Here is a 72,089-nt window from a genome sequence, read left to right as displayed (position 1 = left end):
AAATGCTTATTTGTGGGGTATCCTAAAGAAACAAGAGGATATTATTTCTACAATCCTTCTGAGGGCAAAGTGTTTGTCGCTCGAACTTGAGTTTTCCTAGAAAGGGATTTTATTTCCAAAGGAACCAGTGGGAGGAAAGTAGAGCTTGAAGAAATTCAAGAATCACAAAGCATCGATACACCTATGGAGGAATTAGAGCAGGAAACACAAGTAGTTGTGTAAGAGCAACCTGCTCAAGTAGAACAAGACCAACGTAGGTCAGGCAGGATACGTCACCTACCTGAGATATATGGATATCTGATCAAGGTGATGTATTACTCATGGATCAAGATGAGCCTGTGACCTACTCATGGAATCTTCGCCTTGATGAAACAGTAAAACTGTATGGATTCATCAAGAACGAAGATGAGCCTTGTGTCTACAAGAAGGTTAGTGGGAGCATGATCGTATTCCTGGTATTATATGTAGATGACATATTACTCATTGGAATCGATATCCCTACCCTGCAACAAGTAAAGTCTTGGTTGGGGAAATGCTTTTCTATGAAGGATCTGGGTGCAGCAGCCTACCAGAATCTATAGAGATAGATCATGAAATGCTTGGCCTAAGTCAGAGTACATAGAAAAAGTGCTGAGACGCTTTAATATGAATGATTCCAATCTGGTTATGTGTTTTGCTTAAATGGTGGCACTGTGGGCTTGAAAAGTTCAACGCAAGATGCAGTTGCTGATTCTACAACTGAGGCCGAGTATATTGCTGCCTTAAGTGCAGCAAAGGAAGCTGTTTGGATCAATAAACTTGGCATAGTCCCTAGCATTGTGGATCCCATTGGTCTCTATTATGATAACAATGGTGTTATCGCACAAGCTAAGGAGCCTAGATCTCACCAACGATCCAAACACATACTTAGACGTTGTGTGAAAATATGTAAAGTACCTACACTTGACAATGTTGCTAACCCACTGACAAAGCCTCTTGCACAGCAGAAGCATGATGACCATACTAGATCAATGGGCATACGGGGTATGCCTGATTGGCTCTAGTGCTAGTGGGAGATTGTTGGTGTAAGCCCTAGAGGCTAATACTTTTGGTACTTGTATCGAATTATTTAAAGGCATTTTCTTTATTATGGTTGATTAATAAAGTCCCTGGAATAGATAGTCCGTTTAATGTATTAAGTGTGACTTAATCATGAGAACACATTAAACATAAGGACACTATTCTTAAAGTATCCGAAGTCGAGCTTTAGTGTGAAGTGGGATAACATTAAAGCATTAAGACTATTATGTTTGTAGACTGATGATCACATCTCATGGATCATGGATAAAGAGTTATCAAGTCTTAAACATAGGTATGAATATTAGGAGTAATATTTATACCGGATTAACCCGCTATGAGAATACTATATAGAAAGTTATGCAAAGTGTCATAAGTTATTCTCATGGTGATAATAGTGTATACCACTCTTTGACCTGAAACCACTATGGATCCTAGATGTAGAGTCGAGTGCTTTGTTGCTGATCCAACATTGTCCGTAACTGGATAACCATAAAGACAGTTGATGGGTACTCCACAAAGCATGCTGAGGGACATGAGTGTCCTAGATGGAATTTGCCCATCCTGCGTAACAGGATAAATGTCTATGGGCCCAATATTGAACTAGACAAGGGTGACACGGTCTATACCTTGTGTTCAATATAGACATAAGGGCAAAGGGGTAATTATACACATAATTATTATCACAGGAGGTTTTGTCATATCACATGACATTTTCGTGACTTGGGTAGCAGTGATGTGTTGCTAGATACCGCTCACTGTTTATTATGTTAAATGCGTGATTTAATATAATTGCCAACGCCGCGAAAACCTATAGGGTCACACACAAAGGACGGATTGATGAGAGATAGAATAATTAGGGAACATCGTAAGGTACGGTGTACTTAAGTAGAATACGAAATATGGTAAGGTACCAAATACTTAAGTGATTTTGGCATTTTATGAGATATGGGCCAAAATGCACTTAAGTGGGCTTTTTGGCTTGAAGCCCACCCAAGTGGTTCTATAAATAGAACCCCTTGGGTAGAAGCATTGTAACTCACTGAGATAGAAAACACAACTGAAGAGTTGGAATTTCGTATCTCTCTCTCTCACTCAAAGCCTTCATTCATAACAGCTAGCACTGCGATTGAAGGAATCTGTTCGTGTGGGCTGAGTAGAGACGTTGTCATCGTTCAACGTTCGTGATCGGCCCGTGGATCTGTATCAAAGGTTTTGATCATTATCAGAGATCTGCACCAAAGGTTTGAATCGCCACAAGAGGTAACGATTCTATCACTGATCATGCCCATTCGTAAGGATCACTAAATGGAGAAATTTTTATATTCCGCTGTGCCTTGGATGGCAATTCTCCAACACAAACTTCAGCCTTCCGTCACGGATAACATTTTGAACGAGATTCCTGAAAAGGAAACACCGAGACGTTTTATGGCCCAGAAAGTTATGATATTTACAAAAACCTCTCTTTTTCTGTTGTTCCACAGGCGGTTCTTTAGCGCCTGGTGATTTTATTAATTGACCATCTTTAACCAATAAGTCAAAAATCTCGTCACATTTGGTGATGTCGAACGTATAAGTTCTTTTAGGAAACTTATCATTGGTTTCGACTGGATTTCCGTTCGACGGAGTTAGTACTTTACACGAATATGGTGGGCCTTGCTTCAGTTCTGCTAAGTCAATCTCTTGTTCGTTGAAGTTACTTGGTTCGTTTTCGTCGTATTCATCATCTTGACATACCCTTACATAGGCCACCCTTTCTTTTTTATTTTTATTTGCTCTAAATTTTTCATCCCTTAACCTTTCGACTTGTCTCACCCTATCTGCTAATTGCGCCATATCCCTTAAATACTGAGTGTCTAGTTTCTTTCTTATAGAATAATCTAGACCCCCTACGGCCATTTCAACTAACTCATGTTCTGGCACCCGAGTGAAACACCTAGCCTTTAGCAACCTGAACCTATTTAAATAATCATCTATTGGTTCTGAGTATTTTCTCTTAACACTGGCTAATTCCTTCAGACTTATTTTGGTTTGTCCCATGTAAAATTGTTCATGGAATAACCTCTCTAATTGGGTCCACGTATACACTGAGTTTGCAGGCAAGGATGTAAACCAAGTAAACGCATTTTTTGTCAAGGAACTAGGAAAGTATTTTATTTTCAAATTTTCATTACGGGTTATCTCTCCTGCTTCAATCAGATAATGTGCTACATGTTCTATGGTGGATTCACTAGTATCCCCTGAGAATTTGGTGAACTTAGGAACTTTCCATCTTGGGGGCAATTCTTCTTGCAGAATATATTCCGACAGTGGGGAAGCGTAACTGGGCCTTTGTAATCCTACGTTTACCCCATTTTGTGCCATTATCATTTCGACCATGGCTGCTAAATTGTTTTCGGCAGGCAAGTTATTATACCGGATTCGCTGTTGCAACACAGCATCAACGTCTTGGCCTCTCTGGACTACTATCCTTCTAGGCTCTTGTGGAACAGGAATTTCAACACGAGGCTGTTCGACTACTTCCTCTTGGTTTCTGACATTTTCCTGGGGATTATCTAAAGGTATTTAATTTATTGTAGGATCTTCTTGGACCGCCACCAATGGGTCATGAACCACTTGTTCTCTGTGTCGAGTTTGAGGGACCTAAAAAAAGTCAGCAATACGCGTCATTTGCGCTGCCAACAATTGGTTTGTTTGGGTGGTGTTTTGTATTAGAGGATTAAACACCGCCCCCATTTATTGTGTCAACATTTGGACCATATCATGATTACTCTCGTCCATTTGTTGTCTAATTACTTGCGCAGAATTATTTGTTATTGCCAGCATGTAAAGTGGTTGTTGGTTTAGTCTACTCATGTTTCCGCCATATCCTGACCCTTGTAATGGTGAAGACATATTGGCCATAGAATCAGAATATAATACCGACGAATTATGTAAATTTTCCATTACCGAAGTTGGCATTCCAAATGGTTGTTCCCTACCAGACAGAGGCATGGTGAAATTTGTCACAAAAGGCCTAGAAGCATTCCCTATAGGAGGAGGTGTCCCAACAGGCATTTGTTGCGCCCTGATGGACGGACTAGGCGCATTTTGTGATATTGAAACCGCTGGTATTGACCCTGTTAACGAAGGCACAACCTCTGACACAGGGACTGATCCCACATTTCCTCCTGTCGAAGGGATAGGGTTGGATATTGGGATGGCTTCATTTGGATTAGGATTATTTGTATTATTTGGCTGACTCGCCATTTTCCTTACTCTCGTTCTTTTAGGTCTTTCTACGTCAGATACGGCTAATTTACTGCTTCTTAGTCTCATACAACGAAGAAGAAACCTTGACTAAAGATTATTTAAGTGTTAGATTTTGCACTGGTCCCACTGGGCGTGCCAATTTGTTCGCTGTTGATTTTGGCGAACAACCTCTGGTTTTCCAAAACTTATTGAATTGGGTTACTTGCAGGATCAACCATACAAATCCTAGGACATGTGCAAATTTAAATAACCTTGTAACTCTTTAGAACAACCTTTGTATCCTTTATTTGGTTTACTAAGTCTTTCATGTACGAAAGATATTGACTAAAAGTGCTTAAGTAAAAGTAAACTTAACAAGACTAAGATAGATGGCGAAAAATAAATGGCGAAGAATAAATTGCATAAAGTAAATGCAAAGGATAAATGACTGGTAAATGTAAAGGAAAATTGGTTAAGAACTTTGAAATTTATAAGATAAAACTTTAAAGAAATAGTGTTTGTTCACACGTACATTTTCCAGATAAGACTCTTTTCTCTCACACGGGTACTTTGAGTATTTTGCAGGAATTTTGTACAAGTTTTCACACACCCATTATGATAATAACTATCCTATTTATATACAAATAAAATAACTGTCACTAATGAATAAATCCTAAAACTATTACACTTGGCTCTCTGCATGACTTCCTTTCACCAGGTGCTTCCACGCGTCTTCTGCCAAACGTTATAACTTTTTGAATTTGAATTTCCGCTTTACGTCGAAACGACACATCTCCTCAGACTTGTCGAATTGTCGAAATATCATAACATCATCCATACTTGTCAAAGACGTCTTTTCATCTGCAGACATCTTCTTCTGTCAAAATATCGAACCACCAATCTGTCGAAGTGTCGAAAACACTTATCAACTAAACTGTTGAAAATGCTCTTCAAGTATATATTTCCAGTTTTTTTTCTTTTCTTTTTGCAAGCATCTCCATTTATCGAAAACACTATTCTGCTTATTAATTTCATGGCGTCAAAAATACATGTATACAGGTATACGCCGACAAAGTTTCCAACTTGACAATAGTCCCTGAAGCATACTATTTAAGAGCCACAAAGTATTTTGGAAGTTGTTTGTAAGACTCCTCCCAATTTCCATACACTTTTTCAACCGCATTTTCCCTAACTATCCAAGCCTTCATGTATGATGAAGTATAATTATATTGTGTTACAATATACGAGATTATTGTACTCACCTTTAACGATAGATTGTCGCTAATGACAGACAAAATTTCATCGTATATTAACTGAGAGCTATGTTTTCGATGGTCTTGCATTGAGTTCGTGAACATGCATGTGTGAACTGGACCCATGGATCCAATCTTCCAAGATTCACTCCTCTTCCAGTACGAAGCTGAAACTTGAAAAGACATCGCTCATTTCAACAATAAATCTTGTACCTCATTGCATTAGTTTGATCAACTCTGTAATCAGCTGATAGATCTATGTGATACTTTTTAATAGCTTTTACACAATATTCTTTTGTGCGAAACATGTCTCCTTCTTTCAATGATCCTTGAATTTGCACATAAGGATTGTAAAATATATCCGATGAAGGTTCATCGGCATCTAAATTTAAGCTTTGCATGTGTTAAGCTGGACAATAGACATGACTAACTGGTAATGGTTCCTCTTCTTCTTCATCGTTCACCATTGAATCAACCAATAACTCATCTTCTTCTTCTTCCTCGTCTACAACATTGACCTCAGCTTGTTCGTCGTCATCAGTTTCACAAAACACTTGTGACTGATCAATGAACTGAGACACTTGTTGTTATTGTGGTAACATATATAACTCTATATTGTTGTACCCAGATTGTTCATGTCTGACAAACATATGATGAACATCGTCATCATCTTGAATCTTCAACGGATAAAACTTTACCTGGTTGTCTGTAAACTACACCAGATTTTTATAGATAATTTGGCCCACAGGACTACACTATAATTTCTTTTCTATTCTTTGTTTCAGATGTGAAAATTTTGATCGTCTATTTATTATAAACCAAGTTACTTTTGTGTTGCGTAAACAAAAACTGAATAATTAATGCTCAAATATTTCACCTTCGGTATGAGCACTGATCATGTAATGTGGTTAGGAAGATATTTTTTTTTAATGTAACTTTAGTGTTTCTACTGATCTGTATGGGTATTGATGGTGAATGCATTGATTTGTTATTCGCATGCAGTTAAATAGGGGAGACAGTGTATGTACTGATCACACAATTAATCTGTAAAGACAAGACAATGCAATGCAAAGAATCCATGCAGAAACAAGACAATGCAAATCATGTGTCTGCAAAGAATCTCTGCCTAAGAATATATGCCCTAATACTACAAGCATGCGCCTGCAAAGAATATGCCTCTGTCATAATAATCCAAGGCAAACACCCTTTCCAATTGCACATAAAGCAAAGCATGCGCCCTAGCCTTAGGCACCCCTTTGCATGCATAAAAAGGCATGTATGCGCCATTAGCCTTGGCGCATGTGAACATGCATGTCTTACACAAAGCATGCGCCATACCCTTAGGCGCCTACACCTATCTCACATGCATGCGCTCTATCCCATGCTTCACATGCTGCATAGCTATTCACATGCCACAAAACTATTATAGGGCATCAACTTACAAGACTTAACATCTGCAACACTAACAATCAACATCTGTAACACTCCACATTTACCACACTCAACCTCTGCAACACTCAACCTCTGCAGCATTATGTCTCTATTGACTATGGGTAATGAACATCGAGGAATAATCGACAATATATCGACATTTGTATGTTATTACTTATTCTTACTTATTTCGTATTTATTTCTTATTTATTTTTTATTTATGGTTTTATTGTATATTACTTCTTCTTATTTTATTTCTTACTTATGTTTTACTAGGACCCAAAATGATTTCGATGCCGTGTACATGAATATGTACCCCACCCACGATCCTTTGATAGAACTATATATTCGAGGATGCAGTTTTGGTAATCTCCTCAACATAGTCTCATACTCGGTTGACTACAAATTTATTCTTTCTTTATTGGAGAGATGGAGACCCGAGACCCACACATTTCACCTTCTTTTCGGTGAGTGTACCATTACACTTGAGGACGTCTACATGTTGTCGGGTCCGCGTATCGATGGTAAGGCCGTAAATTATAGAGTTAACTAGGATAACTCTATTTGCAATGAATTGTTGGGTGCCCCTTTGTGTGACGACCAAGCTACGTGAGAGACTTCTGGTCAAGCTAGGGGTCAAGATATTAACTTAAAATATCTCAAACAATATTATACGAGTATCACAATGACCGAAGAATCTAACGAGTATGAAAAAATAATTAAAGCTCGATGTTATATTATGATTCTATTCAGTAATTTTTTATTTCCCGAAAATACAGGTAATACGGTAAATGTTATGTATTTACTATTGTTAAGAAACATAAATAAGTTAAACACATATAATTGAGGTTCATTTGTTTTGTCTCATCTATATAGTGCGTTGTGTAAAAATGCAAAAAAAGATACTTCTACGTTTTATTCATGCACATATTTGCTACAAGCATGAGGTTGGTCAAGAATGTTGTCACTCGCCCCGGTAAACGAGAAACCATTCATATTCCCCTTTGTAACAAAGTAAGCTTAAAATTTTACCCTCTAATTATTAGACTTTATATTACAACTAACTCTAACTAATATTTTTTGAAATGTTTTTGATTTAGGTGGTCAGTTAGAGGGATGAACTACAACAGGTGTTCGAAACACGTTGTAGTAGTCTATCACAATCTATTGGACCACATTGGATCAGACGATGTAATACTCCAACACAACTCTATTTTGATTAAAAATTAATTATCAAATTATTTATCATCTAATCAGGTCATATTCTTGTACATTTTATCTGGAGGCCATATCTAGGTCTTGATCATCAGGTTAACCATGATGATGATGCAATTTGGACAGCAAAAACACCAATTATCCGGTTCACTATTATGGAGATGCACCAGAGTGATCGGGTAAAACTGCAGTTCAGCATGCAACAACAAATTTCAGAACCTCCGACGTGTTTAGGAGATTGACATTAACAAGAGTCGATGTCCAATGGGATTATTTCGACTAGAGGGACTTCGTAAAAGAGATGTGTCGTCATTGGAGGAATCGACGACAACATATCTTAAACGAACCAGTCATACAGGGTGTTAGACCAACTCAATAGTATATGTCATGATTTAGGTCGGTTAAAACACCATAATTTGTGTCTGAGCCAAGGTATTTGATTGATCCACGCCAACTAGCTTCGTCATCATACGCCCAACAACAAGTCCCTGTCTAAGAACAATGTTAAACCACCCAAACCCAACGACCAACCTCACACCATCACCCTACCACATACACCCAACAACCAAACACCCAACCTCACAACCCATTCATGCCACACACCCAACCTCAAAACCAAGAATCAAACCCTACCCATCAAAAATCATACGCAACCACCACAATAGTCTATAGCCCAGATGATTCATACAATTCATACCATCATAGCCCCCACCAATGACCACCCAAACATCCCATCACCATAATACCCAACCATTGTTTGACTATAGTACACCCCAGGAACCATTGATTAGTTTCCAAACCGATTCAATGTCCCAATTCGGGAAATCATACCGTCCATAATTCACCTAACCACAACGATCCAACTACGATAACATGGGCACCGAACTCAATTAGGGAAGCGTCGTTGGTGACAATCCCCCTAGCTATTGGAGAAAAATGATGACACATCTATCAAATACCGCTGGACCTTCCACCGGACCTTCACACCAACCACCATTAGATCATGTCAGCACTTAAAGACCCCAAACACCTCAGGAAAATCGTGGGAGACCTCGAAGACAGACTAACGCACCTGGATGTGGAACGGAGGGCGTTTCAATCGGGTTGGTCATTGAATTTCTTGTTAATTCTGTGTAATTTTTGATTATAATACAAATATAATTTTTTTTCCAGTAATTTTTCTTTATTTGTAAAATTAATATTTAAATTAAAAAAAAATTAAAGGTGCAGGCGCCACATGCATTGGCGCATACACTATGTAGTGTATGCATGCGCCAATGCATGTGACACCAAGGCATGCATGCGTCAATGCATGTGGCGCCTACATGAATTGGTTTTGCATGCATGCGTCAAGACTAATGGCGCCTCCTAGGTTAATTGGATGCGCCAGTTAAATTGGTCCATCAATTGAAAACAGTGGTTATTTTTTTCGGAAAAAAATGGTTATTTAGGGATTAAAGTTGAAAATAATGGTTATTTAAAAAAAAACTCAATATGCAACGCTTATGGATGGACCTTAGTTTATCTATGATTATTATTTGACAATTAAAGAATGGAGTTCAAATTTTCATCCGATCGAGTGATATTAGTGAGGAGGCGATTGTATGGGTGCGAGTTTTTAGATTGTCAATTGAATACTTTCATCATTTCAAATTATAAGACATTTTTATTTAACACAAATTAAGAAACTTGATTGTTGCTTTTTGAGAAACATAAATTATGTACGATTTTATAGTAATGTCCCTCATAATTACATATGAGAGATTAATTCAAAGAATTGAAAGAAATAATAATAATAAATATTTGAGGATATATTAGGAAAAAAATTATAAATGTTGTATTGAAATTGTAAAGTGATTTATAATTTATAATTTATTTTTACAAAGCGTCTTATAATTTGGGACAAATGGAGTATTATGATAGCAAAATTTTGCACTTCACAGGTAATAGAATTGGCAAGACAATGAAAGTTGACAAGAATATGTTAACTCAAGAAAGAGGAAAGTATGCCAGATTATATGTTCAAGTGAATTTGACGAAACTGTTTTTCTTGCTAAAAAAATTAAAAGATTAACCTCTCTGATGCTATGCTAGCCAGGGAAAGTTGTAAATGTATGGTTGATGTGTCTGTAATTGAAATAAAGTTCATTGCCACCATTGTTGGTGGTCAAGGTCCCTAGTAGGTTTGCTCTTTTTCTATTATTCTTCATTTGGACCCCCCTCATATATGGTCTCAAGACCTATTTTTATATTGCTTGCCTTTTCCTTTTATGATTAATGAGCTTTTATGCTCATCATGAACATAACCTCTTTTTAATCATTCGTAAGTGACTTAATAAGTACCTAGAACCATATATGGTTATTAGTGACATGTAACCGATTTATTAATCATTATGTAATGGTCTCAGACCCTTAGTCTACCTCTTAATTGTTTTAAGGAACCTAACCGCTCGACATCAGGGGTCGGCTTATGTGTGTCAGTATGAGGTTCCTACATGGTCATTACGACCAAAATAGATATCTCGACTAAGTTAGAAATTCCGACTTCAACCTCGATCGGTCAAATAATTTATGGGATATACATAAGCCTCCTGACATGAATCCTGAAAGGATGAAATGTCTAGACAAAAGAAACCCGAGACATTATTCTCCGTTGAAGTTAAAGTATAACTCAACCTATTATTACTTGCATGCACTTTCTAAACCGATACAATGACGTGACCGAACGCCTCCATTCTTTTATAACACGGGGCATCTCTTTTTTCCAGATTTCTCTCTCTCTCTCTCTCTCTCTCTCTCTCTCTCTCTCTCTCTCTCTCTCTCTCTCTCTCTTCTGTAATATGTTTGAATCCTATTGAGGTCCTTAGATTTACCAGAACTACCATGATTTTTCTACAAATTCCACAAATCCTTTCTATCTTCATCCTAATAAAAATCTGACACTCATTCTTGTGACTCCATTACTCGATGATAAGAACTATCATAGTTGGTCAAGGTCGACGCATATTGCATTTATTTCGAAGAACAAAGAGAAGTTCATCGATGGATCCTTAACCAAACCTCCGATAGCAGATCCTTTATATGCTCGATGGATTCGATGCAACACCATGATACTTGCTTAGTTACACCGTTCCATCTCAGAAGCCATTGCCAAATCTGTCTTGTGGATCGATAATGTTGTTGGTGTTTGGAAGAATATCTAAACTTGTTTCTCTCACAGTGATCTATTTCGCATATCTGACATTCAAGAGGATCTTTACAAGCCGCGTCAAGGTAATCTTGTTGCCTCAAATTGCTTTACACAGTTAAAAGTTTTATGGGATAAATTGGAAAATTATCGCCATGTTCTTACTTGTTCATGCGTTATACCTTGTTCTTGTGGTGCTATTGCTTCAATTCGGAAGTATCGTGAACAAGAATGTGTAATTCGCTTACTAAAGGGGTTAAACGAAAAATTTACACACTCTAAGTCACAAATTATGATGATGAATCCCCTTGTCAGACATTGACAAAGCGTTTTCTCTTGTTATTCAACAAGAATGAGAGATGCATAGTTCAGTAGTTGCTATGAATCCTACTGCTACTAATACTGAGGAAACTGTGGTATTCCAAATTCAAACCAACTCAGGAAGTTCTAATGGAAAACCTAACTACTCAAAGGTCAAGACTCAAGGGTTTAATAGTGCTCGAGGTCATAATCATGTATGCAGTCATTGTGGAAGAACAAATCATACTGTGGATACTTGTTTCATGAAGCATGGTTATCCACTTGGATTTAAAGGGAAGAGTAAATTTCAAAGTGTTGGCAATAATGTTCAATCTGCTGCTGCAGTTAACATTGCATCTGATACTTATCCACAAGGCTCAACAACATCTTCTTTCGGATTCACTCAGGAACAGTATAATAACATCATAAAATTACTTCAACAGTCCAAACTTAGTCCTGAAGCCAACTCTATTTCCATTTCCCCTTTTGCCATGAACTCTCATTCAACTACTCAGAATGGTAAGCATGCTAACCTATGGATTTTAGTTACTGGTGCAACATACCATATTTCATTTGATAAAACTGCTTTTCTTACATGCACTAATATCATACCTATTCATGTTAATCTACCCGATGGTTCTCATATCACTGCATCCATGTCTGGAAGTGTCATTGTGTCACCTTCTCTTACTTTACACAATGTTCTTTACATGCCAAATTTTCATGTCAATCTCATCTCTATTGCTAAGCTTGCCAAAAGTAATAATTGTTTTGTTCATTTCACTTCTGATACTTGCCAAATCATGCAGAATCTTTCCAAGGCAATGATTGATACAACTAGGTTGCAACGAGGATTGTATGTTCTTGACTCTGCACCTCAACCTTCAACTTATAATTCAATTGCTAATGATACTTGTAATCTTTGGCATTATAGATTAGGACACATTTCTGATATAGGTTTAAATATAGTTGCAAAATTGTTTCCTTTCATCCCTTGTACAAAGAATAATAAACCTTGTGAATCTTGTCATTTTGGAAAACAGAAAAGTTTCCCCTTTTCTCATAGTAATACTCAATCTTGTGCCCCTTTTGAAATACTCCATGCTGATGTATGTGGCTCTTTCTCTACTATCTCTTTTCTAGGACACAAATATTTCTTGACCTTGGTTGATGATTATAGTAGACACACTTGGGTTATATTTCTTAAAACAAAAGATCAAGTTAAAAATAGCCTCATTCAATTTATAGCTTACCTTGAAAACCAGTTCAAATCATCCCTAAAATGTCTTAGAACAAACAATGGTACAAAGTTTCTACCCTTATCTGAGTTTCTTTTGTCAAAAGGCACCACACACCAAAATCTTGTGTTGAAACACCCCAACAAAATGGGGTGGTTGAAAGAAAGCATCAACACATTTTAAATGTTGCTAGAACTTTATATTTTCATTCAAATCTCCCTTTGAACATGTGGAGATTTTGTGTTCATCATGCCATCCACTTAATAAATAGACTACCTTCTTCCCTCTTAAAAATGAAAAGTACTCATGAACTCATATTTTCTCAGCCACCCTCCTTAATACATTTAAAAGTTTTTGGTTGTTTATGCTTTGCCACAACCTTACAAGCTCACATAACCAAATTTGACCCTAGGGCCGGAAAATGTGTGTTTCTTGGTTACAAGGATGACACAAAGGGTTTTATCTTGTATGATTTGCACAACCATACTACATTTGTCTCTAGAAATGTTATCTTTTATGAAAGTAATTTTCCATTCAAAATTAACCAGGATACCACAAATCAACATAAACAACCTCAACCTAACCCACAATCTCACTCTTTTCTTGATGATATACCTATTATGCATAGGTATGCTACCACAACTGATATGCCTATTTCACATGAAAGTGAATTATAAACTATTTATCATGAAACTGACACCCCCGCTGGTCCTTTTGACTCAACCACATCCCCTTTATCCAATATCCAACATCCTGAGTCTGTTACCTCTCATATTAACAATTCCATTAATTCAAATTTTCCTAACACTACAGTTTTCAATGAATCTGATCATATTCCCTCCAGTAGTCACAATCCTATCCATAATATTGGCATTTATAGTCCTGTAGATAATAACCAGTCTGCTCAGTCTTTTCCCAATAGTTGTACCCCTAGTTCTAGTATCTCTCATACTGCTCTTATTGATAACACCTTATCCCTCCATATAGCTCTTACTGATAATCCTAATCCACCTCAGCCTATGGGATAATCCAACAGAACCTCTCATCCTCCAAGTTACTTAGCAGATTATCACTACTATTCTGCTATAAACAAATCTCATTCATTGCATTCAAATGATTTTAACATTACATATCCTTTATCTTCAGTACTTACTTATGATAAATGTCTCCCATCTTATAAACATTTTCGTTGTGCCATAACCTATAACACTGAACCAAAATCTTTCACCCAAGCCATTAAGTTGGACTGTTGGAAAAATGCTATTAATGTTGAATTACAAGCTCTTGCTGAGAATCACACTTGGGATGTTGTTGAATTACCTTATGGTAATAAACCTATTGGATGTAGGTGGGTTTATAAAATCAAATACAGGGCAGATGGATCCATTGAAAGGTACAAGGCTAAGCTGGTAGAAAAGGGATACACACGAATGGAGGGCATTGATTATTTTGATACATTATCACCTGTTGCAAAAATCACCATAATTAGAGTCCTTTTAGCTTTTGCAGCAATCAAAGGCTGGAATTTAGAATAGATTGACATTAACAATAATTTTCTCCATGGGGATTTAAATGAAGAAGTTTATATGAGTGTTCCTCCTGGTATGTACACTCCTTCTACCTCTCAAGTTTGTAAACTTCATAAGTCAATCTATGGCTTAAAACAGGCTAGCCGCCAGTGGTATGCCAAACTCTCATCTTTTTTAATCTCTATTGAATATTCTCAATCCAAGGTTGGCCACTCTTTGTATGTTAAGGCTACTTCTCATAATTTTACTGCATTGCTAGTTTATGTGGATGACATTGTGTTAGTAGGAGATTCCATTGATGAAATTCACTTTGTCAAACATTTATTAGATCAAACTTTTAAGATCAAAGATCTTGGTCAGTTGAGGTATTTCCTTGGCTTTGAGATTGCTCGATCCAACACATAAATTTTCTTCAATAAGCGGAAATACACTCTTGATCTCCTAAAAGACAGTGGATTTCTTGCTTCAAAACTCTCTGTAGTTCATTTTGACCCTAACACCAAACTATATACTAATGATGGTCATCCATTAGAAGATCCTACAAGCTATAGATGTTTAATTGGCAGATTAATCTACTTGACAAATTCTCGGTCAAATATTGCCTATGATGTGCAACACTTAAGCCAATATGTTTTTAATCCATTGCTCCCCCACTATCAAGCTGCAACACGGATCCTTCGATATCTAAAAGTTGTCCCTGCAAAAGGCTTATTGCTTCTAGCAATCTCAAATTATCAGCTTTTGTTGATTCTTACTGGGCTCGTTGCCCTGACACAAGGAGGTATGTTACGGGCTATTGTGTTATCCTTGGTTCTTCTTTGTTGTGCTGGAAATTGAAGAAACAAAACATTGTGTCTCGCTCTTCAACTGAGGCAAAATATCGAGCTTTAGACTCACTGACGTATGAGTTTCAATGGCTGCAATTCATTTTCCAAGATTTCAAGATCATTTTTTCTCAACCTGCTTCTGTATTCTGTGATAGCAAATCTGCTATATATCTTGCTCACAATCCTACATTTCCTGAGCGGAGCAAACATATTGAACTTGACTGTCACGTTATCTGTGAGAAGCTACAATCCAAGTTAATTCACATGTTACCAGTCTCGACAAAGTCTCAGCTTGCAGATGCCTTTACTAAACCATTACACTAACCTTCATTATCTTCCATTTTATCCAAGTTAGGACTATATAACATCCATAGTTCAACTTAAGGGGGGATGCTAATATAGCATACTTGATATATAGCTTTTCATCACAGCCATACACATGTACTTTATGTTACACTTTGTTATCTAGTAGTTATTACCTAATGTATATATATTGGATATTGTAGCTTTGTACAGGCCAAAAATGAATAAGAGCTTTATCTCCTCTTTCATCTTATCTTCTTCCTTTTCTATCTTCTTCATTGTCTTCTTCTTGGCTTCATGTGCCATTGTTGCACCATTGACACTAAACAAATACAATGGTTTGTAAAATGGATATAAATCTCCATGCCAAAAGTTATGAAATTTTTTGCTATTCACTTGCACCTCGAATATATATGTCAAACTTCAAACTGTAATTAAAATATGATATGATAAGGCTACTAAAGATGGAACTGAACCAAACTAATGTATAATGAATGCTTTGATTGTGAATAATTAACTTCTAACTCTATTTTAGCATGTAAGTTTCTATAGCACTAAACATAAATTAGAAACAGGAAAGAGGAAAAAAAAGCAATCTCATCTAAGCTACTTCATTAACATGTTAAGTTAACATGACATCCTTGATGAATTACATTGTATAGAATCATTTTTTAATTACTCGAAATACTAATAAAGTTGACGTTGTCGATATATATAAGACAAAGTGGCATAAGTTATACACATTCTTTGAGAAGTATTGTTTCACTCTGGTTTCATCAACTACAATAACTCCATACTCTACTAAAAAAATATATATAGTTTCTCTCAAAGTCTATCAATGAAAGTAACTTATTTAATGTCACTGACTTGTTTATAAGTAACAAGTCATTACACTTTAATATGTTAACTATATTCATTATAATAAATAACTTATTTTAAGTTCATTACACTTTGAAAAAATATAAAGGGATCAAAAGTACACAAACAACATCTTGCAACTTCAACTGGAAAGTCTCAACTTAATGTTTATTTTGATGAGCTTGTTGAACTAAGAATTGTTTGAATAATAGTATTATTTAATTAGGTTTTGATGTTATATGTGTAGAAAGCTTTTAAGTAGATTCAAGATAATCTATCATCTAAAAAAAAGTTTTAGATGATTCAAGAAAGATATTTAATGACATAATGATAATTATTATCTTGGTAATACATCATATTTTTGGAGCACGTCATGAAGACTTCACTTCACTCTGGTACCCATTGGTACATGCTCAACTATATCAGTAAAGTTTATTCTTTGAAAAAATAAACTACTAGAAAATTAAATTATCATCCTATGGTAAGCACTAGTAAAGCTTATTTTCTGAAATAATAACTCAACTCTGGTAGAATATCAAATTGTCATCATCCGCTAAGCATTAGTAAATCTTATTCTTTGGAATAATAACTTTGTTATTTTCCATCTCAATATTTAAATTTGAGAGACACTTAAGCAACAGTACATAACATACAATGCTACCAGATTTATATGAGAATTGTATAACGTCTTGTGTTACAATATATGTTACGAATAAAAAGGGCGTAAAATAGTCTGATGAGAATAGTATAGAGATTATAAAAACTCCTTTATCAAAGATCAAGATCAATCAACAGTCAATAAAAAGGAATTTATATAAAGGTTTTAATTATCACTTTTTTCTTCACCAAAAATCAAAACAAAATACTAACAACTATTGTTGAATAGATTTTAGAGGATTAAATTGATAAAATAAAACAACTTTCTTAGAAAGAACATCCAGGGAAGAATCTCTACCGAAAGAAAGAAAGACAAAAAGAAGAAATCAAGAGATTTCCATATATACAATTTCGTTGAAAGGCTAAAACACATGTATTTGTGCTTAGATTGTTTAGATGCCCTGTTGAGTGATATTTGTAAACATATTATAAATTAATTGTTTGTTTGATTGTATTTATGCAAAAGGTTAAGTGTTAGTCAGATTCTTTAAGAGAACAAAGATATTCAATTGGGATTAGTTTTTTATGTTTGATAAATATAATATATTTGGAACGAGATGAATAATAGTAAAAACTCTCTAATGAAAACATGTCTTATCGAGAAAATCTCTTTTTGAGCCATGTCAAAAAAAGGAAACTTGTAAAAACTTGTTATTGTTTCCTCCCCAGACAACTAGATCTCTTACACGTTGATTTGTTTGTTTGGGTTAGTGAGAATTGCATCAGCCAGTATGAACTAGTCATAATTAAGGATTATACATGATGGACATGGATAAAACTCCTAAGACATAAGGGTGGAACTCATTTAGTGTTCTTGATATTCTACAAACAAGTGAAAGTTGAAAAAGACCTAAAAATTGCAACCATTAGAACTAGTCATGGTAGGAAATTTGAAAATAATTATTTAAAAAAAAAATTGTGAAGAAAACATAACTTTCAATCATTTCTCCTATCATAGAATATCATAACGAAAATAGAGTTGTAGAAAAGAAAAATATATTTTTTCAAAAAATTGACAGGAACATGATGAATGAGAAAAATATTATTAAGCATTTGTAAAAAAAAATTGTAAATACAATATGTCATATTTAAAATAGGATATATATATATTGAATAAGACTCCTTAGCAAATTTTATATATATATATATATATATATATATATATATATATATATATATATATATATATATATATATATATATATATATATATATATATATATATATATATATATATATATATATATATATATATATATATATCATATGAAATATTGGTTACATTAATTTTTTGCTTTGTCAAGAATTTTCTGATAATACATAAGGAGTTTGGAATAAACATGATGGAATTTTTAAAAAAATTCCTTAGCATTCAAATCAATCATGGAGTTTATATCCATCAAACTAAGTATTTAAAGGAACTCTTGAATAAATTTGATCTTGAAGAATGTAAACTAATGCTAATATCTATGCATCCTACCTATAATCTCCAAAAATATGAGACAAGCTCAAAAGTTGTCAAAAGATATGCAAATATATAATATGATCTCTTCTTCGTCTTAAATCATCTAGATCTGATATATTATTAAGTGTATGTTTTGTATTTGTTTTCAATTAAATTCTACATAATCTCACTTAGATGACACTACTACAAATAATATATTTTATAACAAAATTTTCACCTCCCCCAATAAAACTGAGGTATAATGCCAATGCACGCCATATTTTATTTTTTAAAAATAAATACCACATATTCTCTTGGTTTCTAAATATAGCCGATGAGAAAAATAATTCAGGACATGCTTCGAATTTCAACAAATGTAACTCATGTTTTTATTTTTTTAAAAGTGGTGTCTTTCTTTTTATTTTATTTTTTATTTCCAGATTAATGATTTATTCCTTTGGTTTTCTTTAATAATCGAGGAATTAGATAATTCGATTTTACTATAAAAACACTCGTTAATTAGATTGTATCCTAAACCTAACTTATATGTAGTTGTTTCAAATTTGTACGCATCATTCTTTGAGATGAATTGTAAGACTGAAAAAATATGCAATGTTCTTTTATCTTGAACAAAACTTTTTTGTGCATTTGCAATATATCTCACATAATGTTGTTGATGTGTTTTTAGAATAACATTCCAATGTTGCCGATCTTAGAAAAGACTCCATAGTTTATTGTTTTCCTTTATTGACAACATTGAAAATTTTATTACTAAACATGTTATAAATTGCAATCAATTGTAGCACAAAAAAAATAATGAATGGTAAAAAATTGAAAAGGAAACCAGACATGTTACTTTCAATTTTTTATCATTCATCATTTTTTACAAGTAATATATTACCTCGGTTTTTTATAAAATCAAGAGGAAAGTCTTTATTTTAACAACGCTTAAGATATTGTCAACACAACGATCCATAAGAAACTCTCTACATCCACCACTATATATCTTGTTCTCTTTCTTGTGAAAGCATTTGTCATAAAAATATTTTGCTCAAGATAATAAAATCTTTGAACGAATCTCTGGGATTGATTGCAAGTGCAGATAAAAGAATTTCTCATTATTGGAATAGATAACTTATCAGAAATTGGATGAATGTAATCCATTGAACTTGAGAAAATTACACACAAAGGGTACACATTTTTTTTGGATAACAACAAAGATTTGTTGTTCTCTGAGAATAACTTGAAAAGATTTTTTATTCTCCAAGAATCAAATGTCAAAATTTGGATTTGTTTAAACAATATATTTTAATATTCTCTGTAAATAATATAATTTAAAAAAAAATCTACTCCCCTCGGTTTTTAACAGAAACCGAGATATATGTGATACTTAGGATGGAATATATTTTATTGTATTTTGTATTTAAAAAGAAACACATTTTTCTTCGATTTTGAGTAATAACTTAGGGGAAATATAAACGTGTTTATTGACTTTCTTCACCATCTTTAAACAAATCGTTTCCGTCCATTTAATGAGTATCAACTCTCAAGACATTGTCATTAGTGATCCGCGTGAAACCTAAAAGATATTATAAAAGAATTTGGAATATTAAAAATTGATAAAGAAATATTTGACATGAAAATTTTGAAACTTAAAGAAGCTTGGAAAAGTTCTCTATGATGGATTGAAAGGGGAGAAAATTATTTGGGTTCAAGGTTTGTGTTCTTAAATAATCATATAATTGGACATTTATTTTATTTATCTAACATTTTTTTTGTTTTATATCAAAAACAAATTCATGAAATATTCAACATTTGATCTTCCCCAAGATTCAATGAAACGAGGATCCAACATATGTTCTTCCATAAGATCCAACATTTGTTCTTCACCGACACCGATGATAGTGAATTTGATTCAAAATTTGTTATATATTTTTACTTTAATATTCTATGTAAAAAAATACAATATTCTGTGTAAACAATGTACCTTGTAAAAAACCAATTTATTAATATTTGGTGCAAACAATGTAATGAATATTTTAAAAAAAAGAAATTTATCTCTCCCCTCAGTTTTGGTCATAAACCGAGAATACGTGACGCTAGTTTTGAAAATATAAAAAATATATTATTGGGGATCGAACCAATGACCATTTCAACTGTCCCCTCGGTTATTCTAAAACCGAAGGGTATATTTGAGAGCTTTCATGATGCCCTTTATTACCTCATCTCTGTAATCGGGGTTAAATCAACTTAGTGTCTGAGGTTAAATGTATTTTTTGTAGTAGTGTGAACATTGTGACAAACGCCGCACCAAGAATGAATAAAACTATGAGAAAGAGTGAGTTTCTTGAACAATCACAAGAAACTCTTTTAGGTTTAAAAAAGAGAGAGAATAGAGAAGAAGAACAACAACAAAAATTGGTTTACACCGTTTTTCTATTCACTTTTCCAATTAGGGAAAAAGTTAAAAGTGAATCACAAAAACCAACACTTAACTCTCTCTCAACAATCTGAGAGAGCAACCTATTTATAGACTACAAGTTAACTTAAGCACTAAGCTAATTTAACCAATAAGCTAACTTATACAATTGTATGCTAGAACATACTTCGACTACAACATGCACAACTTCGACCCTTGTATGCTTGAACAGACTTCGACTATAACATGCATAACTTTTATCGAAACATTAAACTATCCATGTCGAGACTAGAGTTTGATCTAAAATACCACAAATCTCCACCTTGGGACAAGCTCTACAATATTAAGGGAACAAACTGACTTTCATCATACAACTTTATCAACTGCATACAGTAGAAGAACTTGCTACTTGGCAATGACTTGGTGATGATATCTTTCGCATTATGATATGTTGAAACCTTCATTACTTTGACTTCTGCAATTTTGATTTTCTCCCTCATGACATGCAGCCTAACATCAATGTGTTTTGTCATCTCATAATAGGCTAAGTTCTTTAACATATGTATGACACTTTGACTATCACATTTAACAGTTATAACTCGACCTTGAAGTTTCAGTTCCTTGATAAGGCCTTCTAGGCAAAATGCTTCTTTCACGGCTTCAGTGAAGGCAATTTATTCTGCTCCAGTGGTTGATAAGGTAACAACCTTCTGAAGAGTTATTTTCCATACATCCTGCATAGTTAGAGTCAACAAATCCTTCGACTTCGGCTTCACCATCACTCATGGCTCCACCATAAACTAGGACCCTAATTAGGGATCCTTTTATGTATCTAAGAATCCACTTTAAAGCTTGTCAGTGTGTCTTCATAGGATTGACCATATATCTGCTTACAAGGCTCACTCTGTATGTTATATCTGGCCTCGTACAGACCATAACATACATCAAAGAACCTACTATACTAGCATATAGAATGTTATTCATATACATTCCTTCTACTTCAGTACTCGTACTTTGAGTAGTACTCAACTTGAAATGAGGATTTATCGGTGTTACAATAGACTTTGAACTCGACATGCTAAATTTCTCTTCGAATGTTCTTCAAGTATGTCTCTTGAGATAAGCATAATCTCGATTGCTTTCTCTCTCTCTTCGAATGTCAATCCCAAGAATCTTGGTGGAAGCTCTCAGATCCTTCGTGTCAAACTCCTTAAGTTGAGCTTTCACCTTCATAACATCCTCAACAATGTTGCTTGCTATGAGGATGTCATCCGCATAAAGAAAGAAAATAACAAGTGAACTTCCAAGCCAAAATTTGAAGTAAACACATTGGTCGAACTGACTCCTAGTGAAATCTATGTGTGTCAAGAACTTGTCGAATCTCTTATTCTATTGTCAAGGAGATTGTTTCATGCAATATAACCAATTTGCACACATAGTCTTCCTTTCATCTTTCTGCATATCCTTCAGGTTGCCTCATCAGGATTATTTCATATATATATCACAATAAAGGAATGTGGTCTTCACATCCATCTATTCAAGTTCTAGGTTGAAAGATTTCACCATGGCTAACAATATTCTAATGGACATGTGCTTTACAACAAGTGAGAATACATCATTGAAGTTGACTCCTTCTTTTTGAGTGAACCCCCTAGCAACCAACTTTGCCTTAAATCTCTTCGACATCACTCCTTCGATTCCTTCTTTACAACTGACTAACCTGGCTCCAACAGGCTTCTCGATCAGCTCACAAGTGTGATTATCATGAAGAGATTTCAATATTTCATCTCATCATCCATGACTTTCATTTATTCAGTCTTGTTTCGGCTCCTCATAGCTTCCTTGTAGTCTTTAGATTCTTCATCAAGAACCGCACTTGCAGATATTAACGAAATGACTATGAGATCTACATAACCAAGTCCTTGAGGTGATTCGATGACTCTTCTTGGCATGTCCCTTGCCAACAGTCAGTCATCAACAGTTTCCTCAATTTTTTCAGCATCATGTTCTTCTTCCTCGACTTCATCTAGGTTCAAGCTTCACTATTTGCAGTACAAAGATCACAACGACTCTTTTATGAAAGATCAATATCATGCAATATTCAACACAAAGAAAGTTATATAAAGGCTTAATTTCTCAGAATTTTATTCACTAATCAGAAAAATACTTAACAACCACTACGCCAAAAATGACTTTTAACAGCGCATCTTAGACAGCGCTTTTAAAAGAAAGCGCTGTCTAAGGTTAAAATTAAAATAAAACACAGAAAATGTTCCAAGAAAATAATGAAAGCGCTGTCTAAGGGGGGGGTCTTAGACAGCGCTTTCTAAAAGCGCTGTCTAAGACCCCCCCTTAGACAGCGCTTTTAGAAAGCGCTTTTAAATATAGACCTTAGTCAGCGCTTTTGATAAAGCGTTGTCTAAAGTCTTTAAATTAAAAAAAAAAAATTAAAACCAAAAGCGCTGTCTAAGGGGGGGTTTAGAAAGCGCTTTTGGAAAGCGCTGTCTAAGGCATACCTTAGAAAGCGCTTTCCACAAAAGCGCTGTCTAAGGTCTATTTAAAATAAAATTTCAGACTCCATTTCAATTTTCGTTCTCTGTTCTTTTGTTTTCCCTCTTCTTCACTCACCTCACAAACTTCCGCCATTTCCTCTTCCCCTCAATCTCCATCAGCCATAACCTTCTTCTCAACTCACACAACATCATGCAGACACTCCAAAACACGACATCCCCATATCACCTTTACTTTCTCTTCCTTCAACTTCCGAAAACCCTATTTTCCGCCTTCGAGGGTCCCTCCGCCGTCACCCAAACAATCGACCGCCGCACTCGCCTCTCACCTCCGAACCTCCACCGTTTCCGCCACCGCACTCCTCATCTCAACAATCTCAATCGTGCCGATATTCCCAAAATTTACAACAACAAGCTACAAAGTTTGGTGACAGGTGAATACTAGTTAGGATGTTAAATGGATTTTGGTGAATGTTAATTGAAGTTTTAGGACTGTTGTAACAGTTAGTGTGATAATTATAGATTGCTTGAGTTAGGATTGTTTGAATTGTTATTGCATTTTAGTGATTGAGTTAGTATGCTAACTTGTTAGTGATTATTATAATTGTTATGGAATTGGATGATTATTAGCAAATGATGTTAGAGCTGTTAAACTAGTATGCAATTGTGTTAATAAATTGTTAGGTAACTAATTGTGTTAGGAGAGTTAGATTAGTAGTCAAAACAGTTAGGAAAATGTGTTATGAAAAATGTTAGTTAATAAGCTGTTAGTAATTAGAGGTGACATGAGTTAGAAGTCCATTGATCATGTTAGTTGAGGTTAGTATGGAAGTTAGAAATCATTATTGTGTTGATGGACATTGCAATGATATGCTAAAGTTAATGATGCTTTGAAATCAATTTGAATGTTCATTGAAACTACTATGGAATATGGTTGGTTTATTGATTTTGAATGTTGATTCTTGTAATATAAAAAACGAAAGTGATGAGGTAATTAAAGTTGGTATATTGGCGTATCGGATACGTTATTGAAGTTTATATTAACATTGGTTATGTATAGGTTTTTGAAGTTTAAAATGAATTGAACTTTATAATTGTTAGGATATTCAAAGATACTACCTTAGTTATGTATTTTCGTCTGGATTAATTGTTTACTTTAAGGGTTAAATACACTTTTCCCCCCTGTAATGTTAGCGAGTTTAGGATTACCCCCCTGTAAAAATATTTTTTGTAAACCCCCCCTTATGTTATGTAGATTCCTTCGTAGAACCCCCTAATATCCAGGTGGCATGGAATCTAATAAGAGGTCCTACACCTGGCATATTTTTAATTTTGTTAAAGTGATTATGTGTCATTTTACACTTTTTAATTTCAAATTCCCCCTTAGAAAATTAGGGTTCTGAACATAGCAGGGAAGACGAAGACGAAGACAACCTCAGCGAAGACGAAGATGAAGACGAAGATGAAGATGACCGCAGTGAAGACGAAGATGAAGATGAAGACAACCTCAGCGAATACGAAGAAGCGATCCAGCTCAGTGAAGACGAGCTCAGTGAAGTGTCCAAAGTCCGAGGTTAGTAAAAATTTGAAGTTCATCAATGTCGTAGGGTAAAATTTTGAAATCAACAATCTTTGACATGTGGGTATAATATATTGACAGGATTCACAACACTTTAGTGTTACACTCCACCATGGGGGTGAATTTTACAGGGTTTTTGAAGAAGAAATTATATACAGAGGGGGTACGGATACGACAGTTAATGGGATACATGTTTCAAATTGGAACATGGATAACATTGAGAAGTTGTTGAGTAGGTTAGGGTATAAGGCTGATTGTGTTAGGGTATGGGCAAAAGTTTTAGAAATTCAAGATGGTTTTTTTCTGATTAGGAAAGATGATGATGCTGTTGATGATTTTGGTCTATACTTTAGTGCAATGAATGTGAAAGGAGATTTGTATGTTGAACATAGTACTGGGAACATGGACCCTGCTGATAGGGAACCTAAATGTGTGAATGATGATGACCACCCCCCTGATAATGGAATTGTTCGGTTAGATGAGGAGAAGGTAGAGGGGTTAGATGACAGTGAAGATGAAAGAGCTACTGCTTACTTTGATGGTTTTGAAGGAATAGATGTTACTAAGCCTATTAGGGAGGAGTTTGATGGTTTTGAAGGAATAGATGTTACTAAGCCTATTAGGGAGGAGTTTGATGGTTTTGAAGGAATAGATGTTACTAAGCCTATTAGGGAGGAGCCCAATAACAGTAAGGAGGAGCCCAATAAGAGTATGGATTCAGATGATGTATACTATAGTGATGAGTTGAATAGTTCTGACCCAGATGATTCTTGTGATGAAGAAAGGCCCAAGTATGCTAGGTTTAGGAAAGAGCATCTAAACAAAGACTTTATATTCAAGTGGGGTATGGAATTCAACACACTTGATGACTTTAGGGCAGCTATCCGTGAGTGGTCAGTGCTTAATGGGAGGGAAATTTCTTTTGTGAAAAATGAGGGAGATAGGGTAAGGGTGGTGTGTAAGCATAAATGTGGGTTTTTAGTCTTATGCTCTAAGGTGGGCCACAAGGAGACTTTTGCTATAAAAACACATGTGCTAGGGTTTTGAACAACAAGTCTGCTAGCTCAAAGTGGGTGGCCAAGCATGTGGTAAAGAGGATGCAAACTTCTGATACAGTCAGGATAAGAGACATCATCCAAGATATGAGGCAAACATATTCTGTGGGTATTACTGTTGCAAAAGCATGGAGGGCTAAGCTAATTGCCAAGAAGATAATTGAAGGTGATGCTGACAATCAGTATGCTTCCATATGGAGGTATGCAGAAGAACTAAGAAGGGTAAACCATGGCAACACTGTGAAGATAAATGTAGAAAGACCTAGTCCATCCATACAACCAAGGTTTCGGTCATTTTATTTCTGTTTTGATGGCTGTAAGAAAGGCTTTATTCATGGATGCAGACCATTTGTGGGGGTTGATGGATGTCACTTAAAGACCAAGTATGGTGGACAGTTACTTATTGCTGTAGGCAGGGATGCTAATGATCAATACTTCCCTTTGGCATTTGGTGTGGTTGAAAATGAAACCAAGGAGAGTTGGAGATGGTTTATACAACTACTAATGGAGGACATTGGTCAGGATAGAAGATATGTATTTATCTCTGATCAACAGAAGGTATGTATTTAACTCTATCTTTCTGTTGCAAATTATTCTATTCTCTAAATGATGTTAATCTATAGAGAAGAAATGTACAGTAGTGAAGGATGAAAGTCCGTGCATACTATATAAAAAAGAAAAAAGAAAAGAAAACTGTAACAATGAACTCAGGAGACCTTTTTGATGACCCATTCTTGAAAACAAGTTTGATAGAGCTATAATTGTATACAGACATTTGTAAAAAGTATAGTAAAAAGTATAGTAAAAAGTAGACAGAATTGTAGACATGTAACATTGAGTTATAACAACTTTCGATTCTGTTATAATTGTATACAGACATTAGTAACTGATTCTGGTCTGTAATAGAACCTGAGCATCTAACTAAGAGATTCTGTAACAGAATCTAAACATACCAGCTCCTAAAACACACATGCCACAAATCTGCTCTAAAGATTCAGAGGACGTTTGTATTCCCTCATAGTCAATCCAACGTATATCTGAATCATATCAGTTGTAGAGTTAAAGTTGAAGGCAATATGGACCTCAATCATTAACTCTATCTTTCTGTTGCAAATTATTCTATTCTCTAAATGTTGAAAAAATGTCTATTTTGTATCAGGGACTTGTGGCTGTATTTGAAGAATTGTCTGATACTATTGAGCATAGATTATGTCTTAGGCACTTGTATGCTAATTTCAAGAAAAGGTTTGGTGGAGGAGCCCTTATTAGAGATTTAATGATGGGAGCTGCTAAAGCCACATACTATCAGGCATGGGTCCAAAAGATGAATGAATTGAAGAATGCAGATCCCAATGCTTGGACTTGGTTGATGGCTGTTCCTACCAAAAGCTGGTGTAAGCATGCCTTTTCTTTTTACCCTAAATGTGATACATTGATGAATAATATCGCAGAGTCTTTTAATGCTACCATTCTAGCTGCTAGGGACAAACCTATACTCACAATGTGTGAGTGGATAAGAAAATATCTGATGAATAGGTTATCCACCTCTGCAAGTAAACTAGAAAATTGGCCACATAAGGTGATGCCAATACCTAGGAGAAGGTTAGATAATGAGGTGTTGAATAGTGGTCATTGGTTGCCAACATGGTCAATTGCTGAGACTTTTCAGGTTACACATAGTTACAACACACATGAATTTATTGCTGACATTGCTAAAAGGTCATGTAGTTGTAATTTTTGGGAATTAGTAGGAATTCCATGTAGGCATGTTGTAGCTGCTCTGAGTTATAGAAAGCAAAACCCTGATGAATTTGTTGATGCTTGTTACACAAGAGAAAAGTTTGCACTATGTTATGGATTTTCAGTAAGTCCAATCAATGGTCAAGATATGTGGCCAGAAGTTGAGATGGAACCACCTCTACCACCTGCATATAAAAATGGTCCTGGTAGACCTAAGAAGATTAGGATAAGAGAAAGTGGAGAGGATGGTGCAAGGAAGAGAAGATCTGGTGTTGCATATAAGTGCACCAAATGTGATAATTTTGGTCACAATGCTATGACTTGTAAGGCTACCACTCAGGATCCCAATGCACTTAAAAGAAAGGTAATTCATTGTGATATACATTTTGTCTTACATTCTACATTCTGTCTTACATTCTTCATTGTGATATGCATTGTGATGACAAGCATACATTGTGTCTTACATTGTAGAGAAAACCTAAAAAAGGACATGTGCCAACTGCAACTGATATGCCAACTGCAAATGATATGCCAACTGCATCTGATATGCCTGCCCCAACTGCATCTGATATGCCTGCCCCAACTGCAACTGATATGACTGTTCCAACAAATGTGCCTGTTCCAACTGATCCACAGCCTCCAACTGATATGCCTGTTCCAACTATTATGAGTCAAACAGGATCTAGTGTGGCTGCCTCAATCACAAAACAATCCAGAAAAAGGGTTGAAAAAAAACCTATCATCAAAAGAAGGCAAAGTGAGAGGATCAAGTTGAGTTGGTTTAAAAGACCCATAACAGGTGAAGGAATATCTAGTGACAAACCAATTACCCTACCAGAAAATGAAGACATACCCACTTCAAAATGAGGGACTGATTATTATGTTTCTGCTATGTATTTTGTAATCCTTTTGGAAAACTCTTTTGTAATGCCAACTGATCTTTGAAGACATGTATTTTGTAATCCTTTTGTAACAAACATATGCACTTACTGTGATGATCAATTCTAATGTATCAGTTTAACATTATTGGTGTGTATTGTCTATAAAACACAATGGCACTAAACCAGATTTGAACCCTGCAAATATAGATGGGTAGCATGCAAGACTCTAGCAGCCTTTACTGCTTGGTGGCTGGATTCATACATTAGAAATTTGTTTGATTAGAAATATGGTTAATATTTTTGAATGCTCTCTCTTATTTTCCTTCTTTATAAAAAGCATAAAATGAACCGCTGCTTTGTCTTCTTATTGTGCATCTGCTGGAATTCCTTCCATTGTTTTCCTGCCTGCTAATAGAATCTCTATTGCTCAACTGGTTCAGCCGATTGCGAATGGAGCGTTTGTTCTTAGCATTGATACTGATTTTGATGGGTGTATGCAGTTGATTCGTGAAGTAACTGCTGAATTGCCTATTTATTTGGCTAATTCTCTGAACAGTTTGAGGCTTGAAGGACAGAAAACTGCTGCTATTGAGATTTTGCAGCAGTTTGATTGGCAGGTACCTGATTGGGTTATTGTACCTGGTGGGAATCTTGGGAATATTTATGCTTTTTATAAAGGGTTTCAGATGTGTAAAGAGTTAGGTCTTGTGGATAGAATTCCAAGGCTTGTTTGTGCTCAAGCTGCAAATGCAAATCCTTTGTATTTGTATTTTAAGTCGGGTTGGAAAGAGTTTAAGCCAGTTAGGGCACAGACAACTTTTGCATCTGCTATTCAGATTGGGGATCCTGTTTCTATTGATAGAGTTGTTCATGCTTTGAAGAACTGTAATGGTATCGTTGAGGAGGCTACTGAGGAAGAATTGATGGATGCTATGGCTCAGGCTGATTCGACTGGAATGTTTACTTGCCCTCACACTGGTGTTGCTTTGACTGCTTTGTTTAAGCTCAGGAATAGTGGTGTTATTAAGCCTACTGATAGGACTGTTGTTGTGAGCACTGCACATGGGTTGAAGTTTACTCAGTCCAAAATTGATTACCATTCAAAGAATATCAAAGACCTGGCTTGCCAATTTGCCAATCCTCCAATGCAGGTCAAGGCTGATTTTGGATCTGTTATGGATGTTTTGTCCAAGTATTTGCAGAGCAAGGCACCCAAGTATCATTAGGTTGACACTGCTGGTTTTATTATATAGATCAATGCCCCATAAAACAATTTTCCTGCTTCTTATCCTGATGGTTTAAGCTAAATGTTGGTACTATCAAGCAACTATATACAATTTTGTTATTTATAAAGAAAGAACTCGTCTCAAAGGATTACTCTATTAGGTTAGAAAATTCTTGAAGCATTTGCAACTATATACATTATTTCCATGTTACAAAATCTAACTAAAATAGTCCTCCTACAGCATTTGCAGAAATTTCAATTGCACTGTGATTTTGCACCTAGATTAGATCACAGTTAATCCAAACATGTACTTAGAAGCAGAACAGAACAACTTGTTTTCCCTTGACAAGACATTATACTTCACTGGAGCTACTTATCTACAACAATACTCACTCAGATATCTGTGCACTAATCTTACAACAATGACAGACTCATTACATTGCTGAAAAACACTAATGACATAACAATTACATGACAGACTCATTAGACTAACTTAACCATAGCTGCTATCAACATCCATGACAGACCAATTACAAACATTAACCATAAATTTTTCCTCTTTTCCATTGCAATCTTTTTCTTCAGTTTTTCTAACTTGTTAAGCTTTCCGACTCTGCAATCTATCTCCTCAACAATCTCTTTAGCAAATTCAATCAAATAAGCCTTGTTGACTTCACATTGGCGGCATCCGGACGGATTGGTTTCTTTCACTGCAAACTCACTGACCAAATCATCCCACAAAAATAAACCGCACCCATTCTGCAATTTGAGACAAACACCACCAACAATTAATTTCGAAATCAAACTCAAAATAATAAAATGCTTCAAAATTGCTCACCATATAATTCCTGCATTTCCAAAATTTGCGACCGGGGTTTTCAATTGACTTGGAGACGAACAACTTCATGGTTTCATTGCATCCACATCTTGGTAAGCCGTTTCCAACTTCACTCGTGGAAGATGCCTTGCTGCCACCCATAACCCAGATGAAGGGGACACGGACGAAGATGAAGAGAGGGATGGATTTGGGGTAGGGATGGATTTCACGAAGAGAGAGAGGGATGGATTTGGGATAGGGATGGATTTCACGAAGAGAGAGAGGGATGGATTTGGAACCCTAAAATCTAGTTTATGCCATGCTGGAGATTCACATGTGAAAATAAAAAAATTAAAAAGCCACGTCTGAAATAAAAAACCAAGATTCCATGCCACCTGGATATTAGGGGGTTCTATGAAGGAATCTACATAACATAAGGGGGGTATTGAAAAAATAACTTTACAAGGGGGGTAATCCTAAACTCGCTAACATTACAGGGGGGTAAAGTGTATTTAACCCTTACTTTAATAAGTAGGAAAACCATGGATAAAACATGGATCTGTGCCGATCGAATGACCAAAGAGTACGAGAGTGGGGTTTTGGAATTCGTTAAGTATGCTGTTCAACACGCTGAAAACCCCAGACGAATGCATTGTCCTTGCTTGCGTTGTGGTTATATTGGTAAGGTTGACGCACATGGATTGAAATCGCATTTGCTGAGGCATGGAATTGATCAAAGTTATCAGTGTTGGATATTTCATGGTGAGAAAATTAACGAGAATGTTGAATCGAGTGGAAAAAGTAATACGACCTATGCTTCATACGACAAAGACACGGAAACATACGATTGTGATCGAGTTGAAGAGATTGTAGAAGCACTGGAAGAAGATCTTCATGATTGTCCTGAAATGTTTGAGAGGATGGTAAGCGATGCAGAGAAACCGTTGTACAAAGGTTGCACTAAATTCTCAAGACTTTCTGCGGTATTAAAGTTGTACAACTTAAAGGCGGGCAATGGATGGTCGGATAAAAGTTTCACAGAGTTGTTGGTCCTTATGAGAGAAATGCTACCGGATGATAATGTTCTTCCTAATCAAACCTATGAGGCAAAAAAAATGTTGTGCTCTATTGGCATGAGCTATGATAAGATACATGCTTGTCCTAACGATTGCATTTTGTTTCGTAACGAATATGCAATGTTAACTGAGTGCCCTAAATGCGGTTTGTCTCGATATAAGAAAAGATTATCTCCCGCAAAAGTCTTATGGTATTTTCCGATAATTCCGAGATTTAGGCGCATGTTTCGTAGTGAAACCGATGCAAGACATCTTACTTGGCATGCAGATGAAAGAATTATTGATGGAAAGTATCGGCATCCGGCTGATTCACCACAGTGGTCGAAGATTGATAATGATTATCCTGAGTTTGGATCAGAAGCAAGAAACCTTCGATTGGCATTATCTACTGATGGAATGAACCCACATGGTCTTCAAAGTATCTCACATACCACATGGCCTGTGATTCTTATGATTTATAACCTACCTCCGTGGCTATGTATGAAGCGTAAGTACATGATGTTATCTATGTTAATCTCTGGGCCTAAACAACCAGGGAATGACATAGACGTATACTTGACACCTCTGATCGAAGATTTAAAGATTTTGTGGGAGAACGGTGTGGAGGTTTATGATGGATATAGGAAAGAAAGTTTCAATTTGAGGGCGATGTTGTTTGGCACAATTAATGATTTTCCAGCATACGGGAATCTATCTGGGTATAGCATTAAAGGTCAACGTGCGTGTCCTGTTTGTGAAGACGGAACCGATACGATTCGATTGGAACTTTGCCAGAAGAATGTGTTTCTCGGTCATCGTAGATTCTTACATTCTAAACATCACTACCGTGGGTGGAGAAAAGCATTCAATGGAGACACCGAACATCGTAGAGCTCCACCCGCATTGTCAGGTGAACAAGTTTTTGAAAAGGTGAAAGATGTGCGTACTGAGTTTGGCAAGCCTTTTGCACATAAGATTGTGAAAGGTGGGTGGAAGAAAAGGTCGATATTTTTTGAATTGCCATATTGGAAGTCTTTGTACGTGAGACATTTTCTCGATGTTATGCATATTGAAAAAAACGTATTTGAAAGTGTTATCGGTACATTACTCAATATAAAAGGCAAGTCTAAGGATGGCCTTAAAGCAAGGGAGGACATGTTAAAAATGGGAATGAGAACTGAATTAGCACCCGTGAAGAAAGGAAGACGAACATATCTACCACCTGCTGCTTTTACTTTATCTAGAAAGGAGAAAAAAAATTTGTGTAAGTCTCTGAGTGAAGTTAAGGTTCCAGAAGGATACTCATCTGATATCAGAAGACTTGTTTCTATGAAAGACCTCAAGTTGAAGAATTTGAAGACACATGATTGCCATGTAATAATGGAACATTTTCTACCGATAGGTATACGTTCTATTTTGCCAGAAAAAGTAAGAAGTGCCATAACTAAATTGTGTTTTTTCTTTAGGTCAATTTGTAGTAAGGTGATCGATCCCGAGATCTTACCAACACTACAAAAAGAGATTGTAATTACCTTGTGTGAGCTTGAAATGTATTTTCCTCCGTCTTTTTTTGACATAATGGTTCATTTAGTTGTTCATCTTGTGAAAGAGACACAGTTGTGTGGACCAGCTTATATGAGATGGATGTACCCTGCTGAACGGTATATGAAAATATTAAAAGGGTACGTGAAATCCCGAAGTCGACCAGAGGGTTGTATTGTTGAACGATACATTGTTGAAGAAGCTGTTGAGTTTTGTACTGAATATTTGTCTAACGTTCAATCGATTGGACTCCCCAGAGCTCAGATTTTCGACAAAATGGAAGGTAAAAAATTAATTGGGAATAAAATTGTGACAATATCAAGGGATGAACGGGATCAAGTTCATTTGTATGTTCTGCACAATAATAATGAGGTTGAGCCATATGTTGAAATGCACAAGGATGTACTCCGAAGGTTAAATCCGAACAGAAATGAAAATTGGATAGTTATAGAGCACAATCAAAGTTTCATACAATGGTTGAAGGATCATATTTATTTGAAGCGCTCTTCAGATCCTTCTTTGGTAACAGAAATGTTGAGATGTTTGGCATATGGTCCAAGTTTGCATGTGTTTTCTCATAGCGCATATTCAATTAATGGATACACATTTTATACCAAAGAACAAGATGATAAGAGTACTATGCAAAATAGTGGTGTCACCGTGCTAGCTGAAGCAATGCATATATCAAGTATGAAGGACTTAAACCCCAAATATGCAAATTTGTCATATTTTGGAGTTATTGAGCACATTTGGGTGTTTGATTACGAGAAGTTTCAGATTCCCATCTTTGGTTGCAAGTGGGTGAATAGTAGTGGCATACGAATGGATAAGTCTGGATTTTTGCAAGTTGATCTTACTAGGGTGGGGTACAAAGATGAACCTTTTATTCTAGCATCTCAAGCTAAACAAGTGTTCTATGTGAATGACCCGAAGAGTACAAAATGGTCTATAGTGCTTTTCTCTAACAAAGTGACTGATGATAGCGGTGTCGATCAATGTGATATTGATGTTGAGAATGAGTCATGCATTAGACGGAATGAGTTGAATAGAAATGATGAAGTTGAGGATCTTATACCGGATGAGTCATATATAAGAAACGATCATAATGAGGGAATTTGGATCAATTCATCCGTACGCATTGCTAAGAAACAAGTGATTAATATTCCAACAAAGAAAAGAAAGAGATGTTAGTGACTTAGGTAAATTATCCATGGTTTCTTTATTTATTTTTTTCAATTGTTTTGATTATAAGTTATATGTGATAATGCATGATTTCATTATATTTTTGTTTTCAATTGCTTTGATTATAAGTTATATCTGATAATGCATGATTTCTTTATTTTTTTGTTTTCAATTGCTTTGATTATAAGTTATATTTGATATTTGATGGTTTCCTTGGTTTATTACAGGTTAGACATGGCTGATGACCAACATGAGGAAGTTAGTAAAAAAGTATCCGCGGAAGAAGAAATTCGAAGAGGCATCACAGTAATGAGAAGGGTGGTCCAAGGAAGATCTTGAGGCATCATACTAGATGTCTATTGGAACAACCAGGGACAGCTTATAGAACCTAATGGGCATACCTTAACTAGTTTTATCGGTGCACTAGTAAGGAATGAAATTCCCATTACATGTGATGATTGGAGAAACAAAGAGCTGAATGAGTCCAAAGAAAAAATTTGGAGTGAGATAAAGGTACAATCATTTGGCCCTTAATTATACGGTATCAATTATGTTTTTTCAATTACCGATACTAACTATCAATCTGTATGTTTTTCTTAGCGATGTTTTAACATCGAAGAAGAAAGAAGAGGTTTTTGTATGAAATTGGCTGGAAAGCTTCTAAGAGGGTTTCGGACATTTTTATCATCCAAGTTCCTTAAGGATGCGGATGGTAATTTTGTGGATGCGGAGCTTCCTAAAAAATATGAAAGTTTGATATCGGCTGAAGAATGGGAAGCTTTCAAATCCAAAAGACAAGACCCGGTTTTTCAAAGAATAAGTGCTACAAATCGGGAAAGAGCATCAAGTCCCGCATATCCGTACCGAAAAGGACGTGTCGGATATGGACGCTTAGAACAATCCATGGTAAGTATTTATAAATTGCGATAACAAATTTGTTCATCATATATTAGTTTTATCTAATCAAATTGTATGACTTAATGTGTAGCTGCAGAAGGAGGAAAGTTCAGAAACATCTCTTCCTGCACATGTTTTGTGGAAGGAAGCCCGTGTGGGCAAATCTGGAGTTCCTCAAGAAGAAGTTTTACACGTATACCAGAAATGTGTAAGTATAACATTTTTTCATTAATTGAATAACATTTTTATACACAAATATTTGACAAGTATACGGTATTCATCTGATTTTTCAGGAGGAGCTATCTCAGTCTTTATCTCCCGATGATACTAAGGGCATACTTAGTCGGGCATTAGATGTCCCTGAGTATTCTGGTCGGGTGAGGGGTAAGGGATTTGGAGTCACTCCGACCTCCCTGAGTATTAAAAAAGGAAAGGCTCCTAGTAATCGGGAGCTTCATGCAAGATTGGAAGCCATGCAAGCTGAGCTTGATGCATTGAGGAGAGAAAGAGAGGCTAGCGCCTCAACAGTATACAGAGATGCTTCGGACAAAAACAGTATCAACTGTACCTTTCAGCCGAACATTCCAGAGGTAATTACATATAATTGTCTTAAATTGAACTATTTGCTTAAATTATGTATTTGACATATATACACATTAACGATTTCTTGTTATTATTGGTTTTAGGGCATTTCCCATTGTCAGCTGTATTTGTCGTCACCATACTATCGGATGGTTGGCAAGGGAAAAGTGCATAACGTTAGCGGAGTATTACTCCACACTAGAGAGCTCCCTGCTGGATGTTTGAAGGTATCAGTTGATATTGCAGTTGAGCCGAATGCAGCATTACCATATCCTAGCGATGATTCGGATGCAACAACGGTGCACGAAGCAGTAGGTTCGTTTGTTGCATGGCCGACAAACCTCATATGCGTAGGATATGAGGTATGCTTAAAACTTATGTTAACTTTAATGTGTATATTCAAAGTTTAAAATTTATGCTTAAAATTTTACTTACATATTTTTCTTGGTTATGTTAAATAGACTCCCACAAAATCCAAATCAAAAGATAATGCGATTCCACGGCATACCGAGTCCACGGTTTCAAGAAAAGAGGTAATATACAATTATATGACATATATTCATGGAAGTTGTTACATTCTTAATTTGATCTAACTATTTATATGACATGTAGCTTCAAGAAAATGAGGTTAGCAATGCCTCCGCACAACAAAAAAAGGAGGTTAGCAACGCCTCCGCACGGGTAAAAAGTTCTGGTGCTAAGAAGACCGTAGCTAGGAAAAAAACTACCACCAAGTATAGGTCGTGCCTCAGGACATTTCTAGAGATGACCGATATACCGACCGGAGGTGTTCGGACCCTACATATGGAGGTAGGGATTTTCGGCTTTGATTACGACCAAATGATTGGTAATGAAGACTTCATGCAAGTTTTTAGTCATGAAGAAGTCGGCGTCAACGTTGTCAATACATATATTAGGTAAATCCGGTCTACTTTGTTTTATTAATTAAACAACTTATGTTAATGATGTTTACTTTATGTTAATCCGGTTTACTTTATGTTTCAAAAGAGGTGTTAATGATGTTTTTATATTAGGTTTTTGTATGACAAATTGATGCGCCCCAATGGTTTGGACGTGTCATTCGGATTCTTAGCACCCGCGACCGTCAATTTAGTTTTAATCTTAAATAGACCGGATACCGTGACGGAGTACGTTCTTCGGATCCTCATGGACAATAAAGATGCGGAGAAGTTGTTTTTTATACCGTTTAATACCGGGTTAGCATTTCATTCTAAATTCATCTATTATAATTATTTTCCAAGTTACCATCTAACATTTGCCTAATCATTACAGTGGACATTGGTTGTTGCTCGCAATCAATCCTATCCGAGAAATTGTGTATTATCTTGACTCGTTAGGAAATGATTGGACAACATACCCGGATATGAAGGTCCTAATTGACACGTAAGTGAGAATGTTCAAAATTTTTCTTAGTTTATGTGAATTGTTCTAATTGCTTCATTTTTATTTTATTAGCGTCCTACAAGCTTTTCGGGCCCAACGAGTTATCCAAACCTCAAGGAGGGGCGCCAACTCCATTACATGGATTAAAGTGACGGTATATTTTTAATTACCACATTTTTTATTATATTAGTGATGACACTTGATAAAACTTAGGATTTATAATCCATATTTTTTTTTCATATGTAGTGTCCTCAACAACGTAATCAAATAGATTGCGGGTATTTCATGTTGAGGTTTATGCGAGATACTCTTGCTTTGGGCCAATTAAAGATTCCCACCGATGTATGTATTTCTAACTTATGAGTTATTTTTATATTTACACATATCTCATATAATTAAATAGTTGGAATTAATTCAAAATATGTTATATTATTATGTAGTACTTTGAGGAATTCAAGTGTGCATTTTATACAAAGGATCAAATGGACGAAATCAAAGAGGAGTGGTGTCAATTCATGTTAGAGCTCAATGTTTGTTCATAAATTTGTGTAATTAATGTGTACATTTGTAGTATATGTAATGACTTGTAAATGTGTACATAAATTTGTATATATTTTGATACATTTAAGGCAAAATTGGTTTGAATTGGTATATATATATTATTTGTTAGCCAAAAATTGGTAGAAAAAAGGCCAAAATGGCATATATAAAATGTGATAATTGTCTGTCAAAATCTGGTTGAAAACAGGTAGAAATTCTGGTTTATAAACCTGGAAAAAATGTGGTTTAAAACAAAAGCTTCAAATATTTTCGTATACCTTAGACAACGCTTTTGTAAAAAGCGCTGTCTAAGGGGGGGATTAGAAAGCGCTTTAGGCAAAAGCGCTGTCTAAGGGGGGGGCTTAGACAGCGCTTTTTGAAAAGCGCTGTCTAAGGTATACCTAAAAAATTAAAATAGGAGGGTCTTAGAAAGCGCTTTTGGCCAAAGCGCTGTCTAAGGGGTGGGGCTTAGACAACGCTTTTCAAAAGCGCTGTCTAAGGTATACCTAAAAAATTTAAAATAAGAGGGTCTTATAAAGCGCTTTTGGCCAAAGCGCTGTCTAAGGGGGGGGGGCTTAGACAGCGCTTTTAAGATTTAAAAAAGCGCTGTCTAAACCTTTAGCAGCGGAGGTTTAGACAGCGCTTTAAAGCGCTGTCTAAGGCTAAAAAAAGCGCTGTCTAAGGTCTTGTTTGTTGTAGTGAACTATTGTGAGTAAATTTTAGAGAACCAACTTGAAAAAAGAAAATAGTTTTCAAAGAAACAACAATTATAGAAGAATCTTTTAAAATAAAGAAAAGGAAACAAACAAGTGATTTCATTGTATAAACTTTATATTGAAATATTTGCCCTTGATGTTATCAATCATCTATTTATTTGATTGTATTTTCTCGAATGAATAAGTGTTAGTCATATTCATTGAGATGACAAAAAGATTCAGTTGGAATCAGATCTTTATGTTTGATAAATTTAAAATAGATGACGAGACCAGAAAATATCTTAATGAAAATATACTCAGTTAGATTATAGTGAAAATCTCTCAAATGTAAGGAGATTAGATGTAATCCCAAGTTAGAAGATGAATTAGGATAAAGTCATTATGTCAAATATATCTTCCCTTATCTATTTATCATTCAACATTTATGTTTGACTTAATTTCATTTGAAACAAAACCGATTTTTTTAAAAATCATAAACACACCTCAACCCACTTTCTTCTATTTTTCTCCTCTTTGAACCAAGTTCATATTATACTTATCATGACTATGAAGACTTAAATGTTCTTCATTAGGTGAAGGAGAGTTGGTATTGTATTAAAAATCTATCTTTAATGGTTTGTGATGTCTTGGGCATTTGCTTTTGAATTTACTTTTAGTATTGATTATTTCATTCTTAACAAATATAGAGTTTGATTAGTTAATTGGTTATGTTTTTACTAGTTCATGTACGTAATGTGGCCTATTATTTTGCTCATGCTTTGGTAGTATGATGTTGGTGTTTAGTTATTCTACAAGCCTTAGTTTTTTGTTTTACATCTACAAATACTAGTTTAGTTTTTAAAGTATTAATTTCATGAAAGTGAGAGTGAGAGTGAGAAATATTGTTACAATATGTACCATGTGCTTTTAAAGTATAAGGGTCTGTTTGAAACACTTTCGGGTTTTCATTCTTAAAATTTGTTTTTGAAATCTAATTTTAAAGAGTGTTTTTAGGAAGAGAATTATCAAAAATATTTGTTTGATAGACTAGTTTTTAAAAATTGTTTTTGAAACGTGAAAATTGAAAAAAATTATTTGGTAGTTTAATTTTCAATACTATTTTTAATAAGAGATTACAAATATATTTAAATAGATAATTCTTTTTAATTAATAATAAAATATATTTCATTACCTATAAATATAAATATAATTTAGTCACTAATTATTTAATATAAGATCTAAGAATGCATGTCAACTATTTTTTTAATATTAATTATATGATTAATAAAATATTATTTTAATAATAAGAGATTGACACATAATTTCAAACAAATGATTTAAATCATTTTCATGACATTTATCATTACTGTTTTTGTTTATATAATTAATAAAATATTATTTTAATAATAAGAGATTGACACATAATTTCAAACAAATGATTTAAATCATTTTCATGACATTTATCATTACTGTTTTTGTTTATAATTAATCACTTTCTCTTCCTCAATTTTATAAGAAATATAAATTATACTATAATATGATTGAAAATTTTAATTCTTATTGATTTTTCTTATTAAATTAGTTTTATTATTTAAGTATTATTCAAATTACAACTTTGCTAAGAAATATTGTAAGAGTATTTTTAGTTAGAAGCATTTTACTTTTTAAATATTCATGTTTATTATCTATTCCAATTGGAAAATAAGTGATAGATTTTAAAAATCGGATTGAATCAACGGATCAAATTGATTGAATTGAGAATCAGATGAGTCACCGATATAGTTTGATTGCTGGATTTATTAAAGTATTGTATTTGTGGGAATCGGTCAAAATCGACCAAAACTGATAAAAATTGAGAATCATTTGTTTAAATTTTTGCTTTTTTTTCCTCCGACAAAATGTCATCATTTTGATAATTCTTTTTTTAAATAAAATTAAAATATAAAGAGATTTTGTTCAAAATTTATTTAGAACAACTTTTCCACCTTAAAATTAAATTTACTAGACAATACATTTATTTTGTTATTCAATTTCTGTTTCCATTAAACTTTGTTCAAAATTTATATAGATTTGTATTTTGTACTATTTTGTTATGTGTATATTTAAAATTTTAATTTAAAGAATGAATTCTTAAAATTATGATATTTTGAAAATTTGAAAATTTAAATTTTTTAGCAATCGTGATTTTTTTAGAGATCGGGTCACCCGATTCGACGATTTAATAACTATATAATTTTGTTATAGATACTGATTTATTCAATCAAATTATCTAATTTAATCCGATTATGTTATGCGATTCGACTAATGATCAAATGGTTCGAACAATGAACCAGTACACTCTCACCGATTTGATGACCGGTCAATTTTCTTAAACAATTATTACTAATAAAAAATATTTATTATTTTTGAAATGAAAAAAATATATATTTTTATAAAAGGTCAAGTTGTTATAAAAAATTGAGAGGAAATCTAAATTTGTCAATTTTAAAATTTTTTTTTTAAAAAAAAATTAATAAAGGTGAAAGAACAAAAACTCATTTGGTAAGAATTTTTTAAGAATGTGTATATATTTATCCATATATAAATATATTTTTTTACCATTAGTCGGATCTTACGATCTATGCTACGAATTTTCAATCATAAATGTATATGTCTTCATCCTCTTTCGTCTTTTCTTTTTCACTTGAAAACACACTTATCTAATCATATATTTTTTTTTCCAAAATTAACTAAAATTATTTTATAAATTTTTTAATGGGCCAGCCCAACTCAGTCCATGAAAAACATAATTTCAGTGGACTGCGACAAAAAATAATGGTCGTGTTTTTAAATATTTTTTGTAGTCCAGACCGGACTAAAATATAGAATTTATGGGCCGATTCGATGGATCGGGAGTGACACTTATCTCTGAGGGAATAATGTATATTGCGAGCGGCCCCTCAAGACTTTGACGATCAATTGTCTCACCTACCGCGGATCTTTACAAATATATAATTACAATATGCATTTTTTATTTGTTTAAAAATGAAGCTTAATTTAATTTTATCAAATAATAATTATATTTATTATTATTTTATAAATTAAGAGATATATTTATTTAGTTAAATATTATTTGATAAATAAATTACTATTAATAAAAAAGGATGAAAATTCTGATTTATTTATAAACTAACAACTTAAAAAAAATACTTATATACTTCTAGACTATTTATTAAAGTAACCATTACAAGTATCGGTTTCAATTTATTATAAATTATAATTATAATATTTAATATTTTATTATTAAAAAAAAGCATGAAACGTGAGTTCAATTAAAGAAGAACTCATCTAATGATTGTTAGGGCATACTCCCACTATGATAAAGCACAACAAGACACTATGTAATAATGAAACAAAAATTAATAAAATAAATGAAATACAAAATAAAAGTTTTAAATAATTACAGAAGTACCATTAATGAAAACATGTTGTTCTCCGTGTGTTTTTAATTTTCAATGATTATATAAAGAAAAACCAAAATTAAAAAGCAAAACAGTTTAAGGCTGTTTCTGTTTTTTAGTTTTGAAAACTAAAATATTAGAAATAATTTTTAAAAATAATTTTTTTTAAAAGTATTCCAAACAGATTTTTAGTTTTTAAAATTTTAAAAACTTAAAAACTGTTTTTAAGAACTAAATCAAACAAGCCCTTAGTCTTCTATTTTCTTAGAATCATCCCAATATGATAATGTGAAAGAATAGCTGAATATTCGAAAGAGATTTTTAGTACTTTGTAATGTCTTGTAATGTGGAAGAATAAAAAGTTAAAATCTTGTTTAGATGTTATGATTGCTCTTTGCCACTTACATGTGATATGCAGATGTAGATGATGATGAAGAGAAGGATGTTGGAACCTTAAAGTCAACTATTACGACTATAAAAGGGGTATCATATGTTTATGATATAAGTGATGTTAAATAAATTGTTGGATTATTGAGGATGTTGCATCGGTTAATTATGTTGTATAACATAATTGTGAGAACACAAAAATTGAAAAATGTTTAATTAGATTGATAGTCTGTCACCGTTTGTCCGCCTAAAAACGGAGATTTTGTATTGCAACTCTCACGATTTAACTAACACCCCTTAATTTTTTATAATATCCAAAATATCTCTAGTTAGTTTTTTAAGTTATAAATAGCGTTCAAAAAATCGGGTAGTTTAAGAAGAAATCGGGTAGTTTAAGAAAAAATCTAGTAGACTTGTTCAAAATATTGAAAAATTAGAATCACCGGTATTTTGAAAAATTCATGCAATTATCGTTAACATGATTATGAAATATCTTGTTGTTCGAATATCATGTTTGAGATTTTTGCCGACAGTTTTTTTTACCGCTGTAGACCGACAGTTATGTATGGTCCATAATGAATTCAAATTCGTATATATAGGGAGATATGTTGTTAAAAAATATCTTAGAATATCTCAATATTCGTATTTATCAATTTTTCAATTCAACGGTGTGAAACCTCTTGTTGATTTTTAGGTCCCTAAAGACACCATTACCATCGCTATTCTTAGATCCAAAATGGATAATATGTTGCCCCACACGAAAACATAAAGGCGGATAAGATCGAGTTTCGTACACCATTTATTGATACCAAAGGAAAAGTGAAATACAACAACATTGAGCTGAAGATCGATGAAGATTTGAATGTTATGTAGAGAACATATCATTGTAGGCCAACAAAAGGACCGATCGAATTTGATACAACAATTGCTAGATTTGTCGATGATATGATCAAGATGTTGAAACGTGCAGAATTATCTACTAGTGTCTAAGTTTTATTTATTTATTATTTTTTTGTTAAATATGTATTCGTGTTAAGCTATGTTAATTTCGCAATAATGAAATTTTAAATGGTTATTTAATAAACTCTTAAGTTAAAAAGTTAGTAATATATAAATAATATATGAATAATTCAAAAATAATAAAATTTCCATGGGTCCCCTGCGGACTATGTGTGCTATCTGCGATACCAAAGTATAAATCTCACCATATGGATTTACCAAACCCATGAGATTATATGTAAGTACTGCTATTATCTGCAGACGTTGATGGTCAGCCACACCAAGTGGAGGCGGCGGAGGCAATGGGACGTCATCAGAAGGTCCCTTAGAATTGGAAGGTTTAACATCATCATCTGCATGCTCAACAGGTGAGATGATGCAAGGGTGTGATACAATAAGGTACCACTCTAAATAAACATCCACAAACTACCCAAGGAATTGAACATCCACGGCATGATTTGTAATATCACAGACACAACTAACAATGTTAGGCGCAAACGGTTTATCAATGCCCTCAGCTAGCACCGCAAGGACTGGTTGTGGGATGTCCTGAACATAATCAAAGTGGTGCAAACTCCTCTTAGGTAAGTGTCTATAGCCATTAAGGTCCCCCATCATAGATAACCAGAAAAAGAGAAATGTTATTGAACTCCCAATGCACTCTATGGTTGGCATAGGGTGTCTAGATGACATCGTATAAGGTCAGCGCATCGATCTTCCACCTGTACTCTTAAAGATTGCCTGAATGCGAATGTTTGGCCCTTCATCTCTTTGCACATGGAGAGCTATAACTGATAAGACCATGATCAGACCTATCACAAATGGACGGAAAATGCTTGTATCAAACATTGCACGAGAACATTGGAAAATCAACAAATGTCATAAATAAGAACTAAATTAATAAGACATAATATTTGTTTGGTTTAATACTCTTTTTAGTCTTAACATTTAAGTTCACTTTGGTCCCTTAACTCAAAAAAGGTTCATATTAGTCCCTTAACTCTTCAAAATATACCATGTTAGTACTTTTTATCAAATTAGCGACGAATTTAGCTACCAATTTTTGAATTTTCCTGTCGCTAATTAGACGAAAAGAACTAACATAGTACGTTTTGAAGAGTTAAGGGACTAATATGGACCTTTTTAAGTTAAGATACCAAAATGAACTCTAAGATCAAGATATGAGACCAAAAAGGTTATTAAGCCTACATTTTTATACCTGAAATATACTCATATAACTGACAAGTTGCCTCGTCTCAAAGGCAGTTGCCTCTTTGAGTGCAGTATATAGTACATTGAATGCAACACACCCCTCATGCCTAGTTTACATGGTTAACTTCAGTAAAAAGATACATGTACCTGACATTGATATATACATGAAGCTTATCCGCTAAGATAGTACATCATACAAGATTTAGCATGTATACCCTAGCAGCTGCGTCATACATAGACTTCTCCGTCAGATTTGTATACCTATCCTAGAGCCAAGATAGACGAAAGCGAGCACGCTTGTTAAACTTAAACTCTTTCATCACCTCCGCCTCAGTAACCCCCAAGTGTTGTATAGCAGTAATAGATGCAACCTTATGGTTAATGAAAGGAGTGGTGAAGAAGCTACCTAGAAGGGTGAGATAGAAGATGGAGGAGACATCATCCAAAGTAATCGTCATCTCACCAAATGGATGATGAAAGGAGTGTTGGGGTTGGTCGAAAATATACACGTTGGAGAAGTCTCACATCGCTTATTTTGTGAATGAAGAGAGAGTACAAGGCTATATATAGGATACAAATTATTTGAAGTCTCGCATCGGTTTGTTTTGTGAATGAAGAGGGAGTCCAAGACTATATATAAGATTCAAGTTCTTCATTCTAAGATGCACAAGTCAAAGGCACTTTAAGCTTGTATTTGATTTTCTTTGTTCTCTTATACTCTTGTATTAGGGTGTTGTGAGACATAGTTAAATATTTATTTCGGAGGATGTGGGTGTACCGGGTCTAGGTTAGTTAAGGGTATATTATGTGTTATAATAATTTTCACATAGTGTTATTTTCTGGTTGTCTATTGACAACGGCCGTAGTTTTTTCTTCGATTTTGAAGTTTCCACGTTATGTTCTTGTGTTCCTCTTTTTTCTCTATGCTTTGCTTGTTTTTTTTACAACAATTGATATCAAAGCTTTTGGTTTGATCCAGGGATAAATGTTCATAGTATGCTTTGTGGTTGCAATATTGTTTGATCTTCTATATCAAAAAAGAAGGGTAGTGTTGTGAAAGAGTTGTTGAGTTGTAGTCACAAATTCTGCTATGCAGTTTGAACTAGAGAAAATTGATTGAAGAAATTTTTTTTAACTTATGGAAATTTCAAGTTAAAGATGTCTTATTACAATCAATATTACACAAGGTGCAAGATTATGTCAGTGGTTGAAGAGCTTCTTGCTAACAAGGAAGTTTCACCATAAAATTTCAACCTGGTTTCCGACACGTGAAAATTCTTTAAATGGTTTAGCAACAAGTGAAGTATGATAGTTTTTTAAAACTATGATTATCGATAAAGACAATGTGAAAATTTTTGGAGTGGTGTGGCTTCAAGTTACTATACTCTTTATGGTGGAGTATATTATCGATGAAGACAATGAAAGCTTATGTATTATTTTCAATAAAGGTAAAGATTATTCGGTTTAATTGAAAATATACATGTTGAAGAAGTCTCGCATCGCTTAGTTTTGTAAATGAAGAGAGAGTACAAGGTTATATATATGATACAAATTCTTTGAAGTCTCACATCGGTTAGTTTTATGAAGGAAGATGGAGTCCAAGGTTATATATAGGATTCAAGTTCTTCATTGCAAGATACACCCGTCAAAAGCACTTTAACCTTGTATATGACATCAATTAGTTTTATGAAGAAAGATGAAGTCAAAAGCTATATATAGGATTCAAATTCTTTATTCCAAGATACATCATTCAAAAACATGTTGGAAACTTAAAGTAATCTAGCACGCCTATAAATGGGTATCATATGTTCATGACATAACTGATGTAGTTGTCTATTTATTGAGAGTTTTTCGAGCTAGTGACTTTATTTTGAAACTTGTTTTTAATATGAAGGATTTAATGTGAAGAACACTGCGCATGATTTTTCCATAAATGGTTTGACAATTGCATTAGCATTTGTCAAAGAGTGGCCCATAAAAAGGTGTACGGCTTGACATGTGATAAAGGGTACAAATTAATAAATACTAACATACAAAATCATGTGTAGTGGAGTATTATCCAAGTCAAAAGATTTTGCAACCTCATCATAATCTAGTAGGGTAACCTTGACTTTACCTCTCACTCACTCTACTCAAACACAAATAACACAATTAACTACAGTTGCATCTATGACTTTCTACCTAACTTCTATATACTCACATAATCATGAAAACATGAAACCAAGCATGAAATGGCATCATGGATCAACTTTTCCCGTAATGTTCTATTCAGGACAATGTTTTTATCTAAATCGTTAATCTCGATTTGTAATTTTTCAGAATACACTCAACATTAATTGCTAAACATTAGCAATCTCACCTAGAAATGTTATGAGAAGCTTGGCTCTGAAATATGATATGTACATTCTATTACCTACAGAGGTGCCACAGTTCTTCCCATGTTTGAAGATTGTTGTATCTGCAGTTTCAGGTATAGAGAGGAGACAATGTGATACGCGGATAAGCATTGTGACTCTTCGAATTAGCACCAGATGTGTTGTCCTTTGCATGGCTAACGTCATCAGCACTTTTTCTCCGATATCGCTTTTGATTTCCTACATTCACATTAGGTACCTTCAGCTGCTCCAAAATATTAACAACTTCATCCATGTTGGGCCTGTACTTGGATTCTGTCGATAGGCATCGCAAAGCAAGGGTGGCTACCTTGAAGGACTCGTCTGCTGAATACTGCCCTTCGAGCCGACTATCTATCACGCTGAAAATCTTACGTTTGTTCGCCAGATACGGTTTAGCCCATTCCACCAAGTTGTGTTGTCCAGACGGTCTATTCTTGTCAACTGCCCTCTTACCGGATAACATTTCAAGCAGGACAACTCCGAAACTATAGACATCACTCTTAGTAGTAAGATGACCTGCATACAGTAACGATTTTATCGGTGGAAATAGAAACATGAAACACTAGAAGTAAACGGTTCCTAATAGTTTAGCAGCACGAACTCGAAAGTACCTGTGGCTAGATATTCAGGGGCAGCATATCCGTAGGTTCCCATTACCCTGGTGGAGACATGACTTTTGTCACCGGTTGGACCATCCTTTGCCAACCCGAAATCAGAAAGCTTTGCATTATAATCCTGCAATCAAATCAAGAAATATGTTTCGGACATGTTAGCCGAAAAATCTCTTAAACGTTTACCAATCCTCTTTAAAAGAATCGAAGTGTACATACAGAATCCAACAAGACATTCGAAGTCTTAAAATCTCTATATATCACTTTATTTTCAGCACTGTGCAGAAACGCAAGCCCTTTGGCAGCGTCAAGAGCAACCTTCACACGCAAGCTCCATGAAAGAGGTTGAAAATACGATCCTCCTGTTTTGAATTTCATTAATATTCCCAATGTTAAACAAACATCTTCCGAAGTTAAAAATTTAGGTAAAATATGGGAAAGGAATAGTAGCTCACTCCTGAACAAGTGATTCTCCAAGCTTCCACGGGGCATAAACTCATAGGCAAGAAGGCGGTGTTCATCTTCAAGGCAATAGCCAATCAATTTCACCAGATGAGGATGAGAAAATTGTCCAAGATAGTTGACTTCGGCCTACAAGTGAAACAGAAACATAGATTTCTTAGTTTTCCAATTGTAACGAATCACAAACACAGTATTATTGAAAATGCAATAGGTTTTAAGTGAAGGAACATATACTACAGGCGTTTGGATTAACTTATTTGAGCTTATCGATTGGCATAAACATTGGTGTTATTATTGGAGAAAGCTTATAGAAACAACTTAAGACTTATTCATAAGTTGTTTTCAGTTTATTTCTATTAACTCTACAGGATAGCGTATGAAAACAATGTATAGCTTATATGAAAACAGTTAATAAATAAGCACTTAATTAGTTTTTTAATTAAACAAGACCTAATTCAGAGGGCTTAGAAGAACAAAGATGACAAAAAACAACTTGAGATTGCTTATTTGAATCATTAATTAACCAAACAGTGTAACAGATTAGTGACAATTTGCTTGTTAATTATAATGAGCAAATGATTTAACAAATAGATTAAACTCACCAACCACTCTCTGTGACCTTGGAAGCTTTCTAGATTAAGTCTTTTAACAGCAATAACAATTCCAGTACCAGGTTTAGCAGCAGCCAACGAATTCTCATCAATCCAACCCTTAAAAACTGATCCAAAACCACCTTCTCCTAAAACACTATCCGGACGAAAATTTCTAGTGGCTGACTTAAGTTCTGCTAAGGTATAGCTCTTTAATTTGGATGACTGCAAGATTTCACCTTCGCTTCGAGGAGTCTGAGGCACTGATGCAGCTGAAACCTTGCTATTTAAGCTACTCAGATCATTTCCAGTTGAAGCTGAGTTCTTTGAATTTAACCCTGCAAACCGATCCGTTTCGATTAGAGTTAAAACTTACATGAGTATCATTCACATCAAATGTAACATACACTGAGCTATCAAACTGGATCTTCAATTGTGATTATGCAGTAAAATGAATCAAATTGGAATCTTTGGGGAGAAAACATTCATGAGATGAAAGTGCTATTGCTATAGGAGGATCAAAACAAGGTAAAATTCTCCATGTTTTTTATTATTGGAAACACATAAAGGATCGAACTTTGAAGAAATAAAATGAAATTGAGAATACCCAAAAGCAATAAACATCATAGTGACTCAAACTTAAATCATTTGCATACAAAAAATGAAAAGGGTAGGAACAAAAAGAAAGAAAATAGAAGAAGACATACCAGTGTTATAAGGAGTTTCAGCTTTGATTTGAGCGCTTAAACAAACTCCCATGTTTCCTGAAAGTTGTAATATCCTGCACAAAACAATGAAACCATAAAACTTGAATTGAATAAACGGAAATAAAAAGGAGAGATAAAAATAATCTAAGGTGTTAAATAAAAGTGGAAATATGCATGAAGAAAAAAAGAAGCTAAGAACCTGTGCCTGTGGAGAAGCTACCGAGAGAGATTGTTTAAGGGGGTGAAATGAAATGAAAAGAGTTGGAAAGGAACAAGGAAAGTGGGGTGGGGGTGTGGTGACAGACTAACATGACAGAGTAGTATTCATGAAATTGTGGAATGAAAAGAACCATCTTTTTTGTTTCTTTTGTATGTTATTACTCCTCTTTCCATGCCTCTCTTGACTCAAAAGTCAAAATCTTATCTCAAGTTTAATGTAAATGCGATTTTTTTATCAAAATAACTAATTTTTTAGAAAACAAATCTCCATAAAACAATTTTTTGAAACTAATTTTTAAAATTTCCATATTTTAATGTATAGCATGTGTCAATTTATTTGTTATTTGCATTTATAAGAATAGAGCTAACGTATATTTAGAAAAGGGTGCCAATTTATCTAGCGTCATAATGTAAAATTAAAATAATAATTATATATAACAATAAATAAAAAGTATTAATATTTAATTTAAATATGATTACATATAACAATATGTTTAACAATAATGATGATAATTGGCATGGTGATACATGTCACTGGTTCAACACCCCTTAAACAACCTTCCTTGTACCGACTTCTGTTGATTCACCCTAGATGTTTGATACGAGGTCTTTGGAATATTACTATCATCATATTCCTTAATAAATTCTTGTAATTCAAAATTGTCTTGTGCCTGCATCAACGTGTTGTCGTAAATGACTTTTTGGCCTATGTCGGTGCAGATGATGTATGTTGATGGGATTATTGGTGAGCGGTATGGTCGATTGAATGGGACATTGGTGTGAATGATTCGTTGGAGAAAGGAAGAAATGGTTGTTGTGGTGTTTGATAGCCATATATATGTTGCATGTTTTGGTGTTTGGGCATTTTTACTATGGTAAAAGGAAGTGTTGGTGTTATATGTTTCTTGAGTGTTTTGGCTATGGTAGGATGATGTGTTATGGGCATATGGTTGTTGGGTGTTTTGATAATAAGCATGTTGGTGGTGGTGTTATGGGGTATGTTCTTGATTTTGTGGTTGGATGTTTGGCATGTATTGGTTGTGGGTTTGAGTATTTGTGGATCGGTAATTTTGTTGGGTAGGGGGTTGTGTTTTGTAATTTTGTTGGGGGTTAGACGTTGAAGTTTCTTGTTTGTAAGTGGTTTGGTGTGGGTCGTATAAATACTTATCTTCGGGGGAAAAAACTCAATTGTAATTGATCTATGCTAATACATATAATTATTAGTTGGTTTAGATTTGGCTAGCATGACACCTTCAGTTAAAACTCATTGATAACAACACCTCCATTGACGACACTCGGCTTTAGCGAAGTATTTTCAATCATCAAAGGCACATTGTTCATTAATTTTACATTGATACCATTGTCCGAGGCACGTTGGGGAATCTGGGATTTGTTGATGCATGCCGAAATGCAGTTTCACTCGATCATTATTCAGTGTGTACAACAATAGCTTCCCGGTGGTAGCAAATGAGAAATATTGGCTTACATATTACTACATATTTGGCACAACGAAGATATGCGAAGGAAGAAAAAGGGTTGCTTCAACATCACGCGTATTAGATTCGAAATTGTGAGATATTGGATCGAACTCTAGTATGGTCGAATGATAGCTTCTTGGTTAGACAATTCGATAGGACCTTAGCATGACATTGAAGTATGTTACATGCTGTAGTCGAAATATACTTGAATTGTTAGCATGTTGAATTGGGTCTGCTTGTTATGTCCAATTGTTTAAGTTAACTTGCTCTCTAAGTTAGCTTGTGTAATGGGCGTGTGTGTAAAATCACATTAGTTTAATGTGTTAGTTTTCTTATAAATAGCATACTAGTCTCTCATCATTGTATAATGCAAATCTTAATTAGGGTGAGAGAGGTTATTTGCTATTCTGTAACACTTGTAATCTTGTTTCAAAGAGAAAGTAAAGAATAACAGTTACCAATTTCATTGTGTTCTTATTGTTTTCTTCTTTTCTACCCTTGTGGGTTTCTTACCGATCAAGAAACCAATTATACTTTGTAATTCTGGCATCGTTTTCACAGCAAATTGGTGTGGTGAGCATTAAGAAGATGTCGTCAACAAAGTATGAGATTGAAAAATTCACCGGAGTGAATAATTTTGGTATGTGGCGCTTGAAGATGAAAGCCCTACTAGTTCAACATGGTTGTTTAGAAGCGTTGAAGGGAGCCGCAATCATGGACGTTATGTTAAAGGATAAATAAAAATTGATTATGGTAGGGAAAGCCCACAGTGCCATATTATTGAGTCTTGGTAATAAGGTTCTTCGACGGGTTTCGAAGGAGACGACGACGTCGGGTCTTTGGGAGAAACTCAAAAGTTTTTACATGACCAAATCATTGGTCAATCGCCTCTACCTGAAGCAAGCTCTGTATTCGTTCAAGATGAGTGAAGAAAAAGTTATGGATGAGCAATTGGATATGTTCAACAAACTGATTCTTGATCTTAAAAATATCGATGTAAAAATCGAGGATGAAGATCAAGCATTGTTACTGCTGTGTGATTTGACCACAATACATGCTCACTTCAAAGAAACTCTCTCGTATGGAAGAGAGTCTCTGGCCTTTGAAGAAGTTTTATCAGTCTTGTACTCTAAGGATTTGAATGAACGAAAGGAGCACATGTCATCTTTGATTGGTGAAAGTATGTCAGTTAAGGCGAACTTCACAAAGAGCAATATCAAGTTTGACAAGAAGAAGGGTAAAAGTCAGCAAAAGTCTTATAGTGGTGATGCATTTGGTATTCGATGTTATCACTGTAAGAATGAGGGTCATACAAGAAAAGTGTGCCCCAAACGCCTGAAAGATCATGGAGGTAAGGATAATGGCAACACAACCATTTTTCAAGATGATTTCGACTTATTTGATGTTCTTGTGGTTTCAAGCGATGACTCAAGTAAAGAGTGGATTATAGATTCAGGTTGCATTTGACATATGACTCCAAACAAAGACTTGTTCGAGGAACTATGTGATCAAGATGGTGGATCTGTATTGCTTTGAAACAATAAAGGTTGCAAGATTACAGGTGTTGGATCTGTGAGATTCAAACTCCATGATGAGTCAATAAGGTTGTTGACTGAAGTCATGTATGTACCTGATTTGAATATAAATTTGATTTACCTTGGTGAATTCGACAAGAAAGGATATATTTTCTAAGGAGAGAAAAGTATTCTAAAATTCATGAAGGGGTCGAAGGAAGTCTTAAGAGGCATGAAGAAACAAGGCTTGTATACTCTTGAGGATGAAGTTATTAGTGATTCTGCATATGTTGCATCCACGAAACCTTTGTCGAAGATAGAAATTTGGCACATGAGATTGGTCCATGTCAGTGAAAGGGGTCTGATCGAATTGGGGAAACAAAATCTACTTGGTGGAGACAAAGTCGAAAAGCTGAAGTTTTGTGAACCCTGTGTACTTGGAAAATCTTGTAGAGTAAAGTTTAATAAAGGCAAACAAAGAAAACATGGAACCTTTGATTACAGCCATGCTGGTCTTTAGGGCCCTGCGAGGTAACTCATTTAATCAAACTATGTTAGAAAGAGCTAGATGCATGTTGACTAGTGCTAGGTTAAAGAAGGTGTTTTGGGCAGAGACTGTTTCGGCAGCAACATATCTGATAAACAAATGTCATTCGACTGTGTTAGATATGAAAACACCTGAAGAAGTTTGGTCGGGATATCCACCAGATCTCGACAAACTTAGAGTATTTGGTTGCATAGCCTATGCTCACATTAGGCAAGACAAGGTCGAACCTAGAGCTCTAAGATGCATGTTCATGGGATACCTTGAAGGAGTCAAAGCTTATAGGTTATGGTGCCTAGAGCTAGGTCACAAGAGGTGTATCACCAGTTGAGATGTAGTTTTCAATGAAGCTGAGATGGATTTTAAGAAAACTGGTGACGTTAGTCGAAATGCACAGATATCTGAAGAAGAGCTGGAACAGGAAGAGATTCCTATTGAGGTAGAGCATGTCGATGCTAAATTGTGTATCCCATATCAAGTCGAAGAAGAAGCATAAGATGCTAAAGGTACTGAGGAAGATGAGGAAATTATCGATGACTACCTATTGGCAAGAGATAGGCCGAGAAGAGTCATCAAGTCACCTCAAAGACTTGGGTATCCATATCTCATAGCTTATGCCTTAATCTCTATAAATGAGGCTCTAGATGAAGGACCTAGAGACTATAAGGAAGTTATGAGGAGTCTAAATAAGACTGAATGGCTGAAGGTCATGGATGATGAGATGAAGTTTCTTCATGATAGCCACTGTATGCAGTTGATAAAGCTGCATGAAGAAAGCTAGTTTGTTCTCTTGATGTTATAAAGTTTTCTCCAAGGTGGAGATTTGTGAGATATTGGATCGAACTCTAGTATGGTCGAAGGGTAGCTTATTGGTTAGACAATTTAACATGACCTTAGTATGTCGTCGAAGTTTATTCATATGTTGTAGTCGAAATATGTTAAGATTGTTAGCATGTCGAATTTGACCAGTTTGTTATGCCTAATTGTTTAAGTTAATTTGTTCTCTAAGTTAGCTTGTGTAATGTGTCTGTGTATAAAAGTCAATTAGTTTACTGTATTAGTTTTTTTATAAATAGCATACTAGTCTCTCATCATTGTATAATGTAAATCCCAATTAAGGTGAGAAAGGTTATTTGTTGCTCTATAACCCTTGTAATTTTGTTTCAAAGAGAAAGTAAAGAATAACAGTTTATAATTAATTTCACAGTGTTCTTATTGTTTTCTTCTTTTCTATCCTTATGGATTTCTTACTCATCAAGAAATCAATTATACTTTATAATTTCAACATCGTTTCACAACATAAATGAACTTGGCTAACAAAATAGTAAGATTATGTGGTGTATGATGTCGGCTCAGACACACTCAGAAGCATTGTCTCAATATTGGAACAAGTCCTACATGATAATTTATTTATTTTTTAAAAATTGTAACATTATTTAATATATATATATCACAACTTTTGAAAACACCCATAAAATAACAACACACAAACATTAACACGCCTAAAACATCACAAACAACAAATAAAAAGACTTAACACCACAACATATCTAAATAATTGCAACAATCAAAACAATATCATTTAGCACGTGTCCTATGTTACCTATTTTCTAACCGCAGACCAATTAAATTGACATGTACTCTATGTTGCCAATTTTTTTTATTTGAAACATAGTAATTTTGGCAATTAGTGGAGAAACTTAGGGTTTGTTTGAAACTGTTTTAAAAAACAGTTTTATAATTTTTAAAAATTGAAAAACAAAATACTTGTTTGATACATTTGTTTCGCAAAACTATTTCTCAAAACACTTTTAAAATTCAGTGTTTTAAAATCTAAAAAACTGAAACTATCAAAATATGTTTTCCTTTTCAATTTTTCAGTTTTACTTTTCAATTTTCAATTGAGGTAAGTTGAAACAAAAACATTGTTTCATTAATCACGATATAGTAATTACTTGCAATATTTTTTAATTATAATATTTCACTCTCAATCTATTGTTAATCTTCATTTATTGTTAATGAAAATTAAAATTCTCACTCTCAATTATTCTCTCTCTAATTAATCCTCTTAATTGTATACTTTTATACATTAAATGAATTGTATATATATATTCAAACCAACACTCAAATATAACTTTTATACATTAAGTGAATCATATATTTTATCATTAATTATTAAAAATATTTTAATGAACTTAAATGTATATTAGCTGAATTTTTATATTTTCAAAAAATATATCACAATTATTTTTATTTAGTAAAACAGATTTTTAAAATATAGATTATCAAAAAAGCTATATTATTCTATTTCAAAAAAATTTTTTTTTTACAAATTATACTATCAAACATATTTGTTCACTTTTTAATTTTTAAAACAGTTTTCAAAAATTGAATTATCAAATGAATTCTTTTTATTTTTTTTCTCAAAAATAAATTTACAAAATAGAATTGTAAAACAGATTTTAAAAATTAAAATTGAGAAGAGATTCAAACAGGCCCTTAATTATTTGAGAAATTATTTTGAAAAACTTGATTATTTTGATTTTAAAAACTCACATAATTACGTACAATAATGTAACAATTATAACATCGATATTTGTAAAATTATAAATCTTATCGGCGAACAATAGATGATATGTTATTTCATAATTATTTTTAATATAAATTTTTATGTTTATTTTCCTCATACATTTAAAATATATTCATTTTATTTAAAATTATAATAAATTATAAAAATATATATTTTAATTAACATGAATAAAATAAAAATGGGAAAAAAATAACAAACTAAAAACTAAAAACTAAAAAATTATTTCAAATAGATTTTAAGAAAAAAACATTAACTAACAAAAAAAATAATACAAACTCCTACTAAAAACAATTATTAAACAGAAATTTTTATTAATGTGAATTGAAAAACTAAAAAATTAAAAGATACTAGTTTTTTTCTTATCAAATAGACTCTTATAATATTGATAGAAAAATATTATATATATTTAAATTTGATTATAAGATTTTAATGCAATGGATAGTTTTCTCTAATTTTTTTATAGAGACTTGCCTTTTATAATCAACTTTTTTTTGTATTAAAATTAGAAAAATAACAAGTTCCTTTTGAAAAGGGGAGTTAAAGGTGGCATTTGGTGTTTGGTATTCTCTCTACTTTGTTGCTTTTATGCATTTTTTGTTTGTTCCATGACATTTTTACACTTAAACATTTAACTAACAGCTAACTACCAACTTTATGGTCCCTCTCTTATTGGTCATTTTAGGTTGTTTTTTCATTTATATTTATTTACTATTATTACTACTACCATAATAACCTCTATCTTGTCCTTTCCATTGTGATGTTTTCATGTTCATACGTTATCCTTATTCTGTGTCTTGTCTCGTCTCTATATGTGTGTCTTTTCTATTTCAACTTGAATGAAGATCAATGTTTGATTTCATTTTTCAACATCAATAATTAACAACAATAATTATAGAGTATGGATAGCCTATGATGGGAATAATGGTTCTTGACTTAATTGATTTTCAGTTTTCTGTTTGCTATACTCATTCCCATAATTAGTGATATGATCGATCATTTTCACACAAATAAAAAAAAATGAATATGTAAATAAAAGAGAGAAAATAATATTTTTACTGAATATTCTTAATCAAATATTAAAAATAATGAAAATAATATTAATTAAAAAAAATTATTCATTTAGAATATTTTTTATTTCAAATAAATCATTCATGAAACGGAAGAAAAACCATTACACTCTTACTTAAATTGATATTAGAATTTGTCTGATTTAGTAAACACAATTTAATTTAGAAATGATGGAATTTGACTATTTTATGTATTCGTTTTCAAAACTCCCTTGTTGCTTTTATTTTATTTTAATATATATAATAAAAATCATATAAAAATGTAAACAAACAGACAAAATTGTGTTGATATCTCTTTTTTATTGATAATTTTTTTAAAAAATTAATATTTATTTATTTAGGTGATGCAATATTGTTATATATGAGTTTTTGAACTATTCGTAAAAGATTCATTGTTTTTAGTAAAATCAAATATGTCGAAGAAAAATGGTATGAAAGCATTTTGGTTGTTGGAATATATTTTTTTCATGTTTGACCACTTTATTTGAAGTGACTTTGAGAATTGTTGTCTCACAGTAAAATTATAGGCTTCGGTCTCACCAGTGAGGAAATCTCAATCAAATTTAAACATGCATGTTTCCTTCCTATTCAACCGTATACCAGAACATTTGTTGGCATAAGTGTCGATCTCCCATTTTGTGAGTCATTAAAAAATTCACAAACACCTCTTTTTTTAGAGATACTTCTGCTTGCTGAAACATATCAAATCGAACATCCCTAACAAAATTATGTTGGTATTTGAAGCATGTAAGCTATTTATGAATCATATATTTCCCTAATGTATGTATTCCTTCCATGTGCTATTGATAAGAGGTGGATCAGAAACCTTTGATAGGATATTGGAAGTAACTACCTCCATTCTTTGAAAATTATGATACATATTAGAATTTAGATCCAAGATGATTTATTCGTGAAATTTTTATGGGAATCGAAGTCGAAATGACGCTTGATTAGATCAAACGCAACGGACCTTCGAATTCCATTTTGCCTACTTTTGGTTCAATGACCTGTGAAGGTTACGATCTGATGAATTGAAGGTCGAACGTAAAAATCATGGAAAACTTAGAAATTGGAAGTTGATTCTCACATACGGCGTCATTATTTCGTACTGGAACCATAAATGGTTATAGTATGTGGTGCAAGATCCTGAACTGGTGGTGTTGATCTTGATACGACAATGCGATTTGGACATGCAAGATTAACACTCCAACACCCAAGTTAATTCAAGATGCTTATAGTGGAAAGTGGAGATTAAAAAAAATATATCTTACTTTTAATGCATAGTGACTTTTATACCTTGAGTCAAGTGGAGTGAATTTGAGTTGATTTGTGCATTAGTCATTTGGGTATTTGCTTGGTCAATAAGAGTACCCAAACACTTCTTGCAACAAACAAGACAAACCTCGTCATAATTTATATTAACTAAGACCGGATTCTGGGATCTATGTGGTTTATTCACGCATAAGGAATGTGATGAAAAATTATACACAATAACAAATCAATACCCAGCCAATATAAAATTTTTCGGAATTGTAGGAACCTTGAGGATTTTAGTTTTATTCAACCATTAAGTATTTCATTCATCCCATAATGAGTAACTCATTTGAAATTAAAAAAAAAAGTGTTCCAAAATAAATAACCAATTTTAATTTCCGATGTAAAATTTTCAATTCTATTCTCTAATATTACTTTCATCATTCTCAATACTTGATAATTATATTTTAGTAAAAAATATCATTCTCTCTTTCATTTATTCTTATTTTCTTAATAGGTATGAAATGATCAACTAAATCACTCATTTTGGAACGAAGAGAATATATGTTTAGTTTTAGTAACGACAAACAAATAAATTGAATACTTCATCCGTTTTACAATGACCGACTTATTTAAAATAAAAAGATATCCCAAAATAAATAATTCATTTTAATTTTCAATGGACATTTTATAATTATATTTTTTAATTAATATTAATTTCATAATTTTTAATATTTGATAAAGAATCCTTATAAAAAAATCTCTTTTTTTATTTTTTAATCTGTGTAATTATCAACTGAATTAATTATTGTGGGACAGACTAAATGATAAATTTGAGTGTAAAATGTATTATGTCACGCCACACGTATGCACCATGACGGGTGCATGCTTTGATGAAGAGGGGTCCAAAGGACATGCAACTTGAATTTAATGATGTTTGATGTTTTGTGCAAACTGCATACTCATGGGACCATTGCATCCTCGCACACCTATTTGTGACCTTCATAATTAATTTCTCATATATGTTATAACATCTCTCGCATTTGGATACTATAATTTAATTTATGTTTTAATATTCTATTTAAAAATAAATTTTAATATAAAAATTACATTTAAATTCAAAACTATAAATCTTTATATTAAACTAAAATCAGTTCTTGAAACTAAACGATATATTAGTCAAGAACTAATGTCCCTACTATAATTTCAAAAGTAGTATTAAGTCATTGGGACAAGTGCCTCCACTATTATATTAAAGTGTTGATTTAGTTGATGAATTTCAAAAACAAACAAAAAATGAACAACATAGAACATTAAATATAACATACTTCTACAAATTAATATAGTAATAATTCCAAGCTTAAATAAAAGTAAGCCAACAAGTCTTTCTTGCTATCTGCTTTACAAAACTTATTTGAGCATTCACATGTTCTGATTATGCTATGGAAGAAATAGCAAATAAAATAACTTTACAGATTGTGAAGATTAAACAACTCGTGACATGAAAATGCAATGTAGAAAATAAAGTGAGTGAAGATGGATTTGGTTTACGAGTCCCAAATAAAAGTTTGACCAGAATAATTTAGTGGTGGATTGTGTAAGTCTTTGCGTGACCAATTTTGTTTTCCCTCACTAGTTTATGGATTGGGACATCAATAATTCAATGGTAGATAATTCATTTTATTTGAAAAATATCAACAAAAATTGATTACAGATGCGATTCTTGTTACTTAGTTAAAAGAAAAAATTGACCTGTTCTTAAATCATAATTATTACTACATTATCGGCTTCTATGCATTAGTGATAAGTCAAAAAATGCATTACTGGTTCACATTTTGACTTTCAATATTTTAAGGCGAGATTAATTCTTGTGAAAGTGATTTGTTTTGCGTCTTATTAAATTACTTATAGTGTCATTTTTATAGATTATTTTAATATATTTTTATAAATATTTATAGAGTTTAATGAATATGCACCATCATTTAATAAAAAATTATTAATTTATTAAATTATCTAAATTATTTAAAATTTTAATATGATTTAACGGAATCTATATCTTTTATTAGATGACGGTGTAAATCCTCATATTTATATATATTATGCACACACAAAAAATTATAGGGTGTGTATTATTATGATCAATCTTGCTTCATCAATGGAGAGGCATAACAGAAGAAATGATAAACATTAACGGAAGAAAAGAAGAATTAGCAGAAGAAAAGAGAAGGAAATATCAAGAAGAATTGTTAATGAATTGGATTGTTTACATGTGACAATGCATCACTTATATATTACAATCTTATCTCATAACCATCGATCACAATAGAGCAAACTAAACTAACTAACCATACAACTAATCCAACTGTATTAATCATTTTGCTTAAACTATATTGATCAAAATGGTTAATCTCAACAGCCCCTCTCAAGCTAAGCATGGTGAATGTTGATCATGCCAAGCTTGGAAATAAACTTGTTGAAGGTTGAAGTTGGTAATGTCTTGGTTAGAAAATCAGCAAGCTGCTCATGAGTGGAAATAGGTAGGAGTCGAAGTAAACCTTGTTGAAGCTTCTCACAGACCAAGTGGCAATCGATTTCGAGATGTTTAGTTCGTTCATGGAATACCGGACTGGACGCAATATGCATTGCGCTTTGACTGTCACAATAGAGAACAAGGAGTTTGGTACACTTGATGTGCAGCTCCTTCATAAGAACTATCAACCAAAGCAGTTCACATGTGGCAAATGACAGCGCCCGATACTCAGCTTCTGATGATGATCTGGAAATAGTGTCCTGCTTCTTTGCACGCCATGATATGAGAGAAGTGCCAAGAAAGAAACAATATCCTGAAATAGATCTCCTTGAATCAATGCAACCTGCCCAATCAGAATCTGAGAAGCCAAGCAGTTGCAGTTCAGCATTTCTTCGAAACAATATTCCTCTGCCAGGGTTGTTCTTCAAGTAGCGTATGACTCTACAAGCAGCATGATAGTGTGCCATTGTTGGATTGTGAAGAAACTGACTAAGTTGTTGCGTGGCATAAGTGATGTCTGGGCGTGTGGTGTTAAGATACAGCAGACGGCCTATCAATCGTCTGTATGCTCCAATATCTTCAAAAGCCTTGCCATTATCAGCATGTAATTTAACAGATGGATCAGTAGGTGTGGGAGTTGGTTTGGATCCAAGCATACCAGATTCCTGCAAGAGATCAAGACAGTATTTTCTTTGTGATAGTGAAATCCCTGCCTTTGAATGAGCAACTTCGAGGCCAAGAAAGTACTTGAGTATGCCCAGGTTTTTTATGCTGAAATTTTCATCTAGGATGAGCTTAATACGATCAAATTCAGACATAGAGGTTCCAGCTAGGATTATGTCATCAACATATACTAAAATGGCTGTAAAGTGAGCATCAGTTTTCAAAGTGAAGAGAGAATAATCAGAAGTAGACTGAGTGTATCCTTGTTGAAGTAGTAAAGTTGTTAGTTTTTCATACCATTTGTGACTGGCTTGTTTCAGACCATATAAACTCTTTTGGAGTTTGCATACTTGATTGGGCATGTGACATGTAACACCTTCGGGTATAGTCATATACACATCTTCCTGCAGTTCCCCATGTAGAAAGGCATTGTTAACGTCAAGTTGATGTAAAAACCAATTGTTGATGGTTGCAGTTGCAAGAAGGGTTTTGACAGTGGTAAGCTTTGATACAGGTGAGAAAGTGTCAAAGAAGTCAAGCCCTTCAATTTGGTTGTACCCTTTGGCAACAAGTCTAGCTTTATACCTTTCTATTGTTCCATCTGCTTTATGCTTCACTTTGAAAACCCACATGTTACCAATTGGTTTGACATGTAGTGGCAGATCAACTATGTTCCAAGTCCTATTCTTGTCTAATGCATCTAATTCAGACTTCATGGCCTTGATCCAATGTTCAGACAAACATGCTTCTTTGTAGTTCTTTGGCTCATGCGTAAGAGTGATATTAGATGCAAAAACACGATGAGATGCAGATGGAAAATGCAGGGAATCATAACTTGAAATAGGATAATTAGTTTTGGTTGTACCTGATGATGACTTGACTGCTGATACATCATATGTATTGCACACATAATCTGAGAGATAATGAGGTGTATGTTTAGCTCTAACAGGCCTAGATTGGATGTTGTCAATATCTGGTGTATCAGGGACATGTTGAATGTCATGGTTTTCATCAGTATTATCTAAAGATTCAGGGTGAATATTTGAATGGTGCAGTGTGTCAATGGTTGTGTTAGGATGATGCTCATGTTCCTCAGCTGTGAATTCAATGTTTTGTGATGGAACATGTATGATAGGTTCATTTTATGGTGAGTCATTAGAATCTTTGTAAGGATGGTAGGTCCAATTAGTGGAATTAACATTTGAATAAGGGAAAATATGTTCATGATGTATGACATTTCTAGAAACAAGAATTGTATGATTGTTAATGTCATAGAGTATCACACCCTTCATACCATTCTTGTATCCTAAGAAAACACATTTTCGACCTCTTGGCTTAAGTTTTGTTCTGTGCATATGTAGTGTGGATGCAAAAGCAAGAGATCCAAATACTTTGAGACTATGCATATCTGGATGTGCATTGTGCAGTATGAAATGAGGAGAAAGATTGTTTAAAACTTGTGTAGGGAGTTTTTTATAATGAATGTTTCATGTAAAATAGCATATGACCAGAATTCCTTTGGAAGTTTTGATTGAAAAAGAAGAGCTCTTCCAACATTTAGTAAATGTTGGTGTTTCCTCTCCACTCGACCATTTTGTTGTGGAGATTCAACACAGCTAGTTTGATGAATGATTCCCTTAGATGAAAAAAAATTCAGGGATGTTAAACTCAGGGCCATTATCAGTTCTGATAGTTTTGACATGAAGCTTATGTTGGTTTTCTATGAGATTGACAAAGTTTATAACATGCTGTCTAGCTTCAGATTTGGTTTTCATTAATGTTATCCATGTATATCTGCTACAATCATCAACAACAGTTAAAATATATGAATGACCATGTAAAGATTGGATTGCAAGAGGTCCCCAAATGTCAAAATGGATCAAGTCATAAGGGTGTGCAGCTCTATTATTACTAACAGTATAAGGGAGTTTTCTTTATCTAGCATAGCAACAAACATCACAGACATCTTTATGATTAACTTTGATAAAAGGGAATTGAGAATGTAGGTACAATAATATGTTTTGAGATAAGTGTCCTAATCTAAAATTCCATAAGGCTTTATCAGGTAAAATGACATTGGCTACTAAGGCAGAGGTTAAATCAGGTGTGTGTGTGTGTGTGTAGTAGGTGAATCATTATCTCTCAGTGTTAGATAGTACAATCCATCTTTCTGCTCAGCAAAACCATTCATCTTCATGGTGATTTTGTCCTGTATGACACATTGTGACTTGAGGAAATTGACATTGTAATTAGAGGATTCACACAACTTTGAAACAGATAATAAGTTCAGAGAAAATTCAGGGAGCAAAAGCACATTATGCACAATGAAATCAGGAGAAAAATAAATTGTGCCAGAGTGGTTAGCAACAAGGCATTGTCCATTTGGCAATCTAACAATGATTGGGATAATTTTCTTATGTGAATGAAACCATTGGACAGAACTACATATGTGATCAGTAGCTCCTGAATCAATGATCCAAGAACCACTACTACTACTATGCATGCAATGATATGTGTTACCTGTTGATGGATGTCCTGAAGATTGGCCAAGACTTGATTTCTGAAGTAGATCCATTAAGGCACTGAATTGACCTTGAGTCATAGGTGAATTGTCACTTTGAATGTCAGCACCATGAGATGAAGATCCATCATTATTTCCATCTGATGCCACATTGTTAGCTGAATTCTGAAACTGTTTCTGCATATGAGGTGGAACACCATGTTTCTTGAAGCAATTTTCAACAGTGTGGTTAGTCTTGCCACATAATGTGCAAATGCGAACACCATGCTTGAATGCATTATTTCTTGCTCCAAACCTCTTGGAATCAGCAGCATTAATCAGTGTTTGAGACTCATCATTTGGAATAGGGAGCTGAATTTGTCGCTCATGTTGAATAACCATGGAAAATATCTTATTCATAGTTGGCAAAGGATCCATTAACAAGATTTGGAACTTCACTACAGCAAATTGGTTATTTAAACCAGTCAAGAATCTGATAATCTGCAGTAGCTGGTGATGAGATCTTGCACTGCGCATAGCTTCATAGGTACACTTTATGCGACAGGTACAAGTTGGTAAAGGCAAATATAGATCCAGTTCTTCCCAAAGAATTTTAAGATCAGAGAAAAAATCAGTTACTGATTTGGTTTCTTGCTTTAGGTTGTAAATTTCTTGCTGCAACTCAGAAATACGTATGAGATCACCCTGGGAAAACCTTTCTTTCAAATCGTTTCATACATCAAACGCATTCTCCATGAAAACTATAGACTGTGAAATTGAATCTGAAACAGAATTCATGATCCAAGAATGTACAAGCATGTTGCAGCGGTTCCAAGCACGCAAAGATGGATCGAAAGAATCAGTTGGAACAGGAAGAGATCCATCAATGAACTCAATCTTCATTTTGCCACCAAGAGCCCTCTTTATGCTTCGAGCCCATGAATGATAGTTGGAACCAGTGAGTTTGGGAAGGACTGTAACTGAACCAGGGCCATCGCTGGGGTGGACAAAGTAGGGTGAAGTTTGATCCAAAGTAGGATCAGTTGATGAAGATGAAGCTCGAGAAGGAGCCATGGATGCAGAAAGAATTGAAAGAAGAGATGGAATGGTGTAAAAAGATTCAGTTGGATAGCAGTGGAAGGAGGATCGAATTGGCGAATGATACCATATTATGATCAATCTTGTTTCATCAATGGAGAAGCATAACAAAAGAAATGATAAACATTAACAGAAGAAAAGAAGAATTAGCAGAAGAAAAGAGAAAGAAATATCAAGAAGAAGAAGAATTGTTAATCAATTGGATTGTTTACATGTGGCAATGCATCACTTATATATTACAATCTTATCTCATAACCACCAATCACAATAGAGCAAACTAAACTAACTAACCATACAACTAATCCAACTGTATTAATCATTTTGCTTAAACTATATTGATCAAAATGGTTAATCTCAACATGTATATAGCCTTCATGCTCGAATATAGTGCTCGATTGGAAGGATCAAGTTCTCGATTGAATGGATATAGTAGATAAAATGTTACACAAAGAAAATATCACTATTATAAATACTGTAATACATTTTATGACGACGATTTCACCTCACGTATTGAAAAATCGAAGTATAATTCCTACACGTATCCTATTTTTTAAATAAATGAATTATACAATATATTATGTCGGTTATTTTGAAAACCGATGGATAAATCTATTTAATTACATGCTTCGAATCACATCAGCATCAATTTATACTTTTATCTCACTTTTGGTGAATATGTTTCTCTGGTATATATAGTTTTAGCTTGTAGCATTCAATATCATTTGTCTAAACAACACAAACAGAACCCTAACGAAGAAGCTATGTGTTTAATGCTTTCGTTTCTTCTTCAGAGATCCAAATCATTTTCTTTTACTTCTTCTTTAGAGATCTGACACGTCAAACATCACTACTAATATTGTTGTCATATTGTTGTTTTTTTCTTGTTCTTTTTGTTGTTGATATTGATATTGAGATTATGTTTTTTGTGATTTTTTATGCAACTCTCATATTGTTCCGTCGAGTTGAGTTTATTATATCTAATGTTGATTATTTGTTTCACTAACTCCTCTATATAACATGGTAAATTAATTTTGAAAATAATCATATAAAAAATTGTGTTGTATTTGAAACTTATCTTACAACGATTAATGATTTTCTAGCATTCTACAACTCATTATTCATCTCATGTTGTTTTATTGTTAAAATCTCTCCAATACCTTTACTTTTCGTTCAACTTTCTTCCATATTTGTTCATTTTTCAAAGCATCAAATTGTATGCTTTCAATGTAGAAAAGGAAGTCTTAAATAAATAACTTGAAACATTTGAGAGATTTTAACCATACAACAGCGTGAGATGAATGATGAGTTGAAGCATGTTTCAAAATCACTAATTAATGTAAGTTGTTCTTCAAATATAACATAATTGTTCATATAATTATTTTTCTAACCAATTTTGAGAAGTTGTTCAATATAGAATTTGTGAAATAAACAATTCACATTATATTTAATAAACTCAAAATTGTTTTATCCATCGGTTTTATTAGATAACTGAGATGAAAATGTGTCATATCCGTTAGTGAAATTACAAAATCGAGGGGACATATGTTTACGTCATTTCAGAATTTCAAAAAGGCCTCCCTAAGGATCAAACCCATGATATTTTCACATACCCATCGGTTATTTTAAAACTAAGAGATAAAGTGTACACTTTTTATGACGCACTTCGTTACCTCGCCTCTGTAGCTAAGATTAATATATTTCACAATGTGTTTTTTCTAGTAGTGTAGACAATTGAAAACAGATCGAGTCCAACAAGAACAACAACGACGAAATTAGTAATGGTTCAACCTAAGGCAATGTTAGAACCCTATTATTGAAGATATTAAAGAGAAAGATAATCCTAATACTACAGCTGCCATGGATGGATATTATTTGAGGTAATCTTCTACCTTATAATGATATTTAAATTGACTATACAGCTTCAGCTATTGTGAATGGAGAAATATAGGAGATTATAGATGAACAAGATGTTAAATGTGAAATGAAATTTTGGGAGAATGCTCTGATTATATATGTGTTAGGGTGTCCATAAATGCTGTTAAGAAATTTATGATTAATGTATGGAACTCTGTCTCACTCTAATAACAACGAGGTTGGACATGAATGTGATTTGAATAAACCAAAACCAAAACCAAAGAAGCAGTGTGAACAAGTTAAACAAATGAGGCAGGAGCACTAAAACAACGGCATTCGACATTATTTACTGACCAAATGTCATGGCAGTACACTATTTCTGCATTAAAACTTAACCAAAACCCAATTCATCGCCCACCGATGAGGTAAAAGTAAATCATATTTATTCAGAGTACTAAACACAAGTTCAAAGCATTGGTTACAAAATACAGAATCATAACTCAAAACATAAATTTCCGAAGCTGCTTCCAAAGCAGCATATCAATTCCTACTTACGAATTTCAGTTCTTCACAGTCGCGGAGTTGATGATGTCAACGAACTCCGGCTTCAAGGAAGCACCGCCAACCAAAAATCCATCAATGTCAGGCTGTGATGCCAATTCTTTGCTGTTTCCTCCATTTACAGAGCCTGCAGTTTTAGATGGAGTTAATTAAATAACAAACTATTGCTACAATGCTATAATGCCTCAAAACTCACATCAAGGCTGTTAATTTTCTCTGATGACATCAAAATAACCGCATATATAGAGACTAGAATAAACGGAAGTACCTCCATAGATGATCCTTAGAGACGCAGCAACTTCAGCACCCACGTTGTCGTGAACCCATTTCCTTAAAGCAGCATGGACCTAGGCCAAATATTAATAATATTATCAAGACACCACAACCACAATCTACAAAAAAGAGATTGAGCAACTAGATAGCAGAAAGAGCGATTCAACATGAGTAAAAAATTTAGGGGTCGGTGCTACACAAAGCTATAACAGATTATCAAAAGTCTGATGGTTATGATTGATTGACAGTGTAAACAAAATTCACACTGCACAGTGATGTAAGCATACCTCTTGAGCTTGAGCAGGAGATGCAACCTTTCCTGTTCCAATGGCCCAAACTGGCTCATAGGCCAAAACAACATTATCCCAGTTTGATACTTTGTCTGCAAATAGAATTGAGGTCAGCAACGATGTTATTGTCTGAAATAGAATACCATCTCACATAGAGAAACAAGTGGGGAAAAAAAAAAGAGCTTGTGATCGTAAGAGTACCTGCAATTGCCTTTGTTTGCTCAGAAACAACATCAAGAGTAGTACCAGCTTCACGCTGTTCAAGAGTCTCCCCAATACAAGCGATAACTTTCCTCCCTAGTGAGAGTGCATATGCAACTTTGTCACCCACAAACTGTAGCAGATAATAAATCAGTAGAAAATCAGAAAGTATTGATAGTAAAGTTTAATTTTAAGCAACAAGTAACTCTAAAGTAGAAGTTATAGCACAACTAGCGCACAGGGGAAATTTGAAAACATAAGCCATAGGAAAATAAAAACTATGTACCTCATTTGTTTCATTTAGAAGCTGCCTTCGCTCAGAGTGCCCAAGAATAACCCAAGGGATATCCAAATTTACAAGCATTTCAGCACTGTTAACAGAAAAGACGCAATAAGCACAAATTAAATAATAGATAGAAACTTCAACATTATACCACACTATTAATAAACCACACAGATAAAAAAAACAGGAGAAAGAGAATCAGATGGTTCGGTTACATGGTTCTAGTTCTACCTAACATGGAACGACCAAAACCCTGTCAGTAGCCATAAAAATTAAACGCAAAGCACCGAAATGAATTGAAGAGCCAAGTACGAATGACATACCTAATCTCCCCGGTATAAGCACCACCTTTGCGAACCCAACTGTTTTGAGCAGCAACATGGAAGTCAGAGCGAAGTAAGCTTTTCACAAAGGGAAGGAACACATATGGAGGGCTCACAACAACTTCTGTAAAACCAAAAAACACATTTGTTAGTCGTTGGCACATGCCAATACCAAAAAATCATCCCCAAAACATCAATAAAAACTATAAAGGTTGAATGAAATGAACTAATATGAGAAAAACACAAATGAATAATACAAAAAAAATGAAATTAGTTTAAGTCTGATTGTAACAACTCATAAGGGATTGACAGTGATTCTGTTTAGGAACAAACAAATAAAGAACCTTCTAGTACTCATCAATTTTCTGATTAGAAACACAATCCAAATTAATACTAAAACTTACTTAGAAAAATTGATCATTGCCAAGAGGGATCTAAGAATCAAATGTTTAAACATAAAAAGAGATAAAAATCATCAGAGACTCACCAACAACATCTTCTCCGGGGACTTTAGCTTCGTTCAAAGTACCCACAATTTTCTTCACCTCTTCAGTGGTTCCATTCTGCAACAAAATCAAACAAAAAAAACAGTTTAACAATCTGGATCACTTAGTATAGACAGCCTAATACATGCAACACAAAAACATCCTTAAAAAACAGTTCCACGAAGAAATTATGAATGTTAACATCATATATCATGCAAAAAGCTCAAGTTCATGTTCCTTTGTACACATCCCTATATGGAATTAAGATCTTAACATAAAATCTGTCACCATAACAACAAACTTGCTAGATCGGGGAAAGGGTATTGTAGATCAAGTGATCCAACATTAATTTCGCAACAGAAACAAATTACTCCGATCTGATTATAAACATAGTTTCGGAGCTAAATTTTATAGATTAGAATCACGATCGATGATGAAAACTGCAGTAAAGATTTCATTAAAATTAAGATAGAAACAAATTGAGAAAAGGAAAGAGCAGAGAGTGAAGAAAGTTAAAGGAGATTTGAAACATACGCATTTCCAGTTACCGCCGACGAAGAACTTTCTGCCCATGTTTTGGTTAATGTTTTCGATTTAAACGAGGAAGTGAAAAACCCTTCTTCTTGTTGTTGTTGTTCTGAGTGTTTGTTGTTCACCCTTTATATTATAGATAAACTGAAGAATATGCTTTAACATTTTATTTTATTCATTCATTAATTACTTTATTTCTTGGTGAACACATCAACTCCCCTTTTGTTGATAATTAAAAAAGTGATTCTTTTGTTATGCATTATATTTTACACTGAATTATAATTATGATTCTTTTGTATTATTTTTTAAGTAGTTAAAATAAAAATTAAATATTTTAAATAAATCAATGGTTGTGATTAATTGACACTGTCAGTGTATATCAATTAAATTCTTATTTAAAATAATTTTAAATTTTCAACCAATCATAATTATAATGATATATTCAGGTAAATTAGACTAAATTTTTAAATTACTGGTATGATATAGTAATATATTTATATTGATAATTATGTTACAGTCATTAAACTCATTATAGTATAAAAATATATTAGAAAGAATTTAATTGAAATGCACGGACAATATAAAAAGATTTTATACACTCATATATATTTGATATTGAAAAAAGTTTGACCTTTATTTTAAACACCTATAAAATAATGCAAATTGATGATGGTGACAAATTGGTGGTGTAAAATTTTTTATACTATAAAATAGCATAATAATTGATCTCTATAAAGATATTAATAAAAAATTATAAAAAAATGATTTAAATTACGTTAATTTTTTTATGCAATTCTTATCTAAAGAGAATCCATAAATAAAGATTTTATATAATTTTATTTACAAATATCAATAGAAAAAATGTGGGTTAAATAGTTAATAGATAAATAAGTTATAATTCTTTTAACAATAATTAGTAAGAGAAAAGAGAAAAGAAAAATCAATAGAAAAAATTCCTATATGATTATTTGCCAAATTTTATACATCACACATTATTTAAAAATGGACATACCATTATAAAAATGTGAAATGAGAACTAATATTTAGATTTTAAAATAGAAGGATTTTCGTGAATTAGCAAAAATAGAAAGTCCATAACCGTAAGAGATGTGTTATTTTGTATCCATACATGGTATATAACAACAGAGTGGTTTTGCATATAAACCAAAGTAAAATAAATTACTTTTAAAAAATATAGTATGTTTAAAGTATACAAGTTAAAAAAGAATGTAAACATATTTTTTCCCAAATCGTAATTAAATCTATTTTTTAAATAAAGTGAATTATAACTTTTATATAATTTTTACTTAAAAAGAATTAATAAAAAAAGAAAAATATATGGCTTTAAATAGTGTGAGAAAACTTAGAATTTTTTTGACTAATTAGTAAAAAAACTTGATTTTTATTCAATAAATATGAAAATTATTAAATTATTTTTAATTTTGTCTTCAATAATTTAACAACTTTTTATATAAAGGGAATCAATAGAAAAATTCAAATTTTTATCATATATGACAACCTATCAATGGCTAACTGTTAATACATATTTACATATGATGTTTTTATATAATTTATGTTTTAAATAGGTGTTTTCTAATCATGTTAGGGCCAATCTTGAAAAAATAGGATTTTATAAAAAAATAGATTTTTTAGTGTATTTTTAAAAATGGATTTTATAAAAAATATGCATATATTACAATTTTTTTATATTTATTTTATTTAAATTGAAGAACCAATCTTGAAATCTTATAACATAAATATATATTATTGAATATTATAATATAATCGAAATCCAATTTTTTGAAAAAATTATATCTAAAAAATAATTTTATGAAAAATCATTTGAAATAGCTTTAAAATTAAGTTATTTTTTGAAATTTTGATATATAAAAAAGTTTCAATAAAATGATAAAATATCTAAAATAACATTTTAAGAATAACTATTCAAACCAAATTTTTATTTGAAATTATTATTCAATTTTATCCAAATTTTATTACATTATAAAAAATCATTTAAAAAAAAACAAAAAACAAATGGGTCCTTAATGTCGGAATTTTTAAATCACTCAAGTTTTCTATTTTTTTCATATTTTTGAACTACAACAAACTAGTATGATATGCTTTAATTGACGTAGTATGCAATTTAACTATGTAAAATGATGAATATTAATTAAATTTATAATTTAATTATTGATTAATAAACAATTACTCAATTTTAATAATTTTACATGAGATCCTAAAAAATATCATTTGAAACTAATTGAATCCAAAACTATACAGAAATGATAAAAACTAATTAATGGTAAAGTAGAGAGATCAATTGCGGATTTTTTTTAAAATAATTAATATATTCAAATTTAATTTTAAAATAATTA

General features: G+C 33.5%; 4 protein-coding genes across 5 annotated transcripts; 1 reads left to right on the top strand and 3 right to left on the bottom strand.

The window, feature by feature from the left end:
• Positions 1 to 29,060: 29,060 nt before the first annotated feature.
• Positions 29,061 to 29,952, top strand: LOC127082471 (threonine synthase, chloroplastic; the record flags this gene model as incomplete). The annotated part of the gene is made up of 1 exon (XM_051022708.1): positions 29,061 to 29,952. A coding segment is annotated over one exon (879 nt), but the record flags the coding sequence as incomplete, so codon positions are not given.
• A 207-nt stretch (positions 29,953 to 30,159) lies between these two features.
• Positions 30,160 to 30,925, bottom strand: LOC127082470 (uncharacterized). Its single transcript, XM_051022707.1, has 3 exons — positions 30,777 to 30,925; positions 30,437 to 30,697; positions 30,160 to 30,216 (listed from the first exon to the last, which is right to left on the bottom strand). The coding sequence occupies exons 1-3, from the start codon at positions 30,915 to 30,917 to the stop codon at positions 30,160 to 30,162; spliced, it is 459 nt and encodes a 152-aa protein (XP_050878664.1). The 5' UTR covers positions 30,918 to 30,925.
• A 15,762-nt stretch (positions 30,926 to 46,687) lies between these two features.
• LOC127087173 (probable serine/threonine-protein kinase PBL9) lies at positions 46,688 to 49,821 on the bottom strand. 2 transcript variants are annotated; one of them, XM_051028037.1, is made up of 7 exons: positions 49,656 to 49,821; positions 49,457 to 49,530; positions 48,762 to 49,087; positions 48,153 to 48,288; positions 47,917 to 48,059; positions 47,698 to 47,821; positions 46,688 to 47,602 (listed from the first exon to the last, which is right to left on the bottom strand). In XM_051028037.1, the coding sequence occupies exons 2-7, from the start codon at positions 49,506 to 49,508 to the stop codon at positions 47,157 to 47,159; spliced, it is 1,227 nt and encodes a 408-aa protein (XP_050883994.1). In that variant the 5' UTR covers positions 49,509 to 49,530; positions 49,656 to 49,821; the 3' UTR covers positions 46,688 to 47,156. The 2 variants fall into 2 exon arrangements, with proteins under 2 accessions (XP_050883994.1, XP_050883993.1); XM_051028036.1 differs by having other exon boundaries at positions 47,917 to 48,288.
• Positions 49,822 to 67,089: 17,268 nt separating this feature from the next.
• On the bottom strand, positions 67,090 to 69,939 carry LOC127087170 (triosephosphate isomerase, cytosolic). Its single transcript, XM_051028032.1, has 8 exons — positions 69,718 to 69,939; positions 69,186 to 69,261; positions 68,699 to 68,822; positions 68,379 to 68,463; positions 68,093 to 68,225; positions 67,889 to 67,983; positions 67,597 to 67,675; positions 67,090 to 67,455 (listed from the first exon to the last, which is right to left on the bottom strand). The coding sequence occupies exons 1-8, from the start codon at positions 69,754 to 69,756 to the stop codon at positions 67,328 to 67,330; spliced, it is 759 nt and encodes a 252-aa protein (XP_050883989.1). The 5' UTR covers positions 69,757 to 69,939; the 3' UTR covers positions 67,090 to 67,327.
• Positions 69,940 to 72,089: the final 2,150 nt, after the last annotated feature.

This window comes from Lathyrus oleraceus, chromosome 5 (assembly GCF_024323335.1).
Source record: "Lathyrus oleraceus cultivar Zhongwan6 chromosome 5, CAAS_Psat_ZW6_1.0, whole genome shotgun sequence".
Taxonomy (NCBI): Eukaryota; Viridiplantae; Streptophyta; class Magnoliopsida; order Fabales; family Fabaceae; genus Lathyrus; species Lathyrus oleraceus.
The sequence above is the reverse complement of the archived record's forward strand: the minus strand, read 5'-3'. Positions and strand labels throughout refer to the sequence as shown.

Excerpts from the sequence above, each read along its gene's own strand:
- LOC127082470 (XM_051022707.1), bottom strand. The coding sequence starts at position 30,917 with ATGGGTGGCAGCAAGGCATCTTCCACGAGTGAAGTTGGAAACGGCTTA. Across the intron at positions 30,698-30,776 it reads GGAAATGCAGGAATTATATG|AATGGGTGCGGTTTATTTTT; the intron begins GTGAGCAATTTT and ends CTCAAATTGCAG. Across the intron at positions 30,217-30,436 it reads GGATGTTGATAGCAGCTATG|GTGCAAAATCACAGTGCAAT; the intron begins GTTAAGTTAGTC and ends GATCTAATCTAG.
- LOC127087173 (XM_051028036.1), bottom strand. The coding sequence starts at position 49,508 with ATGGGAGTTTGTTTAAGCGCTCAAATCAAAGCTGAAACTCCTTATAAC. Across the intron at positions 49,088-49,456 it reads TGAAACTCCTTATAACACTG|GGTTAAATTCAAAGAACTCA; the intron begins GTATGTCTTCTT and ends ATCGGTTTGCAG. Across the intron at positions 47,822-47,916 it reads CGAATGTCTTGTTGGATTCT|GATTATAATGCAAAGCTTTC; the intron begins GTATGTACACTT and ends ATTTGATTGCAG.
- LOC127087170 (XM_051028032.1), bottom strand. The coding sequence starts at position 69,756 with ATGGGCAGAAAGTTCTTCGTCGGCGGTAACTGGAAATGC. Across the intron at positions 69,262-69,717 it reads TCGGCGGTAACTGGAAATGC|AATGGAACCACTGAAGAGGT; the intron begins GTATGTTTCAAA and ends ATTTTGTTGCAG. Across the intron at positions 67,984-68,092 it reads GCAAACAAAGGCAATTGCAG|ACAAAGTATCAAACTGGGAT; the intron begins GTACTCTTACGA and ends TTCTATTTGCAG.